Source organism: Azolla caroliniana, unplaced genomic scaffold (genome assembly GCF_043228905.1).
Source record: "Azolla caroliniana isolate FFs.n. ecotype wild unplaced genomic scaffold, voAzoCaro1.0.p SCAF_3, whole genome shotgun sequence".
Taxonomy (NCBI): domain Eukaryota; kingdom Viridiplantae; phylum Streptophyta; class Polypodiopsida; order Salviniales; family Salviniaceae; genus Azolla; species Azolla caroliniana.
In genome coordinates, this window is record NW_028230438.1 from 9,090,902 (window position 1) to 9,162,990 (window position 72,089).

General features: G+C 42.9%; 3 protein-coding genes across 5 annotated transcripts in view; 1 reads left to right on the forward strand and 2 right to left on the reverse strand.

The window, feature by feature from the left end:
- LOC147866171 (uncharacterized) overlaps nucleotides 1-937 on the forward strand; it is a 1,801-nt gene extending 864 nt beyond the window's left edge. Inside the window, exon 1 of the mRNA XM_087316532.1 lies at nucleotides 1-937. This exon is cut by the window's left edge and continues 864 nt beyond it. Within this exon, the coding sequence (XP_087172658.1) occupies nucleotides 1-234 (234 nt within the window). The 3' untranslated portion in view covers nucleotides 235-937.
- Nucleotides 938-7,136: 6,199 nt separating this feature from the next.
- On the reverse strand, nucleotides 7,137-12,842 carry LOC147866172 (putative GPI-anchored protein At1g61900). Of its 2 annotated transcripts, XM_087316534.1 has the most exons (7): nucleotides 12,378-12,842; nucleotides 10,503-11,105; nucleotides 9,460-9,705; nucleotides 9,312-9,326; nucleotides 8,345-8,485; nucleotides 7,765-7,818; nucleotides 7,137-7,434 (listed from the first exon to the last, which is right to left on the reverse strand). In XM_087316534.1, exons 1-7 carry the CDS (start codon nucleotides 12,715-12,717, stop codon nucleotides 7,352-7,354), a joined length of 1,482 nt encoding a protein of 493 aa, XP_087172660.1. In that variant the 5' UTR covers nucleotides 12,718-12,842; the 3' UTR covers nucleotides 7,137-7,351. The 2 variants fall into 2 exon arrangements, with proteins under 2 accessions (XP_087172660.1, XP_087172661.1); XM_087316535.1 differs by lacking the exons at nucleotides 7,137-7,434; nucleotides 7,765-7,818; nucleotides 9,312-9,326 and having other exon boundaries at nucleotides 8,361-8,485; nucleotides 9,445-9,705.
- Nucleotides 12,843-64,784: 51,942 nt separating this feature from the next.
- LOC147866173 (putative serine/threonine protein kinase IRE) overlaps nucleotides 64,785-72,089 on the reverse strand; it is a 14,301-nt gene continuing 6,996 nt past the window's right edge. For both annotated transcript variants that reach the window (XM_087316537.1, XM_087316536.1), the window contains 9 exons: nucleotides 72,065-72,089; nucleotides 71,507-71,699; nucleotides 70,354-70,439; nucleotides 70,159-70,247; nucleotides 69,086-69,137; nucleotides 67,759-67,815; nucleotides 65,815-65,970; nucleotides 65,473-65,550; nucleotides 64,785-65,186 (listed from right to left, as the gene is read on the reverse strand). The exon at nucleotides 72,065-72,089 is cut by the window's right edge and continues 68 nt beyond it. In XM_087316537.1, the coding sequence (XP_087172663.1) occupies nucleotides 65,115-65,186; nucleotides 65,473-65,550; nucleotides 65,815-65,970; nucleotides 67,759-67,815; nucleotides 69,086-69,137; nucleotides 70,159-70,247; nucleotides 70,354-70,439; nucleotides 71,507-71,699; nucleotides 72,065-72,089 (808 nt within the window). In that variant the 3' untranslated portion in view covers nucleotides 64,785-65,114. The remainder of the gene's footprint in view (nucleotides 65,187-65,472; nucleotides 65,551-65,814; nucleotides 65,971-67,758; nucleotides 67,816-69,085; nucleotides 69,138-70,158; nucleotides 70,248-70,353; nucleotides 70,440-71,506; nucleotides 71,700-72,064) is intronic.

Here is a 72,089-nt window from a genome sequence, read left to right on the forward strand (position 1 = left end):
ACATCATCGCCTACTTCTAACTCTTCATCGGCCGCATCCTCGCCCATATGGGCTTCCTCGCCCGCGTCCTCGCCCACGGCCGCATCATCATCATCGGCCACCATGTGGACACAGTACGGATCGGCGGCCGCGGTACGCTCCCCCCGTGAGTACACTCACGCCGCCACAGGCCGCGTCTACCCATCCATGAATTCCTTCTACAGGGAATGGAGGAGAGGTGCCCATGCTTCATGAAAAACCAACCTCCTATATATATAACAATCTAGCAATGGGGCTGGATTCTTGTTATTAGTTTTCCCTTTAATTAACACCTCCACATGGATCCCTTTTCTTATATAAAGAAGGGAGTTCAAATCATCATCATCATCATCATCATCATCATTATCATCATCATCAAAAGTGACCTAATCCATCTTCACAACTTGACATAGATTGTTAAGGCTAGTAAATCTCATAATGGACATATATTAAAGGCTATTTTCACAATTGATAAATGAAATCAACAAACAAACAAACAAACAAAAAATGGTTGGGATTGGCATCTAGGGAGCCAAACAAATCTATCCCTTTTAATGGCGAGGCGAGGCGAGACTAGCTAGCGAATCTGTCGGATTCAAATTCAATGAGATACAACGAGACTAGCGAATCTGTCGATTCCAATTCGATGAGATGCAACGAGGTGCGGCACAATCAGGGCAAGGCAATCGATCCAACCCATCTTGATCCCAAGGTGTACATAGATTAGCATAAGAGAAACTACTACAACTTTCTTTTCCCCCATTGTTTTTCCTTTTTGTCATTTCAAATGACCTTGGAGTTGGGTTCTCTATCTTTGTCTTAGATGAAACCTTCCTTGTACATCTCTAATCGCAAAGTATTCCAATGTATATATCATGCAATAACTAATTATTGAAAGTCTATGAATGCTTTTATGTGAGTTCCTGTGGTAATTAGCACTCTATATGGTTTGGGTCGACTCTATAATGTTTACCTATCTCGTCCAAATCTTTCCCTGCACAAGTGATTGATTGAATATTGTTTCGTAGACAATTTTTGGCTTAATTGATTTTCATTGACAATTCGCGGTGGTTGCATCCCTCAAATCTCCCATATTATGTGCCAAATCGATCAAATTTCCTTGCATACGATTTGATTGAATACCCCCTTGGACTCGAGGAACATTTGGTTGCATCCCTTGATATCACTTGGTCGTGTACCTCAAATATCCCTTGGTCACATCCCTCCGATTTCCCTTATAGAATTGGACACATCCCTCAAATTTCCCATACATGGATAGTTAAATACAATGCTTAGTGGCATCCCTTGAATTTCCGTTACAAACCATTTGGTTGCAAAATTCCCATCACATCCCTCTTGTGTATGGTTGCATATTTCAATGCTTCAACATTAAAAACATGTTGGACGAGGGGGCTTGAGCACATAGTATATTTAGGTTCTTGAGATGGTAGTACAATTTTTGTGGAATGATTTTCCTAGTAGTAACCCAAACTAAATCATGTTAGCGTTGTTTTTCTTCAACTTCATAGATGAAGCTTTGACGAAGTACATCAATTGTTGAGCTAAACTTTTGTTTTTCCTATGTCACTAATAGGATGTATGAAGACTCTGTGGTGCGCCCAATTTGCATACAATCTCTTGGGACTACTTTATAATATTTTGAGTTGTACAATATTAAAGAGCATTTTGTCCCGTGTTTGGTCCTAATCGCATGATCATTCTTTAAGTCTAACAATATTTTAAGTGTGTAATACACTCACTTCCATAGGATGAGTATGCAAGAAGCAACAAATATTATGGATGAGACATCGAATTCATGAAGGAGGTTTTCAAGTTGTCCATTTGGAAGGCATTCATTCCCATTTCAATCGTTAATATCATTTTATCAACATAGTTGCTTCTTTTTTCTTAATGGAGATTTGAAATGTCTAAATGGCATTCTTTCAGTCTCATGCTCAATCTACACTTAAGGACTCTCTAGTGATGTTCCCATTGTTGAAAGAGGAAATCTTAAAAGAATATGACCCATCTTAAGAGTAACATGAAATATACCCTTATTGGTTTTAAAGACAACATATCTACCCTTGTGTAGAAACGATAATGGTGAGTCTAAAAAGGTTGATGAGGGTCTTTGCAATATTGTGTTCTTTGAATAACATATATCATTTCTACAAAAAGAAAAGAAAAGAGGGATAACACAATGTTTATAGAGAGAGAGTGGTATGATTAGAAAGACAGGTGAATCATGCAAGTTGTTAGTTAGGTAGAGAAGTGAATTTTGACTAGGGACGACATATTGAACACTAATTACAGGCCTTTTCACTCTAAGGGGTAGAATTGATAATTTCAAGATTGTCAAGGGGAATTTCTTTGTGGTTCTTGGGCATTGGCACACTTTAAAATGCATCAATCTTACTCTATGGCATTGCGGGGTCGAGGATGCCTCTTCAACATTAACTTTAATTAAGATGCTACAAGATAATAACTTGGCTTGTTATGATTTTTAAAGGCTTAGTCAAACAAGAACATGCTTGCCAATAAACTAGGCTTTATTGGAGTTGTGATTACAAAATACTATTAAAGCATTGGCTAGCCTTGCTCCCAATTGTAAGTCAGTCAAGCATGATAAGACTTCTCCCTATGAATTTGATAAAGGTTTTGCAAAGCCGTGGGCCGAAAGCTCCATGAACCCGATAATGTTTGACATGTAGTGTGAACGTTTGGGATAATGGGGTTCAAAGCCTAAATTTGAGTGGATAGAATTTGGTAGATAGCGGTGGTGGAGACCGTAGAATCCAGATCATCAATAAAGAATTTATTTTGTAGCCATATTGATATGCAAAAATGATTGGCAAAGAAATAAAAATGCTTAGCAACTTGTGGGGGAGCAAGAGAGATGGTAAAAATGTAAATTTATTATGTCTATTGATCATGAATCCACCTAGGCATGCCTTATCAGGATTTAGGATCTTAACTGGACCCACTTTCAATAAATCAAATCAGTCCCATGTATTGGAAAAGTCCGAAATAAGTTAAGCCATTTGTCCATTAGTGGAGCAACAAAATATAGGAAATATGGATTTATTAAGAACTTATGGTTCCGATGTTAGATATAGTTGGTGTCTACTAATTAGGGACATTTACTATTGATGGAAAATTAGGAAATATGCTCTAGTGGAGAGCAATCAAGAATCTTCATTAGGCCATTATATTAGGATCTTTTGCTTTTTCATAAGCATAAGATTAGTTTTGGTTTATCAACGTAATAAGCTATAATCAAGTGCCCTTATTATACGTTTTCATAACAAAGACATCGTAGAAAAGTTGACTCTTATGTACATAGAAATGCAACATTATACATAGTGTGGAACAAATGTATGGCAAATTCCACCTACCCTAAGAACCACAAACGCAACATTGTACATGCCTACCATGCTTGAGGATATAACATTTACACTTATGGTTAATCCTACATAAAATTATATCCGCATAGTGAGATTGTTAAACGTAAATCCCAATTTAGCTACGGTAATTGCTAAACCTGTACATACAATTCTAAAGTCAAAGGTCCATCTATCTTGTTTGGTTCGTCACTCAAAAAATGTCAAATTAAAAACTTCATCTATTTTGTTGTCCACAAAAAGTCAGATCCCATTTGCATAAGGATATGTAAAGGATGTTGGAAAATGTCAAATTAATTCATGGTATTTACCAATTAACTTCAATAATCCATTTTGTGTTTTGTGGTAGTCGCAATAAGCAGACATATTATGTTCAATATGGTACTTAAAAATATAACTTTTGACTTGTTGAGGTGATAAAAATGGGCATCCCAATTTGCTTTGCTAGCCCAAATATTTACATTTTTTAGGGAAATCCTTCCGATTTCTCTGTAGGATTGATCAACACATGCCATTCTCTTCAAGAATGTTACTTCATCCAAGCCAAGCAAACAAGTTGACAAAAAACCTCCATTTGCCTAACCATTTCTCAAGGTTGAACGATATATTCATAATATCACCACTTCCATATCTACTTCTAGAAAGGGATATAGACGCATGGATTCAAGCCTTTAGTTTGTTTTTCAACCTAACACATTGAATACTTGTCACCAAATTAATGAGTAAGGGTTATGCAGTTACTTTCTGTTATGATTTATGCAAGAATTTAAAAAGGGGTAGGTACTTCCTTCTACACTTATCAAGTACATTTATATTTTAAGTTATATTCCATGCCTAGGAATTTTGTCTAACACGAATGAACTTTTAAAGATATCTAATGGAATAAAACTAGTTTTTGAACTCGGCCACAAACAAACTCATACACCTAGTATAAATGTCAAGCTAAAAATCGCATACATCAATTCGTTTAAATAGATATTAACCTAACCTAATATGCATACACACTAGATTCTAGACCTTTGACGACTTGTACAAAAACCACCTAGTTATGTATTTTTAACGATATACTGCTCAAGGTTATCAATTAATTGCCTGATGTGGCATGAAACTATTTTCCAGCTGTTAGGATTTAAGACTTTACTCCCTTAATGGAACACCACATCGATAAAGACATGCCTTGAGTACAACAGATACATATACCCTAAATTTTAATTGAATGTACCATTCGGTCTATTTACTCCTATTGGATTGATAAAGTCGGAACTACTTCTACGGGCTACCACATGTGGATGTAACTATGTAGTGCCACCATAAATTTGGATTTATTTGTACTTCCTTGAGTTACGATAATGTAAAAAAACAAGAGCCTTTGGTAAAGAAAATTAAATGTGGAGCTTAGTCCCAAACATTTCTTTACTTGGTTTCCAATGTTCATTGGAATGTTGAGTTCAAATGGCTAAACATTGCACTATAATATTGGTAGTTCTTCATAAAACATAGTCTTTTCTTTGCGTCAATCGGCAACAAAAAAAACAACGTACACCAATGAATTGAGGAAGGAAAAAGTGATAGACAGAGAGAATATGTTATGTTATTTTCTATATTAAATTGTCATTACAGGTCATTGAGACCCCTACAACCTTGATATATGGTACTGCAATGTAATTTGGATCGTATTTTGCAAATTCGCATTTTTATTGCACATTTGGGTGCCTTTCTTTCATACTTTGTTAGAAGAAAATATAATACATTAAGTTGGAGGGTTTGAAATCTAAATCCTTATCAAGTGTCCAAAACAAGTTGGGATATCACGAATTACATATAAAATTGGAATTCAATTGTCTTCATTTATCATTATCCACCACTTCTAACTAAATATGGTTAGAAAAGGATGCATCATCCAAAATAAAAGATCTTATTAGATTCAAATTTTCATACTACCCCCATTAGTTTCAACAAAGTCTTTGCATTCATATATTCCATGTGAAAAATATACAAAATGATCCAATGGTGGGTTGCAAGGTCTACATTCATTAGTCTATTCGTATTGAAAAAAGCTACTACCATCCAAAGTTTCCATTGTCGTGTATTTGCATGTTCATATATATCATCAATAACATGGAGGTATCCTACAAAAGATTAATCAAGAAAAATATCAAATCACAATGTATGCACATTGTATAATAAGCATTATATAACTTGAAAAGGACAATGGTATTGTGAAAGAAAATGCTAACACATGACTTATATCATATGGTATTTAGGGAATCACAACGAAGTACGTTTGAAGGTTTGTTAAGATAGCATGCATTTGATGGATGACTTATGTGGCAAGCCTATTTTGCTCTCAATGGATGTTCTAGAAGCTTGCTATCTATGCTTGACTTGTTTCACTATATTGCAAGTTATTTTACAGCCACTAGACATATTAAATTTAAACTGATATTATAGTATGCCTACAATTGTGTTGTGTAAGCATATGAATCTAAGCATAGATAAAATAATATACACGTATAATTCTCACTCCCAACCATTGACTTTAGAGACCCATTTCATGCCAATAATAATATAGTATTCCTTGATCTTCTAGGCCCTTGTACTTATTTAGGCTTTTTGGTTTCATTTGTGAACCCTATGTCAATCACGACCTCTCCCTATCATCTACCATTGTATACTGATGCTATAACGGTAGTATTGACTTCACAACGATGCAATCAGTTTCCATTAAAATGTCATATCCAAATTTGTTCACAACAATGACAAGTATTCCCACCTTGGCTAAGGATTGCCACAACATTGTTTGGATCCTTAATAATCAAATATCCATAGCAAATGTTGCTTAACCACCTTGTACCTCATCCCCCAATAAAAGGATTGTCCATTGTTTTTCCAATTGTAGGTCATAGGCTATGTACTGTTACTTAGCATCATTCCACATATACTTGCATATGAAGACTTGAGTTATTCCCTATAATGTGGTGGGAGAAGGAGATATGAAGGCAACAACATTTAAATGTAGATAATGAAAGAATCAAAAGTTATTCATGACAAAAACATATCACAACCAACACAAAGGAAAAAACCTATGCAATAGCAGTAAAAGTTCAAGCCAATGGTGTTAATGTATGGTGGTTAGTTGCTCAATGATGCACAAGCCATGGCCTTAAAATATTGGACAATCCCATTAGATAGTTCTATATCCAGATTTACTAATTGGAAATACACTTCTATGACCGTTAACTAATAATTGACTACATGCTATTTGTCTTACAAATGCAACTCCTGACAATGATTTCTATGACCTTTCTTTTCTAGCAAGAAGTTGCAACCAAAACCGAGTTCCCAATCCATCACATGAAAGGATACTATGTTGATATGCCTACATGTTTGAAAGTGTGGCGCTCACATATGCACCTACAATAACTTTACACTTGAAATTGAGTTCAACATTTTTGGGCAGACCAGTCATAGATTCATGACATTGTAAAGCATCCAAGAAACATAGTCGTTGAAATATTGACTAGCTAAATCTATGACAAATTAATCAGAAGATCTTTCGGCGTGACCACCACACAAGATTATGCATCAGTTTTTGTTCCAATTGACCGTTACGGACAAAGATGGACACAAGGGCCGTACCATAAACCAATGTTCTCTCGATATTATGAAACTTCTCTCCCATGTACCACATCCACACAATGCTTCCCAAACCTTGAATCAACAAACACTTACTCTTGTTGAATCGCCAAGAAAATAGAATAAACAAATACAATGGGGTAAAATAAATTAATTTTAACAAAGTGGGTTAAAAGAAAAAGATTTCTAGATACCCTAAACTAATTTCCCTCTCATTTTTAACCTTTAATGTAAGAGAATAATCCCAACCCTAATTTACACAAGCTGCCCTTCATATACATATAGATATATATGCTCTACTGAAGTAGCATGGAAAGAAGCAGCATCAGTTGCAGGAGGGGTAGCAATAGACTGCACCTTGTGATGGAATGCTTGGATCCTAAACACATATATGGCAATGGATATAAGCAACAAGTTATTATCATGGTATTATAAAAGAAAACATTCACTAAATTTTGCTTCTTCGCTTCCATCCACATGAAAAAATTAGTTGTTCACTTCCATCCACATGGCAAAGTTAGGTGTTCACTTCAATCCACACATAAAAGTTAGTTATTCACTTCCATCCACATGCAAAAGTTAGTTTACTCACTTCTACCCATATGAAAAAGCTAGTTTACTCACTTCCATCGACAAGAAAGAGAGCATCATCATCATCATCATCATCATCAAGAAATGAAATGAAACCTCTTATACACATATTACTTACCATTGACTCCCGAAAGGAGAGGAGCTCCAGGGAGGGCAGGCAGACTGCTATTGGCTGCAAAAAGTGAAAGTTAGTTATTCATTCATTCCTAAACATTATAAAAGATAATTCTTTATTTATTACATTTCCATGAGCTTTTGTTTTATTAACACAAATGCATTACACAAAGAGGGTTTAAAGGGAAGGATCCGCCTACTGTTTGTCTATGTCCATATATGAATATCTATTGCACACATAAGTATGTCCGAGTATATGCCATATACTCGAGCATTTCAGTGTTTTTCCCTTTATTATGTGCAGATGCATGTATGTGTATACAAAACATACGAAACATGTATATATGCATCTCTCTGGTATATGTACATATATGGGAGCATATGTATATGTTTATGGATATGTACAAGTACATGTATATGTATGTATATGGATATCTACAAGTACATGTATATGTTTATGTTTATGTACATGATGTAATCCAAACGTTAAGAGTTCAAATCCTACCACTCAGCCAGTTAGGCAAAAGAACAAAAGAACATTTATATGGTGTAGTAAAAAAAAGAGGCGCAAAAGATAAACTCACATAAAACACAAAGAGAGAAAGAGGATTGCAATGAAGACGAAGGCCAGGGAGCAGCTATATTGTCATTTAAGTCACAAGTGAAGCTAATGCCGGATGATTTGTCCTCGATCACATCTGATGGGATCGCACGCAATAGGCAACCTGGCAAGGATAGTGTCAAGTTTTAAATTTTTTTTTCAATGTCTCACAAAATTTCAGCAATTCACTTGTCTCTCATGAGGCTATGAGTAAATATCAACAAAACTGGATTCTGAGATCGTAAGACCATCAATTTACCCTTGGAGAAGAAGAATATCATCAATTTATCTTTTGAAACTTAGAAGGATACTTCTCCCAGTTTGACAGAGTAATCCAAAACCATTTCTCATATATGAATAATACCTTTAACTTGTCGACCAAGCGCATATTTGAATATTCCCATAAACTGGGAACTTCTCATATATCACCCAATACAAAGTGTTCATTTTCGTTTGACCAAGGACATACTGTTATAATTCCAAAACTTATGTGGGTACTTTGCATATATCAACCAGCATGAAAGAACTTTTTCCTGTTTTGAACTGAAGGAATACCTTGATATCTTTTAGAGATCTGTATATGCAGTGTCCATATATACACCAATTTTCATTTTTCACCTACAGCTTCATATATCCACACGTGATTCTCATTCCTCACCCAAGATTAGGTTTTCTTGTTGCCATTATCGCACTGATCGTTCAACATTCATGTGGGTGAAAATCATTCATGATGAAACCATCCCTCACTCAAAATATGATTTAGTCATACATTTTAGAGTTAATTCTATAATAGTTTTACGCAGAAAACTGCTCATAGTCATTCCTTATCCTATCAAACCTCTCATTTTCATAGCGATGCTACATTGGTAGTTATTTCATTTCAACATGTGCTAAAAAATGCCTCGACTATAAGATTAGAAGAAAAACCATGATATATCCAGAAACTTTACCTTGTTCGCCATGGACTGCTCCCAAGAGAGAGGCACATGCAAAATGGACAAGAAAGAAAGATGAAAAAATTAATCAATCAACCTTTACAGAACAGAAGATATGCGGGATAATGTGAGAATCCTAAAGAAACACATCTCTTTCACACACCTTGAAGGCTAAAATCTTTGAGGTCAACTTGACAAAGTTTGTATAAATTTGTATTTATCCCTTTCTTGATTAGCATGGATCCAAACAATGTCACACAATCTAAAGCTTGCACATTAGTGATTAGCATCTGTTTCTGGAGGTTCGAGATGTAGCTGTACAATGACATGCAGCATGTAGCATTAGATGGTGATGATCCAGAGCATACTTCTACAACAGAAGATGGATCCTTGAACACTAGAGGGCAAGCTGCAGAACATAGAAACAAACAAAAAGAATATGTCAATCGACCATTTTAGGCATATGTAATGCACCTTGGAACCATTCCAAGTTAGAATGTTTAGTAAGATTTCTACACATCTGTCAAAGTATCGACTGTGTGCTTCACCATACGAATTTTTTGTGCAATGAAATACATCCATACTTCGAATTGAAGAGAAATGAAGAATATTCAAGATTCTAGGCTCAATTATATATCTAGATGCAGTCAGGACACCCTAAAGAAACAAATGACACATAAGGTCACCATCAGGAGGATACAAACCTAGTATGGGCTTCATATTACTAGGTCTCAGTCACATTGAAAGTAGGAGGACTTTCTAGCACACGGCATAGATTTGTTTGTTTGCAAGGTAAACTTCTTAAAAACCTTCACTAACATGACTTTTTACAAACTCACGGAAGGATACCTCATGTAAAAAAGAATTACAACTGTCCATCCTAACAATAATTACCAAAAATGTGTTTTGCAAGTGTAAGCTCGTAAAAATATTCTAGAACTGTTATGGGCATGCAATAACAAAGCTTCTTTGAAGGACAAATTTTACATCTCAGTCACAATGGGTGCAGTTTTCTGTACAGTCATTTGCTCCGAATTACAAAAGCACAATAACTACAGAGGTGTTCATGCAACAGGGGTCCTCAACTTGAACCCTAGTCCTGTATGGTAAACCCTATCCTGGGCATCTGCAATATTTTCCTTGTCCACTATGAAAAGAGTGGAGTAGAATTCCAATGCAAAAGGTTTCCAAGAAACAAGAGCTTACCTTTATTAACTTTGCAACTGTAAAGATTGCGGAAGACTGAATTCGCTGCTTCTGCTCCAAGTTGACTAGCTAACCAAGAATGCACCACACCTTGGCAATCATCTACTACTTTCTGTTCATGTGCTGCTACATTGCCATTTTCTTCAAGAGAGCTCAGCTCAGTTGACGCAAGCTCTACTGCTGCCGCATTGATCGCCTCTCCACAAATCGGTTTACAACATTCTTTCAATGGATTGATCGATGTGCAAGCATTGAGCAAATCACTTGTATTCACTATTTTCTCAAGATCTGCCACATCTGATACTGGACATAAACCCCCACTCAAATGGTCAGCTTTGATAGAACATAGCTCTGGTAATGTGTCATTGGCTCCTAGGTCTTTGAGAAACCCTGTGGCTTCTTCAAAACAAGCCTTTGATTCGGTCTTGTTTAGCACTAGAGATCCAGTAAATGTGCTTAGGGTTCCTTGCAGTATCTTCATCATGCTTCCAAACTGAGGACAACAGATGACATTGCCAACAAATTTAGCAAGAGGGCCCATACAATCAACTGCCGTCTTCTCGATGACATCGTTCAAAGATGTTGGGTCAGTGCCACATATTCCTGGTAAGGCAAACAGAAATCAGTAAAAGAGGCATAGTGTGTTTGCTAGTATATAACACTATATATAAATAGGCATTCATATGCCATACATAAACATTCATGTATAGCTACAAAAATACACACAAGAAAGTTTTGGACATTTTCACAAGTGGAAAGGATCTACATTCCCTCATGTTTCCCTACAATATTCAACATTATGAGCCTCTCTCGATGGGGCAAAGCATCACTTAGCTATCTATTGGTGGGGGCAGGGGACCTACTGGTCATCCCTATTTTCACACATGATCCCTTACATGTGTTTGATTCAACATTCTCAATTGTGACAAATTTCTTATGGTGGCCAACATTAGAAAAGGCAAGCACACCTAGCTGAACACAGAGTACAGTTATAACATTGCACTGTCTGAGAAACAGAAGGCCCATTTTCCTACATATTTCCCATTGAGTCAGTCGCCACATTTTTTGCATAGGCAAAGAGCCCATTTTTCTTCCATGTTTTACCTGGAAATGTTCAACATTATGAGCTTCCACGAGGATAAACTGCATCCTTAAATTTTCCCAAATGGGATAGAGCCCAATTGCTTCAAAATTGTGAGCTTCTCCCAGCCTCTCACTAACTGCTGCGCATGGCTAGATATGTATACTGCATTTTTCACACCATATTTATCATATTATATGAAATACTTCTTAGGATACCGTGAAATATACTGTGCATGAACAGTATCATAAGCTTTGAATTTTTCCCTAATGGTTGCTTATCATACCCAAGATGTGCTAAGGGTTTCCCGTGCACATATCCTTCAGATGCACATAATTCTAGGCCCTACTGAAATATGGGAATCATAGTCAAGATTTTCTAAGGATGTTAAATCCTAATTCACAAAATTCCTGAGGTTTCTTGAGTCTCTAGGCATTCTCAAAACTCCTACACCTCCATGATGACTTGCCATATGTATATTCCCACCGATATACATATACATACACATGTACACATAAACACAGACACACACACATGCACGGACACAGACACATACATACAAATGCACACACACACACACACACACACAAATGTGCATACAGATGTACATCGACATATAAATGCACATATGGACACATATACACATACAAATGCACATATGGACACACATACACATACAAATGCACATATGGACACATATTCACAGACAAATGAGCATTCGGATACACATACACATAGAATAGATACACCTATATATGCATAAAGTAGAAAGGTGTGAGCATAAATGCTCTTACCATAACCAGGTTGTGAAACAGGGCCATTCGGAACCACAGGGTAGAGTGGAGAAGAAGGAAGAAGAGGTACCAATGATTCTGGGGCGCCACCAGCTGGCACGAATGCAGAAGAAGGAGCTTCAACTGGACTATCAAAACGACTTTCATTACTATCGACATACACATAGGAAGGCGCTGGACTCAGCAGCTTCTCATCGTATACATTTTGAGCTCCCATAACTGTAGATCTCAAGAAGAAGAAGAAGAAGGAGAAGAAGAAGAAAAATAAGAAATGCATCTCTGATGGTGACCGAGATGATGATGGTACTGATAAACCCACAATAGAGGAGCTCAAAACCATAGCCAGATCATTGCTTGGTGCGCAACTGAAGACAGAAGAATGTGCATTTTGGAAGCGACAGACAGATTTCCATGAGCTACATAATGCAATCCTTCATCATCATCTTCTTCTCCTCCTCCTCCTCTTTTTCTTTATCTTTCCTCCTCTGTTTCCTGCTTCTTTCCTCCTCTGTTCCTACAGCTTCTTTTCTGCTCTGTTTCTTTTCTGTTAGCTTTAGGTGGGCTCTGTTTCGGCCTTAATTGCTGGGTAGTGTGAGAATGTGTGTGTGTGTGTGAGAGAGAGAGAGAGAGAGAGAGAGAGAGAGTGTGTGTGTGTGTGTGAGTAGAGAGAGAGAGAGAGAGAGAGAGAGAGAGAAAGAAAGAGGCGCGGCCGAGTTAAAGAGTTTTTACTCTGTTTTTCTTCCTTTTTGCTTTTGGTTGCTTTTTTCATGTTAATTCTTTTAAAGAGTGGATAGGATAGATAGGTAGATAGATATATATGTATATGTATACATACACACATATATGTATGTATGTACATGCCTCTAGTTTCTCTCGTTACCTGGTTGATCCTGCCACTAGTCATATGCTTGTCTCAAAGATTAAGCCATGCATGTGTAAGTATAAACTCTTTTGTACCATGAAACTGCGAATGGCTCATTAAATCAGTTAAATCAAATCTCTCTCTGTGATTTTCCCTATGTTTGTCTCCATGTATCTATCTGATCTCCTTCAGAAGAACAAGCTCCATATCCATGTATCTATCTGATCTCCTTCAGAAGAACAACCTCCATATCCATGTATCTATTTGATCTCCTCCAGAATAACAAGCTCCATGTATCCAATCTCCTTCGCAATAAATAACAAATGCCTCCTATGTCGCCTTTGATTCATCATCATCATCATCATTAACCCTTCCGGGTATGCTCATTCCGGTGCTTAGAGATTTCTCGCTCGGATGCCTACTTGTGAGGATAATCATTCCTGTGAACCGCCTCCCATCCCTTATGAACTCGTTGGGGGTGCCTCATGATAGAGTTGATTGGCATGATAACACACTCATCAGTACTAACTTTCCCACACATTGAATGCATGTTTTACCATCTCTAGTAACATGCCATGTATCCACTTGCTCGTTGTCCACAACTGGCTTGTGTGCTTGTTGACTCGCTAGATTATGTCCTAGTTATGTATCATCAACTCTTGACATGTGTCAAAATCACGTGAGAAAATAATTAGGTATATATGCCAAATATTGACGAGGAATGTGATATATAATAAAAACTCAATGATGTAATACCCAAAATAAGAACGCTATACTAAATCATAAAGGCGACAATACAAGAACTTAGAATCTAAGCTGTCGTGTACTTCAAATTCCTCGTGATCATCATGTCACGAGTCGAAGAGGAAAAATAACACTAAATTGAAAAAGATAGAAAAAATAAAAGGCAAATGGGAAGAAAAGAATTTGTACTAAGAACAAGGACCAAGTGTGTCGAAGATTGGCATTGAACCAATAATGAAAATAATTTCCACATATATTAATGGTGAACTCATGAATGGTTCCACATAGCTATCATGCATGATTGCCACTTTGGTGATCATGCATTGTTGAATTGAACAATTCTCACCAACTAGATTTATGGAGAGATTATCGGATGCTCAAGCATTGCCCAATGTACCTAATGGCATGTATCTGTTAAGAATGGAATATATAAAGTGGAAAAACACATTTAATTATTGCAAGCAAACTCCTTAAAATGTAAAAAATCAACCTAATCGTATTGTTGGTATTGATGACACAATGAATATATTGCTTGAAAGAATTCCAAAGAAGCCTTCACACAATGCCCAAGCCTCACAAAAGCTAGCTTCGTATCAACCATAATTTAAACTCTTCATCAGAGAAACATCCAAAGTTCAAGATCATCTATGGTTGTTTGGACGCGTAAAGACTGCTAGGACATGTAACAAGTCCTATTGTTAGATCAATGATGTTACGTTGTTGTGATGTGGCGTGACCAAAGGTAGAAATTGGGAAAAGGAAGGGCGAGAGCGTGTGGAGAAAATGTGAAAACGAGGGAAAAGAAAAGGGGGATGCTACTACATGTATGCAATTATGAAAACATAATGAATGACGATGGAAGAGGGCACATTTTATTTCTTCTAGTTTGTTTTTGGTGTTGGGCTAAAAGTCCTACTCCAGCCAATTGCATCTTGGTGTGAACACTCCTTGGGAGTTAAGGTTAGTTACCCTATGTATAAATAAGAGGCACTCCTCTCTATAACGAGGTTCAACGAAACGAATAACATATTCTCTCTTTGCTTATCACGGTGTAACTATCTCTCTGCATCTTCTTTCTATGTATACTTTGTAACAGGATAAGAGTTTATTGCCTGGAGAGGAGTTATGGAAAAAGTTATTAATTTGTTATTTACATAAGTTTAAGCCATCGGTAGGTGGTCAATGGAGTGATAGTCTTAGATGGTTCTTTGATTCGGATTTTCTGTTACCTAAGTCGACTATTGGGTCTTTATGTTTCTTTAATGGAATTAGTCGTGCATGGGGATGTATTTGTCAATCACTTGTTTTCTTGCCACCAAAAACTTATCATCAATTCCTGCATCAACCGTTGTTATGGAATCCTTTATTTACTGATGAAGTTATCTTGGGTTGCATTGGATAGTGGCCCAACCCGTATAGTTGCGGATTGGCTAAAGTTTTTGTAGATTTCAGTGTAGGACCATAGGAATATGTTGTCTAATTAAAGAGGGGAAAATATTATGTTCTCTCAACTGTCCATGGTGTTTCAGGTAACAATGCCAACTTTGTAGTTCGATCATTTTCAGAGTTGGTATGGTATGTTTTCGACATTTCATATACTTAAAGGAGCTCGTTTATATCATCAAAATGGCAGCCTTTATTTTTATGAAGGTTGTTATTAGTGGCGAAGGAGTCTCCAATTATGTCTTCTACAAATCAGTTGCCAGTGCGAGTAATTGCTAAACTAGATAAAAAGATCTTTATATATCCTAATCCCTTAATTGCTAATTACTCATCTCATATTTGGGTTTTACACTCTAGGACAATTGTTGATCTGCATTGGGATCCGTCTGATTATGGCCAAATTTGACACTTCGCAAATGAAGGTCCTTCCATTCTTCACATATTTTGTGGAGTTTGGTAGAAATTTTCTTTTGAATCAGATTGAGTTGGTAATGTTGGGAAACAGGTCCCTCCGGATGGGACCAAGGATGAGAACCGGACTAGCCGGATTAGGCGGGACGACGCAAGGAACTGGACCGGATGGATCTGGAAGGTACCCGGATACCGGATCGGATGGATCTGAAAGGAATCCGGCCGGATCCGGTATGAACTAGCAAACAGGAACATATTGGTAAATATGTTCAGACGTGACCGTTGAGGTCATATTTGTAAATAGTCGATAAGTTATATGAGTATAAATATAACTAGGGCAAATAGTGTTATTATGTTGTTGTCATTATTTGCTGTATAGGCAGACAAAGAGAAAGAGAGAGAGAGAGAGAGAAATAGAAAGTATTTTCTGTTGTAACCGCCATTTGGCAAAGACATAGAGCTCGAGGTCGTTGCCTCTAAGTCTCGCATTGTATCCTTCCTCTCATAGTGATAGTTGGAGTTTGTGGGCTCTCATGGTTTTTCTTGAGTAGGGTTTCCACGTTAACATCTTGTGTTGTATTATTATTTTTATCTGTTTTCTTCCATAGAGTGTTCAAGACTCGATTGTGGCCGAGCACTATTCCTCACAATCTCGTATCAGAGCGAACAACAAAGGAAATGGAAGAGTCATGGCGGCATGTTCAAGCTCACCAGCTCCAACTACTCAACGTGGAAGTCGAAGATGAGGGACATGCTAGTGGTTAAAGATCTCTGTCGAGGACAAGAAACTAGACGAGATCGATGCCACGACTTGGGAGGCAATGCGCATGAAGACGACAATGTACATAAGATGCTTCATTGACATGAGTTGTACAACAACTTCAACGAAGAAAGCAAGGCTCATGAGTTCTGGGAGAAGATAGGCATCATGTTTCAGAATAAGAATGCCGTAAATTGAGTCTCAGTATTCCGGAAGTTGGTGAGAGTCAGATATCAAGATGGCTCCAGTATGGCGGAGCACATGAATGCCTTCTAGGGGCTCATAAATCAAGCTACCTCGTTAGAAGTACCTCTGGCCGATGAGGTACTTGCGTTGCTGTTGCTTGGTTCCCTCCTAGATAGTTGGGAGATGCTAGTTGTCACCTTGGGCAACATCGGGCCGGAAGGAACACAACTATCCCTAGCAGGGTGAAGTCGACCTTGCTAGATGAAGAGGTTCGTCGAAAAGACAAGGAAGTGATCTCCGACTCAAAAGCCTTGATTACTGAATCCGACACACAACGAGGGAGAAACCGGAATCGGAGTCCCCAGAACCGGGACAAATTGGGGACAAGATCGAAGTCAAGGGGAAGGCCTGCATGCTTCTACAATGGGAAGCCAGGGCACTTCCCGAAGAATTGCTGACACTTCCAGAAGGAGAAAGGAACCGACAATGCCGACTTGAAGAAGGGTCCGGACCGGAGGAGTTCGGATCGAAAGGTATCCGGCTCGACTTTACCATGTCGAAGATGCTAGAATTGAACGGTGTCGTGGAGAAAACTGTCCCTAGGCGGAATCAGAGAATATCGGAGAATCGACGGAGTGCATCATGTGTACTCACCCTTGTGTAAACGTGTGAATAATAGGGGGGTCTTTATGGCACCGAGTAGGAGTCAAGTCGGGACAAAGAATCCCAAGTAAATCGGGATTTATCCCACATTGTTACGCATCTCTCTCCTTGTTCTATAAAAGGAAGGGATGGTCCCTTGTGAAGGGGTTGCCCATTTTTGTGTTAGAGGGTATACCGTTAGATTAGGGTTAGGCGGTTCTATCTTGGTAGTTTCTTTTTTTGTTTTCTCTTCTTCCTCTTCTTCTTCGTCGTCGTGAAGGTTGAGAGTTCGTGTCTGTTCAGGGTTTGCTTCTACTCGGTCTTGTTGAGAAGCAAGCTCAACATGGTATGCGATGCTTATTGGGAAATAAGCTATAGTAGCTATTTAGCTACTAGTGAACAAAAAGGTAAAACAACTATTTAGCTAGTGACAGCTAATTAGCTAGTGAACAGCTATTTAGCGACTGACAGCTAATTAGCTACTGGCAGCTAATTAGCTGCATGTGTAATAACTTATGACTTAGGTAAAAGTAAGTGAGAGTGAATAGGAAGTAAGTAGTAAGAAAAAACAGAGAATAGTGAGTAGAGAACTCTGAGAGAGAGTGAGAGACCAGAAGACTGACGAGAGCAAGTTGAGCTCTACATGTAATAGAAGAAAACCATTTTGCTACTACAGAGGTAAGTCCCCTTTCCTTTCTCTGTCTGTTTAGAGCACGCTAACGATCCAGCACACTACGATCCGCCGCATACATAAGAAGAGCTCGAGTGCCTTCTTCACGTTTTCCTTAACATGGTATCAGAGCAGAGTAGCTCGTAAGGAAGAGTATAGCAGTGCCTTAATCTGAGAAAGTTATTTCTCTGGTTGCTGATCAGAAATCAGAAAGTTACTTGTTGAAGTAACTAAAGCAAAACCCTGGTTTTTTGGAAGAAAAAAAATGGCTGCAGAGAATGTAGGCCAAATGGTCACAGAGAAATTAGATAAAAACAATTTCCCGGCGTGGAAATTCAGAATGACAAACTTTCTGATGGGGAAAGGATACTGGGATTACATTGAAGGAGACCTAGAAGAGGCTCCAGAGATCCCAGAAGAGAATGCAACAGCTGCACATATTAAGGCATTTAAATATTGGAATCAAGGGGCAAGGAAGGTAATGCATTGGCTCTCACTTAGCATCTCAGATTCAATGCTTGGGCATATACAAGATGCTAGGCTCCCAAAAGAAGCTTGGGACAGTTTGGTAAAACTGTTTGCAGTAAACACAAAAGCTAGAAAGCTACAGTTGAAGACTGAGCTAAATACCTTAGAAAAAGGTAAGATGTCAATAAATGAATATGCCCTAAAAATCAAGAGTATATGTGAATCACTTGCTTCTATCAATGTGAAGACAGAAGATGATGACAAAGTGGAAATATGCTTAAGAGGCTTAGGACCTCAATACAAGAGTTTTAAAACTTCTATGCTCACAAGGGATAGTATCCCAAGTTTTTCAGATCTGGTCTCAATGCTTGTGGTAGAGGAAAGGAATCAGATGGATGATGCAAATAAAGGAAACTCAGAGAACGAGGGGCAAGCCCTCTATAATAATGCCGGAAGAGGCCGAGGAAGAGGCCATGGAAGATTTGGCTCAGGAAGAACCAATAATAATGGTTTTCAAGGAAGAGGACAACAAGCTCATAGAGGAGGAAACAACAACCGAGGTAGAGGTAAGCAAACTTATGTAAATGATGATGGCTGTTGGTATTGTGGTAAACCAGGCCATACATAGGCTGAATGTTACAAGAAACAAAATGATGAGAAAAGAGGAAAAGGACAACAGAGTAACTATGCCTCTACTAGTGAAGATTGTGAAGAGGAAGGTGGTTTTGTAGTGCAACATGAGATAGCAGCAGTGGCTGAAAGCTCACAGAAATGTAATGAAGAGTTTACGTGGTATGTAGACTCGGGGGCATCTAACCATATGACTGGACATGCAAATTGGTTTGAGAGTTTAAGAGAACCAGAGGTTCCTGGTTATGTACAAACAGGTGATGACACAACTCACCAAATAAAACATGTTGGAGATATCCCATTGTGGGAAGAAAGAGGAAAAACCAAGTATATGTTGAATGTGATGCATGTTCCAAACCTTGCTAAGAATCTGATTTCTGTTGGACAGATTGTAGAGCAAGGTATGCAAGTAAAGTTTAAGCCAAGTGGATGCTATATAGAAAAGAATGGGAAGCTCATTGCAAAAGGGAAGAGACAAGGAAGAATGTTTATCTTGGATGTAGAAATGCCCAAACAGATTTCAGCCATGTTTGCAAATGGAACGAGTGTAATCTCAGATGTGGAAATGTGGCATAAAAGGATTGGCCATATAAGTATGCAAACATTAAAGAATATGTTGAGAAAAGATGCAGTGGCTGGACTGCCAAACTTGAAAAAGTGTGAAATGGGAAAAGTATGTGAAGCATGTCAATATGGTAAGCAAAACAGGTTGCCATTCCCTCATGAGAGACATGTAAGCAAAAATCTGTTGGATTTGGTACATACAGATGTATGGGGACCAACAAAGAATGCATCTATTGGTGGATGCAGATTTTATGTTACATTTATTGATGATTGTTCACGAAAGACATGGGTGTACTTCATGAAGGAGAAAAGTGAAGTATTTGACTGTTTTTGTAAGTTTAAATGCATGGTAGAAAAGCAGGCTGGTACAAGGATAAAATGTTTGAGATCTGATGGAGGAGGAGAGTATTTCTCCAATGAATTTTCTGATTTTTTGTGTAATCAGGGAATAAGAAGACAGTTCACATGCCGATATACTCCACAGCAAAATGGAGTTGCTGAGAGGAAAAACAGAACTTTGGTGAACATAGCAAGGGCAATGATGACTGAGAAGAACATGCCATTATACTATTGGGCAGAAGCTGTAAATACAGCAAATTACATTTTAAATAGATGTATTACATCAGGAGTACATGAGGCAACTCCTGAAGAGTGTTTTTATGGCAGGAAGCCTAGCTTACAACACTTGAAAGTGTTTGGATGCCTTGCATATGTACATGTGCCTGCAGAAGTAAGAAGTAAGTTGGATCCAAAAGCAGAAAAATGTATCTTTGTTGGATATTCAGAAGAACAAAAAGGGTACAGATGTTATAACCCTGTGACTAAAAAGATTGTGACAAGTCGAGATGTGATATTTGATGAGTTGGCTAGTTGGTACAACCCAAAACAGAATCTAGAGACCGATGAAGATTGTCAAAATGAAGACAAAGACAGATCAGAAAATGTAGAAGACTGTCACAGAGATGGAGACAAGGCTGGACAGCAAAGTCCAACATCAACAGAATGTTCTGGACCATCAAAAAGCTCAGATGGTAAATCTGATTCAAATTCATGGAGTGGAAAAACTGGACAGAAAAAATCTGATGACAAAAAAGGAAAACAGAAAATGCCAGAGTATGAAATCCCGGATGACCTATCAAAAAACATGGAAGATGAAGATTCAGATATGTCTTTGGATGATTTCCTTGGAATACAGGAAATGAAAATCCCTGGTATGGAAAAGGCAATAAAGAATGCAAATCAGAAACTGAGAAGATCAGATAGAGAGAAAAAGACTGTGGAAAGATTTGGGTATGATACATACATGGCTATGCATTATGCATACATGTCTAAGGTGGTACAGATCCCTGACCCAAACAGCTTCGAAGAAGCAAAATCTGAGAAGAAATGGATGGATGCAATGCAAGAAGAGATTGATGCATTGGCTGAGAACAAAACGTGGGATTTAGTGAAATTACCAAAAGAGAAAAATGTGGTAGGCTGCAAATGGGTCTACAAGACAAAGCATGACTCAAATGGGAATGTAAGTAGACATAAAGCAAGATTGGTTGCAAAAGGATATGCTCAGATGCAAGGGATTGATTATGATGAGACTTTTGCACCGGTTGCAAAGATGGCAACCTTGAGAACACTACTTGCTGTAGGAGCAACCAGAAAATGGATTTTGCATCACATGGATGTAAAAAATGCTTTTTTACATGGTAACTTGGAAGAAGAAGTGTATATGAGTCAACCACCAGGTTTTGAAGATAAGAAACAACCTGATTATGTATGTAAGCTGAAAAAAGCTCTCTATGGACTGAAACAGGCACCAAGAGCATGGCACAAAGAACTTTCAGATTCTCTGAAAAATCTTGGTTTCAAAATGTCAAAAGCTGATCCTTCTTTGTATGTAAAAAGTGAAAATGATTGCATTGTTATTATTCTGATTTATGTAGATGATTTGATTATTGGAGGAGATTCCGTGGATGAAATAAGAAAGTTGAAAAAAAATCTGGAAATGCAGTTTCATATGAAAGATTTGGGAGATCTGAGATATTTTCTTGGTATTGAAATCATCAGATCTGAAAGTGGTATATGTATGTTGCAAAAACAGTATGCAACAACTATGTTGAAAAAGTATGGTATGCTTGGATGCAAACCTATTGTTGTACCACTTGATAAAAACTGCAAGTTGAGGGCTGATTTGGGAGCCAAGATAGAAGATGTAAACATGTACAGGTCTATGGTGGGCAACCTTATTTATTTGACTATAACAAGACCTGATTTGAGTTATGCAGTTGGATTAGTCAGCCAGTTTATGCAACAGCCAACAAAGCCACATTTGGACTGCATCAGAAGGATTCTGAGGTATGTAAAAGCAACTCAGAACTTTGGACTATTTTACAGGGCTGATCTAGACATAAATCTGGAAGGATATACAGATGCTGATTGGGCTGGGAGCCAAACAGACAGGAGATCCACAAGTGGATACATGTTTACCTTGGGAAGTGCAGGAATTTCATGGAGTAGCAAGAAACAGGCTACTGTTGCATTGTCCAGTACAGAAGCTGAGTATAGAGGGGCTGCAATAGCCACATGTGAAGAAGTATGGATCAGAAGACTGCTTGCTGATCTGGGAGTATATATAGATGGTGCTGTCACAATCTGGTGTGACAATATGAGCAGCATTCAGCTTGCAAAGAACCCAGTGTTCCATGCAAGAACAAAGCACATTGAGGTGCATTATCACTTTGTTAGAGAAAAAGTGATGGAAGGTGAAGTTGATCTGGTGTATGTGAATACAAATCAGCAGGTTGCTGATATTCTCACAAAGGGATTGAGTGTGGAAAAACATACACAGTTTCGGAACATGATGGGAGTTGTAGACATTGATATGATGGCTGAAAAGCATCATGAAAAAGAAGTTGTAGATAACCCCAAGAAAGGATAAGTTGAGCTTGAGGGGGAGTGTTGAGAAGCAAGCTCAACATGGTATGCGATGCTTATTGGGAAATAAGCTATAGTAGCTATTTAGCTACTAGTGAACAAAAAGGTAAAACAACTATTTAGCTAGTGACAGCTAATTAGCTAGTGAACAGCTATTTAGCGACTGACAGCTAATTAGCTACTGGCAGCTAATTAGCTACATGTGTAATAACTTATGACTTAGGTAAAAGTAAGTGAGAGTGAATAGGAAGTAAGTAGTAAGAAAAAACAGAGAATAGTGAGTAGAGAACTCTGAGAGAGAGTGAGAGACCAGAAGACTGACGAGAGCAAGTTGAGCTCTACATGTAATAGAAGAAAACCATTTTGCTACTACAGAGGTAAGTCCCCTTTCCTTTCTCTGTCTGTTTAGAGCACGCTAACGATCCAGCACACTACGATCCGCCGCATACATAAGAAGAGCTCGAGTGCCTTCTTCACGTTTTCCTTAACAGGTCTCTTGTGCAAGACCCCGCTCTACGTGACGAGCCCGAGAGCTCCTCGGACGATGGCTTGGCAGTAGACTACTGTTCTAACCTACCCTACCTTGGTCCGGCTCGAAGCCGGGAATGTATTCTTCCCCTTGTAATATACATACTCGTATCTGTTTGTGCATATTGGTGTTTGTGGTGGTGTCGGGAGCACAACCCCCCTCTTGCTTCCTGTGCAAAAGAGTCGGTGTCACGCGCATGCTCTCCCTCTCCTTTCTCTCTCTCTCTCTCTCTCTCTCGTGTTCGGTTCCATCCGGGCCGTGTCCGGTGTCGGTTTTCTTGGCGTCCCTCTTCTCCCTCGTCCGAGACCCCCGTGGTCCCGCCGCTTCTACACGCACGTGCGTAGCAACACGACATATTTGGTGAACCCAATGTGAAGGGCGGCAAGGGAGAATGGAGCTGGAAGAAGACGACTTCGTGCAACTTTTTGTCGAAGCGGTGAGGGAGTTTGGACGAGCAACAACAAGATGAGAGACGGCGCAACAAGCGGTTGAGCGAGTGGTCGAAAGAGTCAACCGTTTCAACGGGGACAAAGTCCCATTTTACTTGGAAGCCTACAACGCGGAAATGGAGGAGCGAGATGTAGCCGAGGCGTTGAGGCTGGAGTTCTTCTGTCGGGTCGTCGTCGTCCGTATACACGCGGAAGTGAAGGAGCTCCGAGAAGCTCATAGTTCGTGGGAGGCCTTCGAAGAGGCGCTCCTGCAGGCATATGGGGGACGACGGAAGAGCCGGGGACGACGCGGCTTCGACCAGTGGGTAACATCGGCAAAGACCCATCGGGGCGCAATGAAGGCGTTCCGAGAGTTCGAGTGATGGCTTGCTCGGCTCCCGGAGCGGGAAACAGGTTTGGTGGGGGTGGACAAAGTCTTGTTGTTCGTTAAGTCGATCGACCGAGCGGAATGGGAGGCCATTGGGATTGAGCTCGAAGACGAGGACGGAGCGAATGGCCTCACCAAGGACTGGTCGAAGGTCAGAAGGGTATGCCAACGACTAGATGACGAGCGAGCCGAGAAGGCTAAGGGGAAGGCGCGCGATGGCGGCCATCACAGCGGGAAGAGGCCGAACGGCAAAGAGAGTCAGAAAGGCTCCGCTTCGCGGCAAAAATTGCGGAGGCGTACGCAACTCTTGAGGCAATGCTCGAGGAAGAGGAAAGATCGAGGCCACAAGCCGACGCCGAGGAGACGAACTTGCCCCACGAGATGGCAGGAGATTGGTACGACGGTGCCACGGGAGAGGGTGCAGAACAAAACACCCTCTTGACTTGCGGAGATAGAATGACTGAGGACGAGGCCGAGATACTGATCGCAGAATCGGAATGTTGGGACCGGCGATTTCGGGCACGTCAGCCCGAAACTCCGGACATAGGAGAAGCAAGGCTAGGTGGGGCTTGCGTGATCGGTAAGAAGACGACCACCGACCACGAGGAGCCGGTGGCTACAGACAAGGGCGTAAAATAGACGGGCGATTCTTCGCGTCTTCCCACACTTGCTCCCGAGTTGATGGCAATCGGGCCCGAGTGCTCACATGAGTCCCAAGAGGAGGAAGGCAGCGGCGTGAGACCGAGAATCATTGGCGAGACGATACGGGGAAGGAACGAACAAGAGCCCTCGGGACCAAATCCGGAGAACTCGGCATTCGGGCCCTTACGCCCATGTGAGACCGAGGAGATGGATGACGGTATCGAGGAGTCCTGGCACGATGCTAGCGAAGATGGATGGGAAATGGCCCGCGAAGAGGTCGAAGAAGCAACCAAGAAACAACCCGACTGGGGACCGAACCACGCAGCGCTCCGATTTGGGTGGAGCGCCATCCGGTCGTGGATTGTTCGACTGGGGCCAGAATCGGCATGAGGGTGCCGATATGGGAGAGGGTGCGGAACAAGCCGCCCTCTTTTACATGGGGACAAAGACCAACCAGGCGAAGGTCGAGAATCGAAAAGAAGGTGATCAAGGGTTCGGAACGAGTCCGACAAGGTCAGCATCAGAGCCGAAACTCCGGACATTGGAGAATCAAGCCCAAGCGGGGCTTGGTTGATCACAGAGCGGATACTTTCCACCGACACCATTAAAAGGGTCGGTGGCCCTGGACGAGTCACCGAAATACGTTATGAAATCGGTTACCCCGCATCTTGTCCGGAGACTTTAGCAGTTCAGCTGACAAGGCAACATGAGACCAAAAGAGATGGAAGATGGAGATGGGAGCAAAGCGAGGAGAGTGACGATGAGTTAGGGAGAAGTGCAAGGGATGAAGCGGAGAACGAAGTCCGGTCCTACGGAGATCCTCCCATCGATCTGGCTATCGGCCCGAGTGCCAGTGTGAGTCCTATAGGAGAGATCGGTGGCAACAGGAGAACGGGACCCGACAATCCAGAGACGGACATACCCAGATGAGAACCGGGTGGAATGGACTTCCGGAAAAATGATCCGGAAGAGAGGAGAGAGCAGGCCTACGAAGAGGCCGGGAGCACGGTACGTCGGTACCATGGGGGAGGGTGTGGAGCGAGCCACCCTCTCGACTTGCGGACAAAGACGACCCGAGATAAGGTTCGGAGACGAAACAGAGGCCCGAGGAGGATCCTTCACATCGATTCTAGAGACTTCGGCAGTTGGCCCGAGAGCCGGCATGAGACCTAGAGTGACAATCGGTGGCGGTGAGGGGACGAAGGCAAAGAATTGCGGATGGGCGGTTTGCGGAGATCCTCACACCGATTCGGTTGTCGGCCCAAGTGCCGGCGTGAGTCCTATAGGAGAGATCGGTGGAGGCAAGCGGACCAACAGAAGATGCCGACGCGAAGGTTGGGAAAACGGCAAGCGGTTAGTTGCAACCTTACACACACCGATTCAAGAGACTCCGGCGGTCGGCCCGAGAGCCCACGTGAGACCTAGAGTAAGGAATGGTGGCGGCGTCAAGGTGGGCAACCGAAGACAACCGAAGGGGAGGTCTACAGAGATCCTCACACCGATCCGACGATCGGCCCAAGTGCCAGCGTGAGTCCTATAGGAGAGATCGGTGGAGGCAAACGTAACCAGCAGAAGATGCCGACGCGAAGGTCGGGAAAACGGCAAGTGGTTAGCTGCGACCTTACACACACCGGTTCAAGAGACTCCGGTGGTCGGCCCGAGAGCCCATGTGAGACCTAGAGTAAGGAATGGTGGCGGCGGCAAGACGGGCAACCGAAGGCAGAAGGGGAGGTCCCACGAAGATCCTCACATTGATTCGGCGGTTGGCCCGAGTGCCGACATGAGTCCTATAGGAAGGGACGGTGGTGGCAGGTGAACGTGATCGGACGACGGAAAGCAGAGCGAAAGGAGGAATGAGGTTGGCGAGGCGACCACGAACCAAACACGGACTCGACAGGCAAGATCGGCAAGACAAAGATCAGACGCGCTTGGTACACGAGTCGGTGACCTAACAAAACGAAGGCCCCAGAAGGATCGTTCACACCTGCCCGAAGACCCCAACTGTTCGGCTGACGTGACAATGTGAGACTGAGGGTAATGGAAGGTGGCGGCAAGGGGACAAAGGCAGCAAGGGGACAGAGGGACCGACCAACCAAGGTGTTACGTTGTCGTGAAGATTTTCGGCAATAGTGTGAAAATCCCATAAAACGTACGAAATCGAGTATGAATCACGTAGTACAATAATTGTGAAGATAACATTTTAAATAGATTTAATATCTAAGTACAAAATGATGGAGGTTTCGAATGCACTTTATTACACGAGAAACGGACAACTAAATGTCAAGATATGAGGGTATAAAGTTTGTAAAAGGAAAGGAGAAAATTGTGAGATATCCCACATAGGCACGACAAATACAACTCTCATCATATATAAGGTGGAACAAAAGATATTATCTTTGTGTCTATGTGTGGAGCATAGAGAGTTCAAGGTAACTTGAACTAATAGTGGAGGTGGGCTAGCTACTCGTAAAGGGTTTTGGCCAACCAAAATCGGACCGACGATGGAGCCGGTGATCCGGCGGCATCCAGCGAGGCACCGGTAACCGACGACATCCAGCGGCGGCACCGGTAACCGACGGCATCCAGCGACGACACCGGTAACCGACGACATCCGGCGATGCACCGGTATCCGGCGACGGCAATGGTAACCAACCAAAATCGGACCGACGATGGAGCCGGTGATCCGGCGGCATCCAGCGAGGCACCGGTAACCGACGACATCCAGCGGCGGCACCGGTAACCGACGGCATCCAGCGACGACACCGGTAACCGACGGCATCCGGCGATGCACCGGTATCCGGCGACGGCAACGGTAACCAACGACATCCGGCGATGGTATCCGGCGACTAGATAAATAAATATATAAATATATATACATATTTACATGTACAAGGAGGGCAAGTAAGGATTCAAACCTTGCACCTCCAAGTTAGGAGTCAATTGGCTTACCATTAAGCCATGCTATTTAGTTGAAATTATATTTCTATCATTGTACTTTTACATGTAAATTCTCATACATGAGAACTAAAATGAGTGACATGGTTATCATGCACCACATGTAATACATAAGCGCCAAATGGCAAACATGCAATTTATGCATGTCTTGTACCCTCACAGGCATCATATGCATGAGAGCATCTATAAAAGAGGGAAGGGGGAGAAGAAAAAACATGGTTTTTTTTATTATGAAATTAAGAAGAAGAAATTCGTTATCAAATTGATGGTGTAACTTGTTTCTTAAATCCAAAGATAAAAAGTTCAATCGATCTTTCTCAATCGTTTAATCTCAACTTCTCTCTTTCCCAATCTATCTTAAGTACTTTCTCGCCAAAGCTTGTATCGACTCTAAATCCTTCTGGTCTAGAACCCCGGCGGTTCCGCCTCATGATCCGCGTGTAGTGACGGATCTTCACGACAACGTGAAAGAAGGAGGCCATGTGGGCCAGGACGCGGCAAGGGTGATCTTCCGGTAAGCTGTCGGGAACACCCAATAAAGGAGCGGTGTGCCGAGCCGGAAAGGGCACACCCGAAAGCAGAACGAAGGGCGTGCGTGTGGCCACCGAGGGCCAAAGCAAAGCACGGGTACGGGACGGTGCTCGGCACAGATGGTGCCGAGCAAGGAAGGCGGAAGACGGCACACAGCGGTGTCGGGAACGAGAACACGGGCACACATAAGCATGCTACACAGAATGGAGACCGGAACAAGGTAGATGGCCGGAGAGGGATCCTCCACACCGGGTCCCGGAGACCTTGGCAGTTTGAGCCGACGCGGCATCGTAAGACCAAGGAGAAGGAAGGTGGCAGCGAGGGGACGACAGTAAGCGGAAAGCTCCAAACCGGTGGCAGCAACGCAAAATGAAAGTGGCCAAGCGGGCTACCAAGAGGAGTTCCTCAAGCGGAGGACACCGCGTATCTGAAGGAAAGAGATGTGTGCATGTGGTCGAAAGAAGGGCCAACAAAGGGGCACGCATACTACGGGATCGCGGCAGACGACCTATTGACGGGTCGAATGAGCCTACGGAGAAGCGAGCGGCACGAAGATGAACCAGACCTGGGCGACCTGGATAGCGAGGACGACCGGTTCAGAGCGAATGGCGATCTGGAGGAAGAAGGGTGAGCGCGGGCCGGTCTTCTCCGGCAAGAGTCTAGTTTGGCGCATACCGGTGGATGCGCGGTTAGGTGGGGGCGGATGTCATGGAGAAAACCGTCCCTAGGCGGAATCAGAGAATATCGGGAGAATCGACGGAGTGCATCATGTGTACTCACCCTTGTGTAAATGTGTGAATAATAGGGGGGCCTTTATGGCACCGAGTAGGAGTCAAGTCGGGACAAAGAATCCCATGTAAATCGGGATTTATCCCACATTGTAACGCATCTCTCTCCTTGTTCTATAAAAGGAAGGGATGGTCCCTTGTGAAGGGGTTGCCCATTTTTGTGCTAGAGGGTATACCGTTAGATTAGGGTTAGGCGGTTCTATCTTGGTAGTTTCTTTTTTTGTTTTCTCTTCTTCCTCTTCTTCTTCGTCGTCGTGAGGGTTGAGAGTTCGTGTCTGTTCAGGGTTTGCTTCTGTAAGGAATAGACCCTTCTATTCACCTTCACCACTCGGCCACAACCGAGTAAGCGCGAATCAATGGAGCAGAAAATAGGAACCACAAAGAGAAACAAAACGCGAGTACACAGGGATTAACGTGGAAAACCCTAGACGGGAAAAACCACGGGAGTACAAGACTCCAAACCAACACTATACAGAGAAGTATACAATGGCGAGCTGCAAGGCGACGACCTTGAGCTCGCTGTCTTCGCCACAGGCGGCGGTATTACACAGAGGCGTCGACCTCTTCCTCTCTCACGCTCTATCTCTCTCACGGCTGCTCTCTCTTCACTCCTCTAAAGTGGGAAAACAGAAAAATGAGAAGCAACAGTAAAACTGTTTGCCCTAAGTCATATTTATACACATATGACTTTGGGGCTATTTACAACTATAGCCTCAAGGGCCCTTGGCAAACATATTCACAGATATGTCCCCGCATCCGGATCTCGCTTCGGGTACATTCGTCATCCGGCTCCGAAGCCGGGGTCTTCATCATCCGGTTCCGAAACCGAAACCGGGCTTGTCGGCATTCATCTCCGATATCCGACCATCCCATCCGAAGGGACCGTAATCCCAACAAACTCCCCCTTCACTTCGGCATGGGATGTCTCTCCAATCCGATCCTCTTCCGGCATGCTTCCAGCTTGTCGGGTGTGAGCACCTTGGTCAGCATATCCGACCCGTTCTCGTCTGTGTGGATCTTCGTCAGCACGAACTCCTTGTCTTCTATCCTTTCCCGGATCCAGTGATATCTTCGCTGGATGTGCTTCGTCCGGGAGTGATAGGCCGCGTTCTTTGCAAGGTGGATTGCACTCTGACTGTCGCAGTAGAGTCGGTACTCCTCCTGCCGGATACCGAGCTCTCTAATGAAGTCCTTCATCCATATTATTTCCTTGCCGGCTTCAACAGCCGCCATGTACTCCGCCTCCGTGGTTGACAACGCAACCGTCTTCTGCAGCCTCGACTGCCATGAAACAGCTCCCCCTGCATACGTCATCACATACCCTGATGTGGACCGGCTGGTATCTGCATCAGCCGACATATCCGAATCGGTGAAACCGTCGAGTTCGGGTTTACTGGAGCCGAATCGGAGGCACACGTTTGCCGTGCCCTTCAGGTATCGGAGTATCCACTTGGCCGCGTTCCAATGCTCTTTGCCGGGATTGCTCATGTACCGGCTCACCACTTCGACTGCGTATCCAATGTCCGGTCTTGTACACACCATTGCGTACATCAAGCTTCCGACGGCAGAGGCATATGGCACTTTCATCATGTCCTCCTTCTCAGCCTTTGTCTTGGGGCTTTGCTTGCTGGACAGCTTGCAGTTTGCCGGGAGGGTCGATCCGACCGGTCTTGCTTCCGACATGTTGAACCGGTGAAGCACCTTCGTCACGTACTTCTCCTGTGACAGCCACAACTGCTTCTTCTTCCGGTCCCGGATGATGTGCATCCCTAGTATTTGCCTCGCCGGACCTAGGTCCTTCATTGAGAAGGTTCGGTGAAGAGCCTTCTTCAGCATCTGTATCTTGACCTGGTTCCGTCCGACGATCAACATGTCGTCCACGTACAGGAGGAGTATTAGAAAGTCTCCTCCTTTGAATTTCTTCACAAACACGCAGTGGTCGGACTGCGTTTTGAGGTACCCTTCGTCGGTCATGAAGGAGTCGAACTTCCGGTACCATTGCCGGGGAGCCTGCTTCAGTCCGTAAAGGCTCTTCTTCAGCCGGCATACCAGGTGCTCCTTCCCTTTCTTCTCGAATCCTTCCGGTTGCTGCATGTAGATCTCTTCTTCGAGGTCACCGTGAAGGAATGCCGTCTTCACGTCCATCTGTTCTACCTCGAGGTCCATGCTAGCCGCTATGCCCAGCACCGTCCGGATGGAGGTCATCTTCACTACCGGGGCAAATATCTCGTCGAAGTCGACGCCCTTCTTCTGCTGAAACCCCTTCACCACGATCCTGGCTTTGTATCTCGGGGGGTTTCCGGCATCTCCCGGTTTCAGCTTGAACACCCACTTGTTTCGAAGTGCCCGCTTTCCTTTCGGCAACTCCACAAGTTCATATGTGTGGTTCTCATGCAGGGAATCCATCTCGTCCTGCATGGCACTCAACCACCTGCGGCTCTGGGTGTCATGTTTTGCTTCTTCAAAGCTCTCCGGCTCCCCCTCGTCGGTTAGCAGCACGTGCTCTGGTTCCGGAAATCTCCGGGGGGCCCTTCTCTCTCTTAGAGGATATCTCCGTTCCGAAGCTTCGGTAACTGGTTCTTCCGATTCTTCTTCATCCGAATCCATTTCGGGATCGGGGCCGGTTCCGGTATCATTTTCGTCTTCTTCGGCCGGTTCGGTTTCTTCACCGTCTTCGGCCGGATCCTCGAGTGCTAACCGGTCCCTTGCCGGTCGGGACTGCTCCTCGTAGAGTTTATCCTCACCGGTCGACTTGGAGCTCTTCATCTTCTTCTCCGACTCCCAGTCGGCGAGTGTCTTGTCCTCCATGAAGACGATATCTCGACTCCTGAATATCTTCTTGTCGACCGGGTCCCATACTCGGTAGCCGAACTCGTCGTCGCCGTATCCGAGGAATATGCATGGCCGGGTCTTTGGATCTAGCTTTCCTCTCCGGTCCTTTGCCACATGCACGTATGCGAGACACCCGAACACCTTCAGATGCCGGTAGGATACTTCCCTACCGGTCCACACTCTGTGCGGCGTGTCTCCGCCCAAAGGTACTGAGGGTGATCTGTTTATCACGTATGTCGCCGTCGACATCGCCTCAGCCCAAAAACCCTTGGGTAATTCCGCATGCGCCAGCATACTCCGGACCCTCTCCATTATGGTCCGGTTCATCCTCTCGGCCAGCCCGTTCAGTTCCGGCGTCTTCGGCACAGTAAACTCGAGCCGAATTCCCTTCGAGCGACAGTACTCCTGGAACTGCCCCCGGTATTCCCCTCCGTTATCCGCTCGTATCGCTTTCAGCTTCTTGCCGGATTCCCTTTCCACTCTCGCGTGGAGTTCTTTGAAGACGCACAACACTTGGTCCTTTGTCTTCAACGGTGCCGTCCACAGCTTCCGGCTGTGGTCATCAATGAATGTCACGAAGTACTGGGCTCCGCCATGTGACTTCGTTTCTACCTGACACACATCAGTATGCACCAACTCCAATGGTGCGCTACGTCTCGTCGGTGGCCTTGAGTGGAAGGAGGCTTGGTTCTGCTTACCGGCCAGGCAATCGGTGCACTTCTCCAGGTGCACGTGCTTCACTGGAATAAGGTTGTCTTCTGCAAGCCTCTTCATCCCCTTCTCACTCATGTGGCACAGTCTTTTGTGCCACAGCTCACCGGCAGTGTCGGCTGCCACATTCAGCTCTTCCGGACATAACCAGGCATTCATCAGGTACAATGTGTTGACCTTCCGGGCCCGAGCCACTATCAAGCTCCCCTTGCTGAACTTCATGACACCGTTCCGGATGCTACCCGTGTAGCCTTCATCATCTAGCCTCCCGGCCGAAATCAGGTTCAGTCGGACCTCCGGAACGTGTCGGACATTCTTCAGCAGCATTTTGCATCCGGTCGGGGTTGTCAACCACACGTCTCCTATGCCGGCAATCCGGCACGTACCTTCGTTTCCCATCCGAACACAGCCATGCTCGCCGGCTGTGTAGGATGAGAAGTATCTTCTCTCCGGGGTCAGGTGGAACGATGCTCCGGAATCGACCACCCAGGTCGTCTCATCGCCGGCAATGTTTAGTTCACCTTCTTCGGTGATGAGCATGATCTCCTCTTCACTTGCCGCAAGTGCCGTCGTTCCTTTCCGGTCCTGTCCTCGCCGATCCGAACCATTTCGGTCCGTGGCTCCCCGGTATGCACCGTTTCTCTCCGGTGACTTCTTCGAATCGGTGTCGTCGGCTCCGTTGTCTTTTCGGTAATGCCGACAATTCTTTCGGAAGTGCCCCGGCTTCCCACAGTGGAAGCATGTGGGTCTTCCTCTTGACTGCGACCGGGTCCCCGACTTCTCCCGTCTTTGCGGACTCCGGTTCCATTGTCTTCCCCGTTCCGATTCGGTAAGCAGCGCCTTCGAGTCGGAGACCGGTTCTTTATCTCTCCGACGCGCTTCTTCGTTCAAAATACTTGTCTTTACCGTTTGTAGGGACAAGTTATCTTCGGTGCAGGAGGTGCTGAGAGTCACCACCAAGTTCTCCCAGCTTTCCGGCAATGTACACATCAGAATGATGGCTTGCATTGCGTCCTCCAGCGGGAACTTGATCGCCGCAAGCTGGTTCACAAATCCCATGAACGTGCTTACGTGTTCCACCATACTCTCGCCGTCCCGGTACTTGAGGTTCACTATCTTCCTCATCAGGGAGGTCCGGTTCAACGCATTCTTCCTCTCGTAGAGGCCCGACAGCTTCCGCCACATCTCATATGCGTTGGTGTCGTTCGCCACATGTTGTAGAACGCTCACGTCGACGTATTGCCGAATGGTTGCAACGGCTTTCCGGTTCAGAAGCCTCCATTCCGACTCAAGTACCCCCTTCGGTATTTCCGACCTGTCAATCGGTTCGTACAGGTCCCGAACAATCAGAAGATCCTCCATCTTGATCTTCCAGTCGGCGTAATTCTGTGCATTCAACACCATCATCCCCGGCTGCCCGCTGCCGCCGCCTTCCATTTTCTGCAACAGTCGCTCTGATACCAGTTTGTAAGGAATAGACCCTTCTATTCACCTTCACCACTCGGCCACAACCGAGTAAGCGCGAATCAATGGAGCAGAAAATAGGAACCACAAAGAGAAACAAAACGCGAGTACACAGGGATTAACGTGGAAAACCCTAGACGGGAAAAACCACGGGAGTACAAGACTCCAAACCAACACTATACAGAGAAGTATACAATGGCGAGCTGCAAGGCGACGACCTTGAGCTCGCTGTCTTCGCCACAGGCGGCGGTATTACACAAAGGCGTCGACCTCTTCCTCTCTCACGCTCTATCTCTCTCACGGCTGCTCTCTCTTCACTCCTCTAAAGTGGGAAAACAGAAAAATGAGAAGCAACAGTAAAACTGTTTGCCCTAAGTCATATTTATACACATATGACTTTGGGGCTATTTACAACTATAGCCTCAAGGGCCCTTGGCAAACATATTCACAGATATGTCCCCGCATCCGGATCTCGCTTCGGGTACATTCGTCATCCGGCTCCAAAGCCGGGGTCTTCATCATCCGGTTCCGAAACCGAAACCGGGCTTGTCGGCATTCATCTCCGATATCCGACCATCCCATCCGAAGGGACCGTAATCCCAACAGCTTCTACTCGGTCTCCTGTGCAAGACCCCGCTCTGCGCGACGAGCCTGAGAGCTCCCCGAATGGCAGCTTGGCAGTAGACTACTGTTGTAACCTACCCTACCTTGGTCCGGCTCGAAGCCGAGAATGTATTCTTCCCCTTGTAATATACATACTCGTATCTGTTTGTGCATATTGGTGTTTGTGGTGATGTCGGGAGCACAACCCCCCTCTTGCTTCCTGTCCGGGCCGTGTCCGGTGTCGGTTTTCTTGGCGTCCCTCTTCTCCCTCGTCCGAGATGTTACGGGCATGACCATTTAATATCCCGTGGTGAGAATTTACCGTAGTATTCTATACACGTGGATAAGTGTGAGGGTTAAACGAGAGTGTAAAGAAGGGGAGGATTACTTTTAATCCTCGGGATTGAGACAACCCATTAGGTCAAGTGTGAACTTGCCTGGGGGTCTTGGGTATCGCTATAAATAAGAGGCCTAGCTACCCCCATTTCATCATCTTTTTTACTACATCGAGACTCTGCTCTTGTGGTGGGTCAACTCTTGTAGCGAGCGCGCCAGCACCAGGTACGACTCGACGCCACAACGGTGGTATGGGACGCCGATTGAGGCTCGAGTCCGTCTCGATCCCTTCGCTCGGGGGTGGTCGGGTGGATCGACACCCTTCTTTCTCTTTCTCCTTTCTATATATCATTACTTTATCCTTATCTTAAGCTTACGAGACCCCCGTGGTCCCGCCGCTTCTACACGCACGCGCGTAGCAACGAGACAACGGTCTAGCCAAAAGGATGAACCGGGCCATAATGGAGAGAGTCTAGAGCATGCTTGCACATGCTAAGTTATGCAAGGCGTTTTGAGCTAAGTCATTGATGGCAATGGCCTATGAGACAAACATATCACCCTCAACACCCTTGAACGGAGACACACCATAGAGAGTATGGACCGGTAAAGACGTGTCTTACCGTCATTTGAAGTTGTTCATGTATCTCGCCTACGTGCATGTAGCAAAGGACAAGAGAGCGAAATTGGATCCACAATCCCGGCTAGGTATATTCCTTGGATACGACGATGATGAGTTCGGCTACCGAGTGTGGGACTTGGTCGACAAGAAAGTTTTCTGGAGTCGAGACATAGTCTTCATGGAGGACAAAACCATTGCTGACTGGGAGTTAGAGGAGAAGACAATGGATTCCGGGTCGACCGATAGAGATCGGTTGAAGGATATAAGGACCCATCCAACCGGAAGCTGGATGACACTCGATGAACTGGCCGGATTTGGACAAGAAACCAAACCGACCAAAGAAGAAGAAGAATCTGACACCAGAATTGGACAAGATCCTGAATCAGATTCAGATGAAGAACAGATGGAGGAACCGGTGGACGAAAACCAAGGACGGAGATATCCTCTCAAAGAGAGAAGAGCCCCCTTGAGATTTCTAGATGTAGAGCATGTATTGCTGACCGATGAGGGCGAGCCGAAAAGCTTCGAGGAAGCAAAGAAAGATACCACAACCACAAGTGGTTAAGTGCCATGCAGGATGAGATGGATTCACTGCATGAGAACTGTCACGTACATGACAACAATCATGTCACAATTTGAACTCTTGACCTCTTGTATATAGACAAGTGTTGTGTTCTACCCAACACATCTAAATATATGGTCATGTTTGTGAATGTTAATGTGCAGAAGCGTTAGACAGAACCGGCTCAACCGGATAGCAACAGAGAATAAGATAAAGGTTTAATGGAGTAGCTTAACACACAAAGAATATGCATGGGAGAGAGAGAGAGAGAGAGAGAGAGAGAGAGAGCAAAACATAAACTCAATTCAAAATAACTCGGCGCTTGTCGACCTGTCGTCTCCTCCATGTCGGCGTCGACTTCTGCTGCCATTTAGTCCGCTTGGCCTTTAGTTGACCCGGCTCTTCCGAATCTGTTTGTTGAGCCGAATAAGCTATCTCCGATTCGTTCCAGCTCTTGTCCGAGTTGGTGTCCTCCGACCCGTCTCCAATTTTCAGGCCCTTCACCACATCGGAGCACGTCCAAGTCTTGGCCTTCTTCTGGTTGGCTTTGTCCTTCTTGACTCTGCCGCTGCTGCCGCTTGTTCTGACTTGTTCGGATGTGCCGACTTCCTTCGTCGACTCGGCTTCCTCATTCCTCTTGTCTCCCCCTTTGTTGGTTCTTTCTTCCTCTCCGGCTCCTTGTCCGTTGCCATCCGTTCCCTTTCCTTTTCTCCCCCTCAAGTGTGGCACGTTGAGATGCTGAACACCAAGCATTTTGGTGAAGTGCTGCAACTTGTCCGATTCGAGCGGTTTGGTGAAGATGTCCGCAACTTCCCGATTCGTCTGAACATACCGAAGTTCAACTTCACCGCTCAAAACCCACTCACGCACGAAGTGATAATGCACTTCTATGAGCTTTATCTGAGCATGGAACACGAGGTTCTTGGCGAGCTGAATGCTGCTCATGTTGTCATAGTAGATCAGGATCGGGGTCGGTGCCTCAATCTGCAGGTCTTGTAGCAGTCGCCGAAGCCAGATGGCTTCACAGGTGGCATTGGTAGTTCCCCGATATTCAGCCTTAGTGCTCGCCAGAGCCACTGTTGGCTGCTTTTTGCTGCTCCATGCAATAACCGCGCTACCTAGAGAAAACATGTAACCGGAGGTGGATCGGCGATCTGATGCATCACCAGCCCAGTCGGAATCGGTATATCCGACTAGCTCCCAGTTATACTATGTCGGTATAACAGTCCCCGATCCTTCGTGCCGCTAACATACCGGAGTATCTGGTGTGCGCACTGAAGGTGCTCGACGGTCGGCTTATGCATGGACTGGCTGGCTGATCACTCTGACCGGGTAACTCAGGTCGGGTTGAGTGATTGTAAGGTATATGAGGCATCTGACAATTTGTCAGAACCATTTCTCATCGCAGGCCAGTCCGGAGTTGGGACAGAGCTTCTGGTTCCGGTCTAGGGGTGTGGAGACAGGTCGGCATTCCGGCATGCCGAACTTGTACAACATATTCAACACATAGTGTCGTTGTGAGAGCAATATGCCGATTTCATTGAGTCCGGGTCTGGTGATGACTAAATCATCAACATAAAGTAGGATGCAAACCGGACCATCCGGACCTTGCCGGATGAACAATGAGGAGTCATATTTAGAGGTCACAAACCCCATCTTACGCAACCAATGCGTGATCTTCGCATTCCAAGCTCGGGGGGCTTGTTTCAGACCGTAAAGCAACTTCTTAAGCCGACATACCGCCAACTTGTTCATCTTCGACTAAAATCTGGGAGGTTGGATCATATAGACCCATTCTTCAAGGTCACCTTGAAGAAACGCATTCTTCACGTCCATCTGGTGAAGATGCCACCCCCTTGCCGCAGCAACCGCTAATACCACAAGAACAGTCATCATCTTCGCTACCGGAGCGAAGGTCTCGTTGTAGTCGATTCTGTGAGTCTGTGCGTATCCCTTCGCCACTAACTGGGTCTTGTACCGGTTAACCAAACCATCGGCATTGTACTTTACCTTGTACACCCATTTTCAACCGATCGGTTTACAATGTCGGGGAGGGTCAAGGAGGTCCCATGTGTCGTTGGCATCGAGTGCCCGCATTTCTTCCTCCATAGCGGCACGCCAATTTGCGTCCTTTGCCGCCTCTGCGTAGCTCTCCAGCTCACGCACTTCTGCCACTTTGGTCATGTACACATAGTGACGCGCCATGTACTCATTGTACCCGTACCGCGTAACGGGGTTCTTTTGGTAGGATGATCGGCATAGCTTGTTGTTACCCGGTTTGAGCCCCGTCTTGGCCGATTCAGACTTCCTTTTTGAAGATCCACCCTCTTCCTTTCCGGAGTCGGATTCGCTCCGATCTGACTCAACATTGCCGGTTTCGTATTCCAACATCTTCTTCTTCCCCTTCTCTTTGCGTGTGAACAGTCTCCTCGGTTCCTTGCACGGGGAGAGCACGGTAGAGTCTCGTCTACTCGCCGGTTCTTCATCCGACTGGTCGTCCCGACTCAGCTCGCTCATTCTGTCCACTCAACTAGAATGAGATCGAACTCTCTTCTAGAGTGCCGAAATCTTCATCTTCTACCTGGACCTCCTCGGGCTCACTAGCTTCATCTTCCGGAATTGAGTCTTCGTTGGGAGTTGGAGTCGGTAAGGAGTACCATGATGCTGTCTCATCAAACTCGATATCTCGGCTTACTCGGACCTGCTTAGTCCGGGGGTTATAGCACTTATGCCCCTTTTGCTCATGCGAGTAGCCGACTAGGATGTACTTCTCCGACTTCGGATCCAGCTTCCTCCGCTTCTCATCCGGTACAAGCACATATGCTATGCTACCGAATATCCGAAGGTGTCTCAAATTCGGCTTGCGCTTGAAATACAACTCGTGTGCTGACACCTTGTCACCGATCCGGTTTTGGATGTAGACAACCATCCAGACCGCCTCAGCCCAGTAGAAATGGGGCATGCTCTTCTCCTCTAGCATTGCCCTTGCCGCGTCGACAATCGACCGGTTCTTCCTTTCGGCCACACCGTTTTGCTCCGGTGTGTATCTGCAATTGAATTCTCTCCAAATTCCCTTCTGCTGCAGATAATTGTTGAATTGGCCGGAAAAGTATTCTTTTCCGCCATCTGACCGCAGACACTTGATCTTCCTCTCCGTTTCCCGTTCAACCAAGCTTTGAAGGTTCCAGAAACACTCAAAGACTTCGCTCTTCCTCTCAATGAGGTAGATCCATGTGGTGCCGGCTGTAGTCGTTGAAATATCGACTCCCGCCAAGACTAACGTTTTGTGCCGGTCCCCATACATACGAATGGATTAGGGAGCTTGTTATGGCTCCAGTTTCGTTCGGTGGGGAATGGAAGCCGGTGTTGCTTCCCGAGTTGGCAGGCTTCACAAATTTCGGCCTTCTGACCGCTAAATTTCCGCAAACCGAAGACAACTTGTTTCGATTGCAGGTCCTGAAGCCTCCGGTAGTTGACATGGCTGATCCGTTTGTGCCATAGGTCGATGTCCGACTCGACCTTCTACCCTTTCGCAAACATAGCGGTGCTGACGTCATTAGTGTTGAGGATGAACATCCTCCCTTCTCTGCGCCCTTGCGCAATTATTCGGCCTTCTTCCTCGATGAAGCACCCGAGGTGTGTAAACCGCACTTGCATCCTCTGGTCGACGATTTGTCCAACCGACACCAGGTTCTTTGTGATTGTCGGTACGTGCAACACGTGCTTCTTGAGGGTCCAGAACTGCTGTGGGTATTACCTCTATGCCTTCGGTCTTGCTCTTGCCGACCCGCCTCGTCCACCACATCCATAGGGCCGATCTGTCTCCGTGTACAAGATCCGGCCGTCTGATTGAGTGGTCCTCGATCCACTCGCGTGCTTTTCTTCGACCATCAACATTGATTGTAAGTCGAAGAAGGACGATGGCTTCTCCAGCATGTAGATCGCCGTCCGGATTGGTCCGTACCTTTGCGCTAGACCACCGAGACAGATTTGTACCATCTCATTTTCGTCCACTGTCACGTTGATAGGCCCGAGTGCGTCACAAATCTCCTTTATCTTGGTGGTGTAATCCGTAACCGACATGTCTCTTTGCCTGATGTTGTTCAGCTCTTGCTTGAACTGCAACTTACAGGCTGTGGTACTCGCGGCGAAAATCTTCCGTAGATTTTCGTAGGCCTCCTTCGGCATCTTTGCATCCTTGATGTAGCTGAGCATCTGATCATGCACACAGGACACAAGGCAGTACAATACTCGGCTCGCTCCTTGCTCCCATACCGGGAAGACCTTGTGTGATGGCTCTTGTGCTACTTCGTTGTTCCTTCCACGAAGCTCCAATATCCATGCCCCATCAGGTACTGATGCATTTTAAATGACCAGGACGCGTAGTTGCTCCGGTCGAGCTTCTCTGTTGGAAGTGAACTCGCCATTCCTCTGTCCATTTCTTATCTCTATCTGTTGTTATCGGGTTCTAGGGTTCATCTACGGAAGCAAGTGTCAGTTGTAGAGGTTCTCAACCCTCGCGCTCTGATACCATGTGAATTTTAATGTGCGGAAGCGTTAGAGAGAACCAGCTCAGCCGGATAGCAACAGAGAATACGATGAAGGTTTAATGGAGTAGCTTAACACACAAAGAATACGCATGGGAGAGATAGAGAGGGAGAGAGAGAGCAAAACATAAACTCAATTCAAAACAACTCTAAAACTCTGTACATACAACGTGCTAAACAACACTATTTATACAAGTCCATAAAGGACTGACAGGTACTTCAATACTCCTACGTGCGACTGAGACTAACTAGAAGACAATGATTACCTAGTAGTCTAGGCTACTACTAGGCTTCCGGTTACCGCTCTGACCTGGCTCACCGGCTCACCGGCTCACCGATCCGGATCCAGTTGAGCTTGTCGCTCAACAATGTTATATATATCTTAGTAGATTATTAGTAGATTATCTATTTCAAGTTCTAGGAGTTTTTAGAAAGTTCTAGAACTAGAATATTCTAATGCATGTACTTCGACTCACAGTATATATATTTGTAACCTCCTTGGTCCCGTTCAAGGGATTCAACACCAGTCACTGACACATCAATCTAGTACTCTTGTTTAGCTCCATCTTCTCTCCTTGATTTACATCTCAGTCTTTATGCTCTTTTATTGTTCATAGCGTCTTAAGTTCCTCATCTAGTCGCTCCCAACTTTTCGAGTTTCTAACCTCATCAAGTTGAGTTCCACGTTCGTAACCTTATCGGTTGTAGCCTTGTCATTCGTGCTCCGTCGTAGTCTAGGGTTGGTGTGCCTGTGACAAGAACCACACATATGAACTGACGGAGCTGCCGAAGGGAAAGAGAGCCCTCCAGCACAAGTGGGTGTACAAGCTGAAACTGGGAGACGCCGGAAATCCACCAAGATACAAAGCTCGCATCATGTTGAAGGGCTTCTAGCAGAAAAAGGGAGTGGATTTCGACAGATCTTTGATCCGATAGATAAGATGCCATCCATCTGGACTGTGTTGAGCATAGTGACAATCATGGACCTCGAGGTCGACAACTAAATGTCAAAACAACGTTCCTACGCGGTGACCAAGGGAAGGGTTCGTCAAGAAAGGGAAGGAGCACCTGGTGTGCCGGTTGAAGAAGAGCTTATACGGACTGAAGAAAGCTCCCCTATAATGGTACCAGAAGTTCGACTCCTTCATGACCGACCAAGGATACCACAAGACACAGGCCGATCACTGCGTATTTGTGAAGAAGTTCGACGGAGGCGACTTCCTGATACTCCTGTTGTATGTAGATTATATGCTAATTGTCAGACCGGACCATATCAAAATCGGAAATATGAACAAGGCCTTGAACAAGGCCTTCTCAATGAAAGATCTGGGTCCGGCAAGGCAGATTCTGGGAATGCATATTATCCGGGACCGGATGAAGAAACAGTTATGGTTGTCACAGGAGAAGCATGTGACAAAGGTACTCCAAAGGTTTCGCATGTCGGATGTGAAGCCGGTCGGATCGACACTTCTGACAAATTGCAAGTTGTTCGGAAAATAGAGTCTGAAGACTAAGGCAGAGAAGTCGGAGATGATGAATGTACCATATGCCTCTGTTGTCGGAAGCTTGATGTACGCAATGGTGTGTACCCGGACGGATATAAGATATGTTGTCGGAGTGGTAAGCTGGTTCATGAGCAATCTGAGAAGGGAACACTGGACCGTTGTTAAGTGGATACTTCGGTACTTGAAAGGCACCTCGACTATGTGCCTCCGATTCGGCTCGAGAAAACCCCAACTGGATTCGGACATATCGGATGATGCCCATACCAACCGGTCAACATCCGGATATGTCATGACCTATGTAGGGGGAGCTGTATCGTGGCAGTCAAGGCCGCAGAAGTCCGTTTCACTATCGACAACGGAAGCAGAGTACATGGTAGCGGTGTCGCGAAAATACAACAAGGATACGTGAACTTGAGGCAGGACCCCGGGGCCTCCGACCAGAAGATATCAGATTTGTATGATTATATTAAACAATTAATACAAAATGACAAAGATTCACAAATTTCATTAATAAAGGGAAAGAAAGATTACAATCAATCTGAAGATTGAGATTACAAAGTTTAACTAATGGAGATTACTAGAGTAATAGATAAGAGGAAATTAAGATATGGATTCTATAGAAAATTAGGGTTTTTGGCTTTGATAAGATATTTTAGATTTTGAGAGATATGGCTTCCGTAGGGAAATTTAGGGTTTATGGCTTCCGTAAGGAAATTAAGGTTTATGAGTGTTATGGCTTCGATAAGATAAGAGAGCTAAGAAGGAAAAGAAAAGAAATATATGGAGAGAGAGTCTGAGTATAGGAAAAAAAATGGAATATATATGGAGTTCTCCGTTGATCATAGCATGTCCACTTTTTGTTGTATGGCCTCTACTTTTAGTTGCATAACTTTTTCTTTTAGTTGCATCTATTTTTAGTTGCATGGCTTTTTCTTTTAGTTGCATGCGACCGTCCACATGACCTTTTACTTTAGTTTTCTTCACTTCACTTTAATTAACCACATGATCTTGTTATCCGTTCGGTTTGCGTCCAGCCTCGTCCGGTCGCCAGTTCTGTCTAGTCGTCGATTGTGGCCGCCTCACTGGCTCTGCCGCCGGTTCCGATTTGCTTACTGGCCGGTTTCTGGTTTTGCTTGCCGGCTCGGTTCCGGTGTCGTGAAGATTTTTGTCCATAGACAGAAACCGGGGTGGAATAGGCAAATCGGTGGTGTGCACCATGTGCACATGTATACTAGGAAATGGTGTATAGAAATAAGAGGCGAAATTTTATCCCACATTGTAACGTCCCTCCCTCCTTGGGCTATAAAAGGAAGGGAGGGGTCACTTATGAAGGGGTTGCCTCTTTTGAGGGAGAGAGGCATACCACTTAGGTCGAGGGTTTCCTATTCGGTTTTAGGGTTTCGGTTAGGGTTTTCTTCTTGGGGTTTTCCTCATAGTCGTTTGGTGCGGCCATGGCAGCTATCGTTGTAAAGCGTTTATGTTTCCTTAAGCTAACTTGTTGAGCATCTTGCCCCGTCTATTCTATGTTATTGTCTTATTCTTTCTCACATCCTCTTGAGCTAAGCTTCCATTTTGTGTCTTATTCTTTCTCCTCTACTCCCTAGTCCAAGACCCCCATGGTCCCGCCCCTTCCACACGCACGCGCGTAACAACGCGACACCGGTTTTGCTTGCCGGCCGGTTTTCGGTTTTTGGGAACTTGGCCACCATCATCCATGAAGACAAAGTGGCCAAAGTGCTCTTAGCACAAATGAAAATGACGGTCTCAAGGTGCTTATATAGCCAGGGCCTTAAGTTTCCTATCTATGTGGGATAAATAATAGTTCTATTTTCCCTATCTTCTCAAAATCCATCTTCTATAACATGCCATTAAGCTAATATAAAGTACTTTTTTTATTTTTATTTTTATTTTACATAGTGTGAGAAGATTCACACGACAGCGGTAGAAGCCGACAATGAGATAATCTGGATGAAGGACTTCATCAGAGAGTTAGGGATCCAACATGAGGAATTCTAGCTCTATTGTGATAGTCAACGTGCCATCCACCTCACGAAGAATGCTACCTAGCACTCCCGAACCAAGCACATCTAGAGCAGATACCATTGGCTCCGGGAGAAGGTAGAAGATAAAGAGTCTTGTTGACGAAGATCCATACTGAGGAAAACGGGTCGGACAGCCGACAAGCTGGACATATGTCGAAGATGGATCAGACTGACGAGGCATCCCATGCCGGAGTGAAGAGGGAGCTTGTTGGGAAACAAGTCCTTCAGAATGGGATCAAGGATGAGAATTGGATGAGCCGGATTAGATGGGACAAAGGAAGGAACCGAACCGTATGGATCTGGAAGGTACCCGGATACCGAATCAGATGGATCCGGAAGGAATCCGATCGGATCCGGTATGAACCAGCAAACAGGAACATATTGGTAAATATGTTCAGACGTGACTGTTGAAGTCGTATTTGTAAATAGTCGATAAATTATATGTGTCACAAACATGACAACAGTTATGTCAAGATTTGAACTCTTGACCTCTTGTATTATAATCAAGTGTCATATTGTAACCAACACATCCAAGTACATAATCGTGTTATATATATCTTCATAGATTATCCATTCACATTCTCAGAGTTTTTAGAAAGTTCTAGAACTAGAAGGTTCTAGAGGGTTTTAGAATATTCTCCAAAATATTCTCAAGAATATTCTAATGCATGTACTTCAACTCACAGTATAAATACTTGTAACCTCCGTGGTCCCTTTCAAGGGATTGAACGCCAATCACTGACATATTAATCTAGTTTCCTCATTTCATGCCATGTCTCCTTGATCAATCGGACTAGCTTCCTAAGTTCATAGTCTCATCACTTACAACTTCTATAGTTTCTAGCCTCGTAGTTCGAGTTCCACGTTCGTAACCTTATCGGTCATAGCCTCGTCATCCATGCTCTATCGTAGTCCAATGTTGGTGTGTCCGCGATAGTTTGAATCCCTTCAAACTAGATGCATCACCCGTCTTCGTCATTGCAATTGCTTCTAGAGTTACCATCGTCACCGTCCTTGCTTCTAGAGTTACCGTCATCAACATCCTTTCGTTTCCTATCTTCCTCGCCATCTCTATCTCCTAGTTTCTTCTCATCGTTGTCTTTGTCTTTTAGTTTCTCCTCATCATCGTCTCTGTTTTTTAGTTCCTTCTCATCCTCCACATATCTATCTCCGTGTTTCTTATCATCATCATCCCTATCTCTGTGTTTTTTGTCATTGTCATTCTTCTCCCTGCGTTTCCTACCGTTTTCATCTCCATCTATGTGTTTCTTATCATCATCATCATCCCTATCTATGTGTTTCTTATCATCTTCGTCCTTGTCACTGTGTTTTCTATATCTCTGTCTTTGTGTTTCTTTTTATCCTCAACGTCTCGATCTCTGTGTTTCTTATCCTCTTCATCTATTTCTCTATTTCTCTATTTCCATCGTCATTGCTTCCACAGATGCTTCCTCAACATCATTGTCTTCATTGCTTCATCTTCGACATCATCATCTTCAACACCTCTCGGTGTCGTTATCAACACTACTTTGCCTAGCCTTCATCGACGTCAAGTGTTCCAGTTCCCGGTGAGGACCGCACATGGTCGCTCACGCTTGTCGGTGTTTGTGTCTCTGGTGAGTGTTGAATCTGGTATCAAATCTTGGTATTGTTTGATTCTGCTGCCGCCATCTATCTAACCTCCATCAGCAACTCTTCTCTTGTACACCTTGAAGATCTCGATTGGCAACTCCTCTTGAAATTGCATTTGACGAAGAGAGACAACTGAAGGTCTGCACTCAATTGTTCGAAATCACCCTTGAAGTAAGCCAGTCGACTGTACTTCGACTCTGTGATTGTCGTCGCTTGGAGTGAGACCCTTCTCTTGATCAAGCAACATCCGTGCCTCACTCGATTAGGCAGAAATTGAATAGGTCATATGACGCTATCTTCTCAATTGTTGTAACCACTTGAAGCAAACACGACTCCAGGGGCAACCCCAATCTATGTTTCATTCGGTTGAACGACATTCGGGAGGACCAGTAGACTTTGTCCCTCTCATCGTCGCAATTACCCGAAACAAGATCGGCCTGGAAAATTGCACATAATTCGTGGTAGGAAATCTTGGAAAATCGACGTTCGAAATCAAACAATCAAATCAGGGTTCAACTCCATTAAGTCAGTTGACAGAAGTCACTCTGAACAGGGTTCATCAACATTCGTAATCAACACGACTTGTGTCCAACTTCGGTTAGAACGGCATCGACTGAGCCAACCTGCTGCACTCCATCACAGTTTGTAGCTAACTCCTGACAAAGTCTATTATACCAACACAGATGGCTTCAACATCCGGCTCGTCAGAGATGAGTCTAAGGAAGTTCGACGGATCGAACTTCAACTTCTAGAAGGAGCAAATGCATGACTATTTAATAGTCAAGGGGCAAATTGACCTCATTGAGAATGAAAACCCTCCAGAAGGATACAAGTCGCTTGAATGGGAAAAGCTCGACAGAATCGTCCAAGCCACCATTCGGATGCACCTATCGGAGTCTATGTACTTCACGGTGCAATCGTGTTCGACTGCTTTCCAACTATGGAAGACACTTTTAGACACTTACGAAAAGAAGGTCGCCGCCACCAAGATATACCTAATTCAGCGCCTTTATAACCTTCGGATTAAAGAGACTAATTTGGTCCAAGCACACCTGAACGAGTACGAAAGCCTAAGCTCCCAAATTTCGGCCCGAGGGACAATTATCGAGGATGAACTAAAAGCAATGCTGCTTAGGAGTAGTCTCCCTCCCTCGTGGAAAACTTTTGTTACAACCGTGTGCAATGCGTCAACAGCTGCCGTTAAGTACTCCTCAATCATGAGTGCAATTCTGACTGAAGCAACTCAGAGAAAATCATTTGCTAACGATTCAGCCAACAACTCTTACATAGTACAAGGTTCGACCGACTGATCGAATAGCCGTGGAAGAAGTTCTTCATGGCAGTCGAATAATCAACGAAGTTGGAGCAAGTCCCGAGATAATCGAGTCTGCAACTACTGCAAGAAACCCAGACACATCAAAGCTGATTGTCATGCACTCAAGGCAAAAGACAATAAGGCTCAGCGAGCCGAGCAGAAGAGTGGCCGACATGAGGAGATCAACTACATCAGCTCTTCGGCTGAAGTATTGACAAACGACCCGAATATACTATCAATTGAGAACTCAGTCAAATTAGAAGTTCTGCTTACGAATGAAGAATCAAGCACGTGGCTCTTAGATTCGGGTGCGTCCTTTCATGCGACTCCTCATCGATCCCAATTTCAGCAATACACGACATGACATTCCGACTCAGTTCGGGTAGGAAATTTGCAACATTGCGACATAATTGGAATCAACACGGTAGAGCTCAACCTTGCGGGTGGCTCTACATTAGTACTACGCAATGTCTGACATGTACCTGAGCTCTCACGACCACTGATCTTAGTCGGACAATTAGATGAAGACGGCATCCGTGTTGGCTTCTCATCAGGAGGGTGGGCGCTCCATAGAGGGAACCTCTTGCTTGCTAGAGGACCGAAGATACACTCATTGTATCCTTTGCATGTCACACTCAGAGAGGGTGACCTGTTTTTGGTTGACATTCCCGTGTCATCACTCTGGCATAGACGACTAAGACACCACAGTAAGGCCGACATCACACACTTATTTAGAGCCGGATACATCCCCAAACTCTCCTTCTCAGATCATCAGTTCTGTGAGCATTGCCAATACAGCAAGGAGATAGCCGTAACACACCCTTCATTTGCCCCGAGAGAATCGAGTTCGCCCGATTTGCTCCACTCAGACGTATGTGGTCCTATGCCACATCAATCCCTTGGCAGCGCTCTATATTTCGTCAGCTTCATTGACGACTCGACTCGAAAGGTGTGGGCTTATCTGATCAAAACCAAAGATCGTGTCTTCTCGATCTTTTCCGATTGGCTCGCCATGGTTGAGAATCCGTCAGGCCGAAAACTAAAAAGCTTTTGGTTCGATAATGGGGGAGAGTTCAAATTAGAGGAATTCGTCAAATTTTGCCGAGAACAAGGCATCATACGTGAATTTACGGCACCCCACAGTCCAGAGCATAATTGAATTGCCGAGCGAATGAATTGGACAATTCAAGAAATGATAGTTTCCATGCTCCAACACTCCGGACTAACAGATGGCTTTTGGGTAGAGGCGCTACTTACACCAGTACACTTAATCAATATGTCGCCGAGCAGGCCTCTAGGACTTCAGATCCCTCAAGAACTATGAACCCGCAGTAAGCTGAATGACGACAAGCTGAGGATTTTCGGATGCAAGGCGTACGCCTTCATCCCGAAAGATGATCGCCGCAAACTTGCACCAAAGTCTAGGAAATGTATTATCCTCAGTTATGGAACATATGGCGAAATGGGATATCAACTCTGGGACCCTGAACACAGACAGATCGTCCGAAGTTCAGACGTCGTGTTCAATGAGTTGGCCATTCATCAATTGGTCGAAAAACCAATCGAAGTCCAAAGGGTAATTTTTTCCAATGTGCCAACCCTTCCCGAAGGCCTTGCGCACAACACACGATCAACTTCACGGGTAGCTGAACCCTCTAACACCGACTCAGAGAATTTCAACTCGGCATAGCCGAACGATTCAAATTTGGACCATCCGACCACGACACCCGATGCGACTAGTCCAGTCATACCTCGAAGATCCGAGAGACTGTCGCAACCCCCGGAGAGATACTCTCCTGGTATCTTCTTTACGGACGCCGGAGAACCGACGTCATATGAAGAAGCATCGGCGTTAGCCGATTCGGCCACCTGGCATCTGGTAATGGAGTTCGAAATGAAGTCCATTCATGCAAACAATCAATGTGTTCTTCCGTGCAAGTGGGTCTATCTAATTAAGGAGAGGTCTGATTTGGCCAACCCAAAATTCAAAGCCAATTTAGTAGCAAAGGGTTTTCGATAGGAACACGATGTCGATTTCAACGAAATTTTTTCGCCAGTGGTGAAAATGACCACCCTTCACTTTATGCTTGGCGTAGTGGCAGCTGAGAATTTGGAATTGATTCAGCTCGATGTCAAAACAGCTTTCCTCCACGGTGATCTTGAGGAGGAAATTTATATGGAGCAACCGAAAGGCTTTGTGGCATCTAGCCAAGAACATCTAGTCTACCGACTCAAGAAGAGTCTTTACAAACTGAAACAGGCGCCGCGAGAGTGGTACAAGAAGTTCAACGACTTCATCCAATCGATTGGCTTCTCAAAGAGCGATGAGGACCATTGTCTCTTCATGAAAACAACTTGAGATCGATCACCCATCTTCCTCATCATCTACGTGGACGACATGCTAATCTCTGGACGCCATGCTGGCGAACTAGCCGATCTCGTTCGGAAATTGCGGTTGAAGTTTGCCATGAAGGATCTTGGTCTGACACGACACATCCTTGGTATGAAGATAAGTCGGAACCATAATCAACAACAATTGTTTCTGTCCTAGTTCGACTACATTGGACGTGTCCTCAAACGCTTCAATATGCAATCGGCGAAATCTGCCTCTACCCCGCTCCCTATTCATACTCGGCTATCTCAACGAGACTGCCCGACATCCAGTCCGGAGGGGAAATTATGAAGTCGATACCGTATGCACCGGCAGTTGGCTCCCTAATGTATGTGATGGTCGCGACACGACTTGACATCGCCCATTTCGTTGGAGTCATCAACAAATTTATGCATAATCCCGGCCGATCGCACTGGAACGCAATCAAGCATGTGTTTAGATATCTGGTGGGTACAAAAGACCTTGGTATTCTGTTTGCCCCGAATAACATCTCAGGCATATTCGGATACACCGACTCGGACTTTGCAAGTTGCATAGATAGCCGTAAATCGACAACCGGATATTGTTTTAAACTCAGCAATGGAGCGATATCATGGAAATCAAAACTTCAAGAGTGCACCGCCACATCAACGACCGAGGCCGAATACGTAGCCGCATCCGATGCGGGAAAAGAGGCCTTATGGCTCGATCAGTTGGCCTGCACGTTTCGACAAGTCGAAATCAACTCGGCTCCAATTGTTTACAGTGACAGTCAGGGTGTTGTTGCTTTGTTGAAAAATCCGGTTCATCATAATGCCTCCAAGGATATCAACATTCGATATCATTTCATAGAGAAAATCGGTCTAGAGAAAATATCGACAACAGATAATGTCGCGGACGCATTAACCAAGTGCCTTTCGGCGGATCGATTTCGATCCCTTCGGCATTGAATGGGCGTAATGAAGAATCAGTCTGATTAAATCTAACACCCAGGACGTTTCTCGGACAATAGACCTGGATAATTCGAACTTCGGCTTCAGTCTCTCCGAACTCGGCCAATCCAGCCTTTTGCTCTTCAGAGTTCACCAACTCGAACGAATGCTTGATTGTTTGTAAACCTTGTATCAATCTGTATTGTACATTCATTTCAATCTACAGATTTCAAATGTATACGCCCATTAGGGGGGAGTGTTGAATACGGGCTTCTAATGGACATATTCACAACATCTCCTTTTGTACACACTAGGCTTAGGCTATTTATGAAAATAGTGAGAAGGGCAGTTGCCCTAAGTCAGCCAGTATATAAGCTGACTTTGTAACCTAGTTAGTCGTTTTTGCTTTAAGTTGTAATATACTCTTTACATTGTGCCTACTGTCTCTCTCTCTCTTTGGCGTACTTGTTGTATTGTTTGTCTTTGCTGCTATAAAAGTTACGATCTTGTATCCATTGACTATCTTATAGGAGCTTATAGAAGAAGATCGTTGATCTTGTTCCGCATTAGACGATTAGTCTCCAACAATGAGGACTGTACATGGTCTCTCACACTCGTTGGTGTTCCGATTCTCAATGAGGAACGCGCATGGTCGTTCACTTCCATTCGTGTTCCATTCTCTGGTGAGGACTACTCATGGTCCGCGACTCCTCAACCTACTCCGGTTTTCTCTTTCAGCTCACCCCTACACTACGTTTCCAAAAAGGCGGTGAGGATCGCACATGGTCGCTCATGCCTGTTGGTGTTTGTGTCTCTGGTGATGACCGTACATGGTCGCTCACACCCGTTGGTGCTTCAATTCCTGATGAGGACCACACATGGTCGCTCACATTCACTCATGTTCCATTCTCCGGTGAAGACCACACATGGTAAAAGGTGGTTGTAAAGGAGAGGATAATGTCATGGACATGACTACCACGCTTCCGAAAAGGTGGTTGTAAAGGGGAGGATAATGTCACGATACAGTGACATAAAATATATAGTTGCTGAGGATTAAATTTGCAACCTCACATCAACAATATGTCATGCTCAACCATCTTGATATCAGCATTGTATGAGATTTACTTGATCTACATATCATTGTATAAGATATACTTGATCTAGGTATACTCTCTAGACATCTAGAAAGTTTTGGAAAGTTCTAGAAGGTTTTAAACGGTTTTAGAATATTCTTCAAAATATTCTAATGCATATACCTCAACTCACAGTATAAATACTTGTAACCTCGGTCCCTTTCAAGGGATTGAACGCCAGTCACTGACATATGAATCTAGTTTCCTCGTTTCATGCCATATGTCTCCTTGACCTTCATATTTGTCTTCATGCTCTCTAGTTAATCCTAGCTTCCTAATTTCATAGTCTCATCACTCACAACTTCTATAGTTTCTAGCTTCATACTTTGATTTCCACGTTCGTAACCTTATCGGTCATATCCTTGTCATATGTGCTCTATCGTAGTCCAATGTTGGTGTTGAATCACGGGGAACACGAACACCAACGGGCATGAGAGACCATGTCGGTCCTCACTGAGAGTTGGAACACGACCACCAACAGGCATGAGCGAACATGTGTGGTCCTCACCGGGAATTGGAAGATGAACAACAACAAGCAGGAGCGACCATGTCGGTCCTCACCGGGATCTAGAACACGAACATTTGTGGTGCTCACTGGAGACTAGAACATGAATACCAACGGGCGTGAGTGACCATCTACAGTCCTCACAGGGAACACGAACACCAATCGGCATCAGAGACCATGTCAATCCTAGCCGAGAGTTGGAACACGAACACCAATGGGCGTGAGCGACCATGAGGCCCTCACTGGGAATTGGAACACGAATGGACGTGAGCGACCATGCGGCCCTCACTGAGAACTGAACACGAACGGGTGTGAGCGACCATGAGGCCCTCATTGAGAATTGCAACACGAACGGATGTGAGCGACCATGCGGCCCTCACCAAGAACTAGAACACGAACGAACGTGAGTGACCATGTGTGGCCCTCATCAAGAATTGGAACGTGAGCGACCATGTGCGGTCCTCATCAAAAACACGAATGGGCGTGAACGACCATGCGGCCCTCACTGAGAACTAGAACACGAACGAACATGAGAGACCATGTGGCCCTCACCGGGAACTGGAACACGAATACCAACAGATATGAGTGAGCATGTGTGGTCCTCACGGGGAACACGAACACCAATGGGCATGAGAGACCATGTCAGTCCTCGCCGAGAGTTGGAACACGAACATCAACAAGCGTGAGAGACCATGCGGCCCTCACCGAGAACTGAACGAGGACTGGAATAACAATGGGCGAAGGAGTGCAAGTGAAGTGGTCGACTCGACTTCTTCTATTATGAGAGGGTAAATAATCGAGGTTGACCCAAGACACGGCACAAACGGTAGCGCAAGAAACCCACACGATCCCCACCAGGAAAGTGAGCGGTTGTGACCCCCACCAAAACTAGAAGGTGAACGATCAAAATCGGTCCTCGCAAACAAAAAGTGGCGCGAGACTTGAACTATAACGAAAATGCAGTGCAAGCGAGCAATGATCCAATCCCCACCAGGAAAGTGACTGGTTGTGACCCCCACCGGAACTGGGAAGGTGAGCGATCGAAAGCACTCCTCACCAAAACCGTGATGCAAAATGATACCTAAAAATGATGACAAGTAGTGTTGATGACGACGATGGTTGGGGGAAGAGGTGTTGAAAATGATGACGTCGAAGACAAGGATGTTGATGACGATAACTCCGAAAGCAAGGACGGTGATGATGGTAACTCTAGATGCAATGGCGACAACGAAGTCAGGTGGTGCTCCTAGTATCAAGGGATTCAACGAAGTTACAAGTATTTATACTGTGAGTTGAAGTACATGCATTAGAATATTCTTGATAATATTTTGGAGAATATTCAAGAACCCTCTAGAACCTGATAGTTCTAGAACTTTCAAAAAACTCCTAGAACATGAATAGATAATCTATGAAGATATACATAACATGATTACGCACTTGGATGTGTTGGTTACAATATAACGCTTGACTATAATACAAGAGGTCAAGAGTTCAAATCTTGACATAACTATTGTCGTGTTTGTGACAATATGAGTATAAATATAACTAGGGCAAATAGTGTTATTATTATGTTGTTGTCATTATTTGTTGTATAGACAAAGAGAGAGAGAGAGAGAGAGAGAGAGAGAGAGAGAGAGAGAGCGATCGAATTTGAAAGTATTTTATGTTGTAACCGCTGGTTGGTGAAGACATAGAGCTCGAGGTCGTTGCCTCTGAATCTCGCATTGTATCATTCCTCTCATAGTGATAGTTGGAGTCTATGGGCTCCCATGGTTTTTTCCCGAGTAGGGTTTCCATGTTAACATCTTGTTTTGTATTATTATTTTTATCTGTTTTCTTCCATAAAGTGTTCAAGACTCGGTTGTGGCCGAGCACTATTCCTCACAGGTACCTGCGGGAAAAAAGTATTGGGATGAAGGTAATGTGTCATCTTCTCATATGTTGAAGTTCTGGAAATAGTTTTGGTCACTTAATTGTATGAACAAGGTATTGCATTTTCGATGGTTGATGATTCATTATGCATTGCGAATAGGAGTTTTATTGAGGGTAATAGTGCCTGATTGTTGAGAGATCAAGCTCAACTTAGTTTAGTTAGTTAGTCAACACATGTAACTTAGTAGTTACCTAGATAAAATCTAGTTAGTGTGTTGACCATAAAGCCTTAAATAGGATTTTGTACTCAAGTGGGATACATTGTAGATCCACCACTCCATGCTCATTTAATATAGGACTTACACGTTGTACCTATATTCTCCTAGCACATGTGCACCCTTGCACATGAAACCTATATATACCTCATTGAAGGTATTTTTGTATTTGATGATAGTTGATTATGATAATGCTAAGTTAATATACTTACTCATCCCCCATCTTGTGTTATTCATAAGTGTATCTCTCTCTCTCTCTCTTCCTCTCACACACATACACACATATCACTTAATCTTCCGTGCTTAACTTAATCACATAATTAGGTAATAATAATTCCTTAATTAATTACCTAATCCTTAACAGATCGATCATATGTTATGTGTGGGTTTGCATTTGAGACATTACATCGTGTTTTGTTGGGAATGTGTTGCGGCCAAAAGTTCTTCGTTTCTAATTCTTAGGCTATTAGGTCGTAAGTATAGGTCGGCTATTTTCATGTGGGTTGCAGTCCTTTGGGGAACGTTGGCTCAACAAATGGCTTTTTATCATGATCATAATTCTTCATTGACTTTACATGTGACAAGTCTTTAGATGTACTCTGCTTCAAGCTCCTTGCAAGGAATCAAGTTCTTCTTGCAATGTTAGGTTTGGCAGATTGTCTCCTCTTTGGCCTCTTTGGAAAGCGAAGTGTTCAAAATTATACAATGTTGAACAATCTCATGTTGTGGATCAGGTTAAGACCTTTTGGGAATTATTGGTACATACAATTAAAGGTGATTATGATAGTTATAAGGGTTATGGAAATACAGCTAATCGAAAAAGAAGAAGAATGTGTAGAGTCTGGGCATCTATTCCTATTATGTTGGATGTAGGTGATGATGTTAAGCGGAACTACATTCCACCTTGTTGGTTGTTCTGGCCACTAGCGCCGTTCTTAGTGCAAACAACATGGCTCAAGATGGAGGAGGTGGTTGAGGCATATGTGGCTTGTTCTGTTCGTGGAAGTAGATTGTTGGATTTGGCGAGATGGTTTGAGGATTTTGGTGGTAATAGGCAGGATAGTTAATGTGGAAAATGTAGCATATTTGTATTCTTGATAAGGATGAGTGATGATGGTGTTGGGGGCTGAAGCATATGTTCATTATGGGATGAGGCGAGTAAACTCATTCTATTTTTTTGTCTGTACAGGACTTTGGTGGTAAACAACGAGATGGTTGATGTGGAAAATGAAGCGAATTAGAGACAAACTGTCAAAAGGTATTGTACTAGGATGTATACATTTGGTAGTAGGCCTTATGTATTGCTATCTATATGAGCATGTTGAATGTGGAAAATAGAATATTGTCTCAAGATGCAACTACTTTGTGTACATTGAAAGTGGAAATTAGAAGAGTGGTTTGGTTTTGCTTGGGGAAGCCATCCTTCTGGGAAAATCTTTTTATTGTGGGGCGGAGATGGATGATGTTAAAGGATGTTGAAGCAGTTCTAGGGAGTGACAAGGAGATAGATTATGTTTCATTTACTTTTCAAATTTGGGGAGTGGTTTTCTCATTTTTTTGGGGAGGATGAGTGGAGACAATTGGTAGCACATTATAGGTGTAGCTAACTATGAACAGGTTGAAGAAGGTCGGTGTTTCACGATGCAACTTCTTTGTGTGGTGACAAAGTAATGGAAGACACTAGATGGCTACCATATGACCCTCATCTTGTGTGTTTTACCTATGAGGAAAGAGGGACTTCCGGATTAGGTGGCACTGTAGGAGTGGTTAACAGGCATAGAAACTCGCAATGGAATCATGAGTAACAGGCTGCTAGAAGACAATATTGAGCTTGTTGAGTTTGATGCTACCCGGTTTGAGGCCCTTCGGGCTTTGTTCCCGAAGATCTGCCTTCATCCTTTCCGGAGTCGGATTCGCTCAGATCCGACTCAACGTTGTCGGTTTCGTATTTCGGCATCTTCTTCTTCCCCTTCTCTTTGCGCGTGAACCGTCTCCTCGGTTCCTTGCGCGGGGAGAGCACGACAGAGTCTCCACCACTCGCCGGTTCCTCATCCGACTGGTCATCCCGACTCAGCCCCTCATTCGGTCCACTCAACCGAAACGATTGCGGACTCACATCTAGAGTCTCGAACCCTTCGTCTTCTGACTAGACCGGTTCAGGCTCACTAGCCTCATCCTCCGGTATCGGGTCGGGGTCGGAAGTCGGAGCCGGTAAGGCATACCATGATGTCGTCTTTTAATAAAGGTAGACGTAAATAAAGGTCTTATACGTATTAAATCTATATTTAGAACACTTAGGATAAGTTAGTACAATGGTAAGGTTGGGGTTTATCTACGTGGAGGTACAGGGTTTGAATCTTGCCCTATGCACGTAATAAATAGTTTCTTCTATTTTACAAATTTGTCTCTTCATCCGGCGAGAGACTCTCACCGGCCTTCTTTATCCGGCTCTTGCCGGTTCTTACCGGGTCCTCCTTACCCATCCGCTTCGTCCGTTCTCACCGACTCTCATCGACCTTCTTCATCTGGCTCTTGCCGGTCTGCTTCGTCCCATCCGAAGGGACCAAAAATGCAATTTTCTCATAGTGTGCGATTTACACTACGACACTCGCCCCCTCCAAACCTGCACATCCTCCGGTATGTGCCGAAGTTTCCGATGCTCATTATTCTCCTTCATCCATAACACTCTCTGATTCTCCCCTTATGTCGACTACGAGTTGAAGTCCACTTTCTTCGCGTTCTGCATCACCACGCTCTTTGTCTGGTTGCTCCTCGTTGTCGGTCTTGTCTAGGGTTACATAGGGTTCGTTGTCAGTCCGCTTCTTGAAGATCTTTACCCGTTTCCCCGCTATAGGCACTTGTAGTATCGTTCCATCCGACTCGCATAGTCGGTAAGTTCCGTTGTCGAAAACTTTCCGAACCTCGTATGGACCGAACCACCTTTTCGCGAACTTCTGTATCGTTGTATGTTGATGATCCAAACTACTGTCTTAGACAATCACCCAATCTCCTTCTTCAATTTTCCGTGGTCGTAGTCGGTGCTTTGTATCGAACCGGCTTTTGTTCCGGAATCGCGCTTCTTGTTGTCTGCGTGTTGCTTCCGCTATGTCATCCGGTCTTCCCTCTAGTTGTCGTATCCGAACCGCTAGTAGTTCTTCCCGGTTCATCTCTTGCTTCCACGGTAGCATTGTCCATGTCGCGATCGCGGTTTCCGTCAACATTACCGGTGCTTGTTCGGTCATAAGTTCTGTCGTCATATAACCGGTTACGAAGCTATGCGGCGTCCGATCCGCCCATAGTGCATACGGGAGCATCTGCGGTCAATCCTTCACCCTTCCGTCGCATGCTTTGGCAAGTGCTTTGACGATCGGTCTATGTCCTCATTTGATTTTCCCGTTGGCCTCCGGATTGTATGCCATTGTTAGTGTTAACCGAATTCCATGTTTGGTGAAGAATTCCCTAGCTTTATCAGAGTCAAGTTCTCCCCGATCCACAATCACTTCTCCTACACACCCGTACCTGCAAAACACCTCCTCCAAAAGAAATTGGCATACCACAAAACACGTTTTCCTTCGTTGCACCCGACCTTCTACTTGGTTTGTGAGATCTTCCTGAGCTAACACCAAGTACTTCTTTTGTCCGATCCCGGTTGGCATGGCTACAATGTTGACCATCCATTTGAAGTTGATTGTCGGTGAGAATGTCGGATGTAACTCATCTCGGTGTCAAACTTTGGAGTAGATTTGACACTTCTCATAGCTTCCCGTGAACTCCGCGATATCTTTGTACATGTTCTTCCACCAATATTTTTGTTTGATTTTCACAAAAGTTGCCCATGTTCCTCGATGTCCAGCCCAATCGGATTTGTGAAACTCGAACATTATCCGGTTTCGTTGCTCTTTCGTCCTGACTACCCGAAGTGGTATGCCATCCGGTCTTTTCGGCTCCCTCCATATTAATCCATTTTTCAAGAAGAACTTTCGAACTTGCCGCTTCTTACTTCGGATCTCGACTCTCTTCTCTTTATTGTCCGATGATTCCTCGATTTCTTGTAGCACTTTCCCGATCAACAAGATTTCTCCCTCATATTCTTCTTCCCGGAATTCTTGGATTACGTTCACCCGGCATATGTGCTCCGAAGCAAAGTAGTCTTCGGAAACTTCTTCATTATCGGATTCGGTTATGTCGTCTCCGAACCGCGCCCTTGATAGCATATCCGCTACCGCGTTGTCTTTTCCGGAGATGTGTCATACCTCCGGATTAAGTGACTTAACATATGCAATCCACCTTAGCATAGCCACATCCGATATCGTGCAACACCGCATCATCCCAAGTATCAGAAGACAATCCGTTTCGATCACTACTTCGGCTCCGATCAAATAATCTTGATCCGATTTGATTGCCGACATGACTCCCCATAATTCTCTTTTGACTTGTGCATATCCGCGTTGCCTTTCGTTGAGAACCTTTGCTCCGAATTAAATCGGATATCGCAACCCATTCGAGTCGGCTTGATTGATAACCCATCAGATCCCGGTTGGACTTGTATCAACCGTTACTATGATCGGTCGTTCATAGCTCGGCTTCTTAAGTGCTTCAACCCTCCGTAGTGTTTTCTTGAGCTTCTTCATGGCTTTGGTGTGTTCCAGTTTCCATTCGAATTTCTTCCCCTTCCACAATAAGTGATAGAGTGGGTCCGCAATATGTGCATAGTGCGGAATCCATATGTGATAAAATGCACAAGCTCCAAGAAACCTTCGGACTTCAGATTGTGACGCGCATACTTCTTTCATAGCTTGAATCGCATCAATCTGAGGGATCATCATTTCTATGTTCACATTGTTTGCATTCAAATCTGAAGGTGTTCGAGTCCTAGTGAGCGTTCAACTCTATAGAGCCTTCGACACCTACAAGCCTTCGACTCTAGAGAGCCTTCAACTCCCATGACCTTTCCACTCTAGCAAACTTTCAACTCTTTGGAGCTTATGACTCCCATGACCTTTCAACTCTCGAGGCCTTTTGACTCCCACAACCTTTTAACTCTAGCGACCTTTCGACTCCCACAACCTTTTAACTCTAGTGACCTTTCAACTCCCATGACCTTTTGACTCTCAGGAGCCATCAAGTTGCCTAAAGTTCATGCTCCCCGAGTCCTTTCGTCCTTGCTAGTCCAAGACCCCCATGGTCCCAACCCAAGGTGGCCCTCCTTTTGGGATTGGGATTGGAACTAGAACTAGAACTAGGTCCCTCAATGAGTCCCAGTTTAGATTGAAATTGTGTCTCAGTTGGGACAAGACAGGAACACCACATTCCCTAGTGTTGTGGAACTTGAGTCCCATCAAGCTCAACAAAACTTTCCCAAGATTCCTTATGGTTTGGGTTTGCACTTTGCTTCCTTCAAGTCGCTCTTGAGCACTTTTCCTTTGTCTTTTCGAGGCATTTTTCCTTTCATCGGTCCATCTTCAATCTTTAGCTTCTCAGTACCCCCACTCAAGAGGAACCCCCTTCTCGCTTGGGGCATTCCTGCGATAAGTGTGGTCCTCCACACTTGAAGCAACCTCGATGATGTTGGGGTGTTCATTGCTTGTTGCTTACACTTGAGGGTTTAGGTGGCGTGTCCCAATCCTTCATCTTTCTTGGCTCTTCATACTTACGTTGGTCGTATGTTCTCGAGCTACACCTCTCCATGGGTTCTTCTTTGTGTTGGGACACCTCCCAATCACCAACCGGCTCCGCTATTTCGATCTCTTCTTCTAACGTTGCCAACTCCATTTTCACTACTTGTCTCCGCACTAATGGGCGTAGTCCATAGAGAAACTATGCAACCTATCAAAATCACTTGGCATATTAATAATTTGAATCATCAATTTCCTATAATGAGAAATATAACTCTTTGAGTTTTCCCAACTCGAGTTAGATTTCTTCACTCATCAATCAACTTGGGAATAAAGAAGATGGCAAGTGGGAAAGCAGCAAATTCAATCTACCTCTCAAGTGAGCTTTTAAAATGAACAATGCCACACACTCCTCATTGGATAATGACAATTTTAGAGCAAGCTATAAAACAAGGATTTCCAAATGATTGGCTTATGAATTGGATTAAACCAATATTTAAAGCCGGAGATAGGAATCAACTATCAAATTGTCATACAATAATGGTGAGCTCAACTATTGCTAAATTATATGGCACTATTATGGAGCAAAAGATAAGCACATGGGCTGAGAGTACAAGCAAAAGAGCACTTGGGCAAGCCAGATTTAGACCAAAACACTCCACCATGGATCATTTGGTCACATTAAGAGTAATCATGGAAGAGAGTCGACTCCAAGGAAAAACACTTTATTGTTGTTTTGTTGATTTCAAGAAAGCTTTTGATACCGTACCACGAAGTGAGCTTTGGAATAGAATGATAAACATTGACATGCCATTTGCGTACCGAGTTGCGGTTGCACGCCTATATGAACAAGTTAAATGCCAACTAAAAATGGATAGTAGATTCTCAAAGCACTTCTTAAGTAACATGGGGGTCAAGCAAGGATGTCCACTATCACCCACACTCTTTGGTTTATGTATTGATAAATTAGAAGAAGTGGTGAATAAGGTTGCAAGAGAAGAAGGATTGAATGGCCCCAATTTGATGCAACATGTTATCTTATTGCTTCTATATGTAGATAATGTGGTACTCTTCTAATATGATGTTGATAGTATGCAACATTTACTTGGGGTATTAGAAGAATTTTGCCATAGTAGTGGACTAGAAGTGAAAGTGGAGAAAACAAAAATGATGGTAGTGCAAACCATCCAACCTCATCATTACCCTATGCTCACATATAAAGGTGAACATATACAATTTGTTCAAAGCTTTAAATATCTTGGTATTGATGTACCCGCCACAAATAAATGGAGTGCATGCTTTGATTCTAGACTCCAAGCCGGTTGGAAATCATATTACCTTTTGGAGAACTAATGCAACCAAAGTGATACTTGTGGATGGGAAGTAAAACTAATGTTGTTCAATGCCATGGTAACTCAAGTATTGCTTTATGGAGTAGAAGTATGGGGTGGCACCATCTCTCTTAATGCATGGGAACGAGATTGAGAAAATTCAAAAGATGTTTTTAAAGAGGCAATTAGGAGTTAAAGGCACTACCTCTTACCAAGTTATGCTCTTCGAAACGGGTGTTCGACCCATAGAACTATTGGCACTCCAAAGAGTATATAAATACATTACAAAAGTCAAGAATATGCCGAATCATCGATTACCACACATCTTGCTTGGAATGTTGGATGTAAACTACAAAAGAATCATAAAAGTAAGATTCTCTCATCTGGTTGGGTTGTTGACATAAGGAAATGGTTTAGAAGATGGGTTGTGGATGATCTTTTAGAGCTTGCGAGCAATGCTATGCATTATGTAATGACTGAGGAAAGGTTGGTGGAATCATTAAGGATGACGTGGGAGGATGCTAAGAGGACAAAGCTAGAATACTACATTGCAAATGTCAACCCTAAATGTTGGTCTCAATATAAAGCAAGAATGTCTATTGATCCTATCCAACCTTATCTCATTACCAATATGAGTAGTAATGCTCGTAGAGCCCTTAAACTACTTCACACTCGATCTCACAAGTTAGGTATTGAAGTTGCATCATGGTATCAAAATGTAACGAATTTGAAGACATGTAAAGTATGCAATGAAGGCATGGTAGAGGATGATTGTCACTTGCTCGACATATAGTGCAATTCGTTCAAGATATGCTGACATACTAAGAGGGAGTGATAACTTAAGTGCCATACTTAAGACACCACCTAGAAGGTTGAGCTCATATGTGTATGCTTTACTAACACATAGAGACTTTGTGCTTCAACGTATGAATACCCCTTCTTAGGAAGGAGACATATATCAAGAACACATGTATACTCTGGTCCCATAGGTCAAAATTGGCCTCTTTATGGACGATAAATATTCTAATTCTAACTTAAAAGTTTCATTCCATGGAATGAAACACTCCCTTATCCTTTGCTTGAAATCCTCCCAATTTTCGAAGGGTTCCTCCACTCCACCAATAAGTACCAATTGTAGGCATCACTCTTGAGGTTCTTTATCCACTCACTACCTTCACCCATGCTCTTGGTTTCACATGAATTTGCTCCCTCGTCTAGCACCATGGACTCCCTCGTCCTGACATACTCCTATAAGGGTACTGGCTTGTAGCTTCCATAGTCTTCTTCTCCTCAACCCTTTCTCTTTGGCTCCTCCTTTGTGGGATTTCCTCCTTTGTTTTCTCCATTAGGATTTCCTCCTTTGTGGGTTCCCTATTGTTTGTCACTCCTCAATTGCTTCGAATTCCGACTCTGATCTACTCTCCTCCTCTCTTTCTCTTTCCTTTATCACCTTTTCTTGCCTCGGCATTGTGTCTCGCCCAACTTGCGTTCCTGGTCTAATACCAAGTGTTATGCCCCTATTTTATGAGGGTCTTAAAACGCATACAAAACGTGGTTATGACCAAGAATTAGGACAAAAAGAGATGATTTATATTATATGTTCAAAGACATGCTTAAAACATTCACTAATTGGGATAAAATCAAAATTGGAGTTGGGATGAGCCGAGACAAATTGGGACTCGGCCAATACTAACCGGGACAACTCCCAATAACTGTGTAGAGGGACAAGAGAGAGAACTTCAAGAGTAGAATAGGTGGGAGTAGAGTTCAGCGATCAAGAATGACAAAAATGAGGAGGAGATCCTCCTTATATGGGCCAAGAGAGTTGTTGGCGTGGCTAGCCATTGGGACTACCCGTTGGGAATGGGTTGTCCCAACCTAGGGTGGCGCCCCTTTAGGGACGAAGATTGGTACTGGGACGGGGCCCCTTGGTGAGTCCTGGTTCAAATTGGGACTATGTCCAAGTTGGGACAGGACAAGGACACCAAACATCGGTTTTAAATCCACCAATGTCTCAACAATATTCTAACATAGATGTTTCTCTCTCCCTATAAGGTTAGCTACTCGTTTTATGCCTGCACCCAAGCTCCTCGGATCATCACATGTACTTGCCATGTATCAAGTCTTTATTTGAGTTGACTGGATTCTTAGTATATCCTTAAAACAATTAGAACTTTCCCCTTTCAATAATATATTAAGGTTGTGCATGTAACAATTCAACTTGCATCTAAACATGAGTGGGTTGTGTCCAAATTGTCCAACCTAGCCCAAGTTCCTTCTAAAGTAAAATTTGGTAGAAATGGAGACTTGACTTCAACTTATACTTCCATTATTCCTTCTTGTTGAGATGTTAATTCTAAGAAATTTACTATTTCTATGATTATTTCTAAGAGGTTTACCATTTCTATGATTATTTCCATAGTTCTCTTAGTCTAGAACCATCATTTTAAGCTCATTCATGCACTCACATTGGGGACATTGTTGTGCCCTTCAACCTCATCAAAGTTCTACGTATGATGATTGTTTTGAGAGCTTTTTAACCTCTTTTTTATATTCTATTTGGATGATATTTTGACATATACAAAGACTTTACAGGAGCATGAGCAACATTTCTAGAGTGTTCCTTAAAAACTGTAATAACATAGAGTTTGTACCAAGCTAGAGATGCGTCAATGTGTGCAAGGCCAATTCTAAGCTCCTTCAATATTGTATCAACCCTTACAATGTCTCAATAAATCCAGATAATATCTATATAATTCTTGAATGGTTTAATTAATTTAACTTAAATACTTTTTTAATCTAATGGCATTTCTGTTTAATTTTTTAATCAATTTGCCTTCAATGGTTTTGTTTAGGTTTGTAATAAAGTGATTCAATCTGGTCTCTACTTTCCCTTAAAACGATTCAGTCTTACTCATTTCTTTCAACAATTGGTTCCAATGGTTTGGTTGTTCTTAAGCGGTCTCGTTTGGTTTTTGCTATGTAAATATGGTTTCGGTTTACTTTCAAGGCCTAGAAACCAAACCGAGACCATATCTAATCACTTTTTGGACTGGGGTCATAGCCTCGGAATGTAAGAACAAATCAATTTTTACCTGTTCAATGGTACTCATTACAGTTTGATATTTGTGTCTTGGGCATGGAGGAACCACACCATCCATCTCAAATTTGGTGGTGAAACTCTACTGCGGCGATGATACTTCAGGGGAGACTCATTCGTATAACAACGCTTGATGACTCTGTTTAACCTCATTGATTGTTTAGCTTGCCACCATCCCAAATCGACATGGTCGAAGCTTCACTACCACAATTTCAAAACCTCAAGAAACATGTTGGTTTTGTTTGAAAATATTGTAATACAATTTATAATGCACAATGTTTATCACAAACAAATCCACAACCAATAGTCAGACCCATCTCAGCATAGCTTATCCTTGGGATTAGAGATGCTTGGAGAAATTTCTGTTTCACTGAGTTGATTTCATTCAGTGCAATACAATGCATATGCACACATCTGCATTTCATACAGGTTCTCAAATGTATCTCCAGATAGAAACACATTAATACACTCGAAAAGTGTACAAACTAGTAATGTTTTTAAAATAATCAATTGTAGTTTTACAGTAAATTAAACACAAATAAAAATATCCACAGATTTGACAGGAAACGGAAGTCAGCCGCAAAATTTAGTATCCTTTACATGATTGTTACATGAATAAAGATAAAGAGTGTTCAAAAGAATATACAATTTTACATCTATTTCATAGAGGCCTTGAAATGGCATGAAAATTTTGAGCATAAGGCACCATATCTATTTGAGCAGAAGGCACCGTATCTATTTGAGAAGAATGCACCGTACCTATTTGAGAAGAATGCACCATATCTATACAAGCCACCCTCCTGGTATATTAAGGGAGAGGAGAATTTTTATCACCTTTTCTACAAGACTGAAACAAAAATGCAACATTATGAAGAAACACCATCTTTTGCGCTTTTCATGAGCAAATCGTAATTGATGGCTGCAAGCTGCGACAGATTCTGCATCCAGCAAAGGTAAAATGTCATGCATGATAAATGCAAACTCTGAAACATGTGTATATCTGTGTTTTCACGTTCTTCCTTACACTTCCAAGAGGATACCATAGTATAGTTCTGCATCAATTAGTAAATACACATATGGATTTACCATCTGAATATTCAGACTAGGATGTATGAGGTAACATCTATTATTTTCTTCTCGACAAGTATATAGCCAGATAGAGAATACTACAAACCCTCTCCATAGAAGAAAAAAAATATGTACTTCAATAGGACACCTCATTACCTTGAAGGAAAAACTGCTAAATGAGTAATTTGTCACAGAAGTACTACTGAAGTCAACAAGGTCTGTTGGTACATCCTCCTACAAAATAAATTGCTAAATGTTTACTTCAATATTCAAGATATCACATACAGAGAGGTTTAAGTCCTGTTTATGAATTGGGAAAAAATCCAATTAGCCTGACTTTCTCTTTATTTCCTTAAGTTATCATTATATCCCAATCATTGCTAAAATAGCAGATATCATTACACAAAGATAGGTTGACCAAGGGTATTTGGGAAAATAAAGAAAAACTTGGGATTACTTCAGAGTTTTCCATTGAAAGCATTAGAGAGTTTAGTATACCTGTTTATCCAACATATGGCTCCCTGTTTTTCTTCCTGGATCGCTGGAGGAACTCCCACCAACCGAGTTAACAATGCCTTCTGAAGGTTCCCAATTTTGACGAGAACTGAAGTAGCTTGTGTCATGTGGACTTTCTGGATTTGGAACAAATGCAGCCTGCCAATTTAAGTTTACGAAATTGTAAGCCACATCATCTCCATAACAAAAATATCACAGCGCAACCAGCATATTCTGGTAGCATTTGTGATCAACAATGGCTATATCCTGTGACGTGGGTAAATAAGTTTAACATGTACCCACCATTATTTCTCATTCAGAGAAACAATTTTTCAACTGAACCATTTTAGGCTATGAGGTGAAGTGTCATGTCACTCGATCAATATCACATGAGACTGTGATAACTCTTCCTTATATTACAGCATTACAGCATTTTCCAAATTACAACTACAAAAGAATACCACATTGCATCAAACATATCTAATCCTCCAGAGAAACACACCCCATCACCTGTTCCTCCAGAGTCCAGATGGCACGTATTTCAACCCAATAAAGAAAATATTTTGTTGAAGTATCAGTCTCAGAACCTTATCCATTGATTGATGATACATTATAGCATAAACAGGAGACCGAGCATGGAAAGTTCGGTCATATTTTACTAATAGTTCTACCATTTCAGAATAATTTTCCAAAGAAGAATGTGCAATGCCAAGTGGCTTTTGAAACCTCTTTTGTGATGCTGTATCCTCTTATATCAAATGGAGGGATGCTCCTTCATAGATATTCTGTTTTTGGCACTAGTTATGGCGAAGGCAACGATTCAGAAAGAGATTAAGCAAACAAAACCACCCAGCAAATTCTTCTAAGAAAATGGTTCAAAAGATGGGGTGTGGATGATCTTTTAGAGCTTTCGGGCAATGCTATGCATTATGTAATGATTGAGGAAAGGTTGGTGGAATCATTAAGGATGAAATGGGAAGATGTTAAGAGGACAAAGCTAGAATACTACATTGCAAATGTCAACTCTGAATGTTGGTCTCAATATAACACCAGAATGCCTATTGATCCTATCCAACCTTATCTCATTACCAATATAAGTAGTAATGCCCATAGAGCCCTCACACTACTTCGCACTCGATCTCACAAGTTAGGTATTGAAGTTGCATCCTGGTATCAAAATGTAACAAATTTCAGGGCATGTAAAGTATGCCATGAAGGCATGGTAGAGGATGAATGTCACTTGCTCTTCACATGCTCGGCATATAGTGCAATTCATTCAAGATATGATGACATATTAAGAGGGAGTGATAACTTAAGTGCCATACTCAAGACACCACCTAGAAGGTTGAGCTCATATGTGTATGCCTTATTCACGCATAAAGACTGTGTGCTTCAAGGTATGAATACCCCTTTTTCAGGAGGAGACACATATCAAGAACACATGTATACTCTGGTCCCATGGTCAAATTTGGCCTCTTTATGGACAATAAAATTTCTACTTCTAATTCTAATTCTTGGAATCAACAAAAATGTCGAACACAGCAGGTAAGCAAGCGAATTAGCTGTGTGCATCTAAAGCACAGTTAAGAACTCACTTAGTATATCTGTCCATTTCAGCTCTGTGAAAACATGATTGTTATAATAATACAAGTGCATGTGGTTGCATTTCTATACACCAAGGCAGAGCCAAACATAAAGCTCAATGTGTATTAAATGCAAACCAAATGATAATAAATTTTGAAATGTAATATACAATCAAACGCATATTTGAAAGTTCAGCAAGACATTTATAGTTGATATCTTGAATCAATATTGACATGAAAAACTTACAAAGTTAGTCTTCCGTAGACATTATGGAGGTTAAACTTGGCAGAAACTAATCACATTTTAGATTATAAAGAATTGAAGTATATAAGTTCCATAAACAGACTGAATCCAACACATTACCTTTTGTCTAGCTAATGTGCTCCAATTCACACCCCTGAAAAATGGATGTCCTTTGACCTGCCCAAAAAAAGGAAATGAAGAGTTATGAAAAGTCAGTTCTATTGACACAAGATCTTTCAGCATTCAAAAACTGGAAGATCAAATGAAGAAGTGCTTAGCACCTCTATAGAAAGAAAGAAAGATATATTAATGTCTTTTAAAAGGCCAAAATGGCCTATAAGACCAAACAGGAGATTACATCTTAAGTGTTGTTAGTCTTTGAGAACAACAAATCAAAATAAAATAAATATTACTCAGTAAATATAAAAATAAATAAGATAAAAAGAGACTAAAGAATCTGGTTTTCGGCACACATAAGATTCTATAGAGGGAAATGCCATATATACAGATGTATTAATGGTTTGTGAATCTCTTGCAAGCAAGAAAGACAAAGATGCCAAACGCTGGATATATATCTTCACAAGATAAAACATGAATTTCAAGATCTTCAATATGGTTACAATGCAAAGTCTAAGGCAATATCATCTCCTGCCATGCAGAATTGGAACCAGGTACACAGTGGACATATGCACAGTTGGTTTCATAAAGATCCTCCATTTAATCATGATCACTATAACCTTTGGTTTCTGTACGAGTTCCTGATACTCACCATTTCCCAAAAAGCCTAAGGCGTATCATCCAATGCTATATGGAAGAGGAAAACCAAGTACAAAGGAAAAATGCACACTTAGGCTTAATAAAGGTCTTCTATCTACTTATGATCACACTATAGCATTCAGTTTATATCATAGATCAGTAGTAATTTGATCACAAAGATGTAGTGGAAGGCCGAGCATTAGCCGAAACTGTCTAAACTGCATAACCTCAGGACTTTATTGCAATCAATGCAGCAGCCATCAATTTCTATATTAGAAGATACTACCAAATTCATGATTAAAGTGTCACAAGACTCGAGAACATCTCTATATTGTGGACAAATCTGCTATGAGGAAACTGAAACTGCTGAAAATCATTGTTCTGCAACAATTTGAGAACTAAAACAAGAACCTCTAAAGGAATACAGTCATAAGATAAAAGGGTACTCTTTTTCACATCAAAATGTTTAGGAACAGAGAAAAATCATTGGGTATATCTAATTCTGATTTTGAACAGCTTGAGGATAACAATATCCCCCGCAGCATGTAAGACTGTAGTCTATGATGTGATCCAAAAAACAAGATAGAAGATAAGGGCTATTAAAAACTAATTAGTATTATACTTTATTTGATAAATCTTATCATATCACAACAAATCATTCTGATTTTCATCAACAGAAGTTCAAACATACCTCATCTGCTCCATTTGCTCCTAGTCGAGCATTAGGGTCTTCAATAAGAAGCCTGAAAAATAAACAAATTATTAGTAGAGATGTTCTTAAGACAAACTAAAAAGTTCTAACAACAATCAACAAATTTAAAAAAAGTCAGCATTTGAAGAAATTAGCTCATAACTTTAGTGTTGATCTCCAGTACTTCTTGATTCCAATAACAGAAACATGTCCAGAAATAGTAATTAAAATAATTAACCCACTATTATTACCCAACATAAGACACTTGTTGACGGGAGCGAAACTTTGTTAGTCTAAGACTGAGATGCAACAAGATCTGTTAATAGAATCTCATTCAAGATAGTTTTTGGTAAGCATTTACCATGACCTCCTGTGAGCTCAAACTTTGACTTTTGGTTTGGACAGTGTAGAGAGAGAATTGTATAATTCTTGAACATAGTGACTAATCAAGGATTTCACAGAGGAACTAACACTTGTTCATGAACAACTGTGTCTTATGGTGGCTACACAAGATTTACTATGAGGTATTTATTCATGTAGAAATTTATTATGCAGGAAAGGTATTGTGGTTTGTTACTATTTATGCTGCCAGTGGCTTGACAGCACATTGCACTTTGGCATACCCAGACTCGAATAATTCAGTTGGGTTGATCTGGATGATAACGGGTGACTCTAATGGCAGTGCAAATTACTACCTCTGATCATTGCTTCTGGATGCTCCAGAACACACTTGACCTTTCTGAAGTTGGAGACGTGATTGGATCCCACATAGGGAGGTAATTAGACCCCACATCTGTCTTACAAGTCACTAATTAAGAATCCAATTGGAATAAAAATTTCAGGAGCTAACAAGCATACTTCCATTGAGGAAGAAGAAGGTATGCTACATGTATTGTAAATAAACAAGTTGGAATGGTATACATCAATATTATTGAACTAGTAGATTTTTTCGTATCTGCAAGAAACATCATTTGTCTCTAATGCTCAAATGATATTATTGCAGCAAACAGCAATCAAATTTTGTTTTTGAACACTTGGTTTTTAATGGCTAACGCATCTTTTTTAATACATACTTTTGTATCAGATCTTTTGCATCATAAGACATATCTTCTGGAACCTGAGGCCATGGGATGTTGCGATTCAGAATATTCTCAAAGATCCTCTGGTTAAAAAGTAAAAATATAGTACCCGGATTAGACTGAATTGTGAAAAAACATCACTGGTTTATGAATCATCAACTTTTGAGTACAAAAAGTGTACTTCGTTACCTGAGGATCCTCTGCATTGAAAGGAGGAAAACCAGTCAAAAATTCAAAAAGCATAATGCCTGTTGACCACCAGTCTGCACTACAACCTGCAAATTTCAAGAGCGCATCATTCAAAGTTCTCGCTGAACATTGCACCTCAATTACTTTACTGGTTAGAATATTCGAAGTTGTACATGTCATTTGATTGCTTAGAACGTCCAAATATCGAAGAACATTTAGATAAACTACAACTGGAGAAATCAATGTAATATTAAAACCCACAAAAAAAGTCGTTACAATGGACTGGTTAATAGATTTCACTATTCTCTGATGGAAAGCAAAAAACAAAAAAATGCATAGATATGATCTTTGAGGCTTTAAAGATTACATTTAATGATAATAATAAGATTTCCTCAAAGATCTTCAAGTATGTAGAAGCATGACCATAATAACCAGACTGTGTTCATCTAAATCATCAACAATTCAAAGTTTGATATGTGCAAAAACAATAGCTCAGCAAAAGTGACTAGCATGCATAACAAATAACCATCTAATCAGGGACCTCTATACAAGCACCTCCATGAAGAATGTGTCCTTTTGAGCTTAAAAATTTTTCTTTCCACTACTGTGAGGTTCGTAGGATTACATACATTCAAATGCTAAAATTTAGAAAATTTCAAGAAGATTTTTCACTGTTCAAGGAATCAATCTTCATGTAGAAGAGGATGATGAACATCATGCAATACAATCAATTGTGGCAAGACCCAATATAAAGTGAAGCACCCCACAAGTAGCTAGAACAGAATGAACAATAAGCTCATATATACTCTAAATCAAAGCAATCAAGGAAATGAGCAGAAATATATTCTTTAATATCCTCAAGTGTTGACTATTTTCTATCCTCAAGTACATATGCGGACACATAGATGTGTTGGCTGTGACAAGCCACCATCATCTACAGGGCTACAACTATACGGTTTTGGATCATTCACTTTAGGACATATTAATCCCGATAGAAATTTTCTCAGTCAGAAAGATAGACATAGATATATTAATATCTATGTGAAACATTATTTTACACAATGCTGCTTTTGAGCACAATTTTAAGTTGCTATGGTATCTTCAGAATAGAGGAAACATTTTATCTGCTAGAATGATAAGTAGAATGTTATACCATGTCCTGTTCCAAGAAGAATTTCCGGTGCAAGATAGTCTGGGGTCCCTATGGCAGACTGTTTCTGTCTTTTCTCTCTTGAATTCAACTCCTCAGTGCCTTCATTTGACAAAAGGCTCCGAGTGACTGCACGATCAGAGAAGTCATGTGTGTTGTTAATAAGCCCAACCCTAGAAAGTCCAAAATCTGTAAGCTGAAAGAAAATAAAGGAAAATATGGATGTCAATGAAAATAAATGAATGGCAATTGACTAATTGAACAACATCCAAGAAAATTATCTCCTCCAACCACTCAGGCTAGTCAGCTGTTTATATCATATAAAAACTTTCATGGACATGGTGACACCCTGCACAACTCTAGCCATACAAAGTTTTTAATAATATTTCTGAAAACCATCATACAACAATACTCAGGAGAGAACCAAAGTAAAACACATCCCACAACTTCAGAGTTGTGTATATAACAACTTGAAGGAATCAATATACACTTCGCAAACAGAAGATGTCAAAAATCTTATACTTTTGTAGACTTTTCATATTCAGGTGGCCAAATTTGCACCTTTATATGCCCATCATGAGCAATC

Bases quoted from the DNA above. Each gene is read 5' to 3' on its own strand.
- LOC147866172 (XM_087316534.1), bottom strand. From the start codon at position 12,717: ATGGTTTTGAGCTCCTCTATTGTGGGTTTATCAGTACCATCATCATCT. The intron at 11,106-12,377 runs GTAAGAGCATTT...TTGCCTTACCAG, and splicing joins TGTTTCACAACCTGGTTATG to GAATATGTGGCACTGACCCA. The intron at 7,435-7,764 runs GTAAGTAATATG...ATATGTGTTTAG, and splicing joins TCTCCTTTCGGGAGTCAATG to GATCCAAGCATTCCATCACA.